The sequence below is a fragment of the Oncorhynchus masou genome, chromosome 7 (genome assembly GCF_036934945.1).
Source record: "Oncorhynchus masou masou isolate Uvic2021 chromosome 7, UVic_Omas_1.1, whole genome shotgun sequence".
Lineage (NCBI taxonomy): Eukaryota > Metazoa > Chordata > Actinopteri > Salmoniformes > Salmonidae > Oncorhynchus > Oncorhynchus masou.
Genome location: NC_088218.1, coordinates 21,947,262 through 22,019,350, shown reverse-complemented (window position 1 = coordinate 22,019,350; position 72,089 = coordinate 21,947,262). Strand labels below are relative to the sequence as shown.

General features: G+C 42.2%; 1 protein-coding gene across 1 annotated transcript; it reads left to right on the top strand.

Moving 5' to 3' along the window:
* The first annotated feature begins 15,320 nt into the window (after window positions 1–15,320).
* LOC135543498 (inactive dipeptidyl peptidase 10-like) lies at window positions 15,321–45,455 on the top strand. The gene is made up of 26 exons (XM_064970810.1): window positions 15,321–15,737; window positions 21,583–21,697; window positions 21,952–22,047; window positions 25,797–25,891; window positions 29,041–29,115; window positions 30,100–30,152; window positions 30,317–30,398; window positions 31,609–31,729; window positions 32,463–32,617; window positions 34,009–34,106; window positions 36,028–36,151; window positions 36,268–36,306; window positions 36,503–36,610; window positions 36,755–36,846; window positions 37,041–37,088; window positions 37,314–37,435; window positions 37,791–37,838; window positions 38,357–38,455; window positions 38,657–38,726; window positions 39,005–39,199; window positions 42,300–42,354; window positions 42,443–42,539; window positions 42,827–42,885; window positions 43,904–44,000; window positions 44,130–44,203; window positions 44,459–45,455. Exons 1-26 carry the CDS (start codon window positions 15,711–15,713, stop codon window positions 44,597–44,599), a joined length of 2,385 nt encoding a protein of 794 aa, XP_064826882.1. The 5' UTR covers window positions 15,321–15,710; the 3' UTR covers window positions 44,600–45,455.
* Window positions 45,456–72,089: the final 26,634 nt, after the last annotated feature.

Sequence of the window (72,089 nt, the reverse complement as noted above, 5' to 3'; positions counted from 1 at the left end):
CAAAACAATGTGTTTTATTCAATTATTTGGTGCCGTTTATATGTTTAAAGTATAGTTTTATCTAAAAGAGATAACTTTTTTAATTCACTGAGGAGGATTCTCCTCCCCTTCCTCCGAGGAGGAGCCTCTACTGCTAGAGACATAGAAGCCTGCATCATCTATTCAAGGCAAGTGTTATGTTTGGGCAAGTAATACACACATTTCATTGGCTTAACCAAAGATAATATTTTTTTGTTGCTTTGGTTTATCTTCACCTCTGAATGATATAGAGCATGTTTGGCACAGATATACTGTACATTTAAATCTGTTATATTGGAAGGGGGATAGGGAGCTTTCTCTCCGAAGCTGACGTGAATAAGGTTTTTAAACTGGTCAACACTTGTAAGGTCGCAGGGCCAGACGGTATTCCAGGGCATGTCCTCAGGGCATGTCCAGACCAGCTGGTAGAGGTCTTCACGGACATTTCCAACCTCTCCTTGTCCATGTCTGGAATTCCCACATGTTTCAAGCTGACTACCATCATCCCTGTTCCCAAAAACTTTATGGCGTCCTGCCGCAATGACCCTGTAGCACTCACATCTGTAATTATTAAGTGCCTTGAACAGCTGATCACTACACATCAACTCCATCATCCCAGACATCCTGGACCCACTCCAGTTTGCGTACCACCAGAATTTGCACTCCACTCTGTCCTCTCCCACCTGGAAAAGAGGAATACCTATGTGAGAATGCTGTTCATCGACTGCACCATAGAGCCCTCCAAACAACAAATTAAAGAACATTTTGAAGATTGTTCCACAAATAATACATATTTACCTCACATCTCTGCACATTGTACATTTGGTACGGGCACTGACCCCGCATATACAGCTTCCTCTCTTACTTCTCTTGTGTTTTCATTATATATATATTATATTCAAGTACAGTGAAATGTTTAACTTGAAAGCTCTACCCCTTTAATCGTTGGATAATTCCTTCTCGCATCTTCGCGCCTTCCTCCTCTCACCTCTTCCCTTCGCTTGTGGACTTGTGGACTTGTGAGCTGTTTGTGACCAGGTGTAAAAACCTTTCCAAATCAAACCTTCATATCATAGCCACTACACTACACACAGGATAATTTAACAAACAATATATATATAATATATAGTATATAATATATATTATTTGTTATATTGAATGCTACACTGTGGGGTAGAGCTTTCAAGTTAAACATTTTACTGTACTTGTGCATGTGACAAATAAAACTAGAAGGAAAACTATGATCCTCAAAAGAGCTGTGGTATTAGGATTTGCCCAAGGAAGTATTTAACTCTATGCAGTGAAGCTGTCTCTGAGTATGACAGGCAGGTTTTAATCCCCTCATTTAAATGCATGATTTATAGTGTGGATTCTTGTTCAGAATTCTGCTCCAGTAATGCTAATGTGGACGACAGCAGGTTTTGCAGGCTAGATGTGACCAAATAATTGTATTATTGCGGCTTGACTACTGCAAGATTGTCAGCAACTAATTTGTGTTTGTTTTAGTGTTGACACTTCGGTAACAAAGACATTTCTCAAAATTCTGAGAAATTCTGTAATTCGGATATTACTTTTAACATGATTTCAAATTCACAGATTAACACCCTCCTCACAAGTTTGTTTCATCTACTCAGTATGTACACTGAGTGTGCAAAACATTAGGAACATTGAGTTGCACCCCCTTTAGCCCTCAGAACAGCCTAAATTCATTGGGGCATGGACTCTACAAGGTGTCGAAGGGATGCTTGCCCATGTTGACTCCAATACTTCTTACAGTTGTGTCAAGTTGGCTGGATCTCCTTTGGGTGGTGGACCACTCATGAGACACACAGGAAACTGTTGAGAGTGAAAAACACAGCAGCGTTGCAGTTCTTGACACAAAGTGGTGCGCCGTGCACCTACTACCATACCCTGTTCAAAGGCACTTCAACATTGTGCATTGCCCATTCACCCTCTGAATGGCACACATACACAATCCATGTCTCAATTACCTCAAGGCTTTAAAATCTTTTTTTTTACCTGTCTCCTCCCCTTCATCTACATTGATTGAAGTGGATTTAACAGGTGACATCAATAAGGGATCATAGCTGTCACCTGGACTCAACTGGTCATCTACGCCATGGAAAGAGCAGGTGTTCCATATTGTTTTTTTCAGTCAGTGTATCTGCATTGGGAATAAGCACAAAGCAGGATCAACAAACTGTCATTGTCTTTACAGACAAATCATTTTTTATTTGAACTAGACAAGTCAGTAAAGAACCAATTCTTATTTACAATGGCTGCCTACCCCACACGACACTGGACCAATCATGGCCAGATGTGATACAGATGTGATTCAGCCTGGATTCGAACCAGGGACTGTAGTGACATCTCTTGCAGTGCCTTAGACCACTGCGCCACTTGGGAGCCCATTAAGTATCTGAGTATCATAGCGTGCTTCACACCCCCACCAGTCGACACACTGTAGATCCACAGACCATGTCGTTTCGATCAGACAGAGTGAAAACGTAGAGAGAAAGAGAACTAAGGCAGGTAATACTGTCGCATAGTGGTAATGCATTATATTGAAGTCATCCTTGCTGTATGAATCACATACATGCACATCTCATGCTTGGCCACTAGAGGGTAACGCTGTCTTAATTATACTGCCATCAACGTGAACTACATCTTTATGGCTGAAGTAAATTAATGTAACCCAACATTGAGGATTATAATTATGTCATTTCACAGTGTACAGGCCAGGGACAGAGGACTGATGGGATACAAGGTTAAGAGTACCCTTTAGGGTAAACAAAAATATGAAACGTTCTGTGGCTGCCCAACATCCCTGCTCATGAAATCACTGTGGAGAACGTCAAAGGCTGATGTAAGAAATTGACAATTTCACAGCAATCTGTGAGAAAATGTAAAGCCCTCAGCTAGGTGCTGTTGTTGGATAAATGGACGTCTTTGTGAGTTGTTATACAGTTTTTCCACTGAGTTATGACAGTAGGATGTATCCATCAGTTCTACAAGACGTTCTGGAACAGGAAGGAATTCTCTGTGGATAGTGTGCGGATAGACTGGAGTACCAGACTGTTATATCAACCTTAAACTTCATTAAAAGTACCAATTTTCTGGCAGGAATAAACCTAGAACTCTGTGCAAACATTGGCTGTAATAGACTATATGTAGGAGTATGTCAATCTTCACCTTAGATTGACCTGTACTTCCTGTTTGTTTGTGTTTTTGTCATGTTGCCCTGATTCAGAATGTGCCTCATAACGTCTATTAAAATTCAGCTGGATTTAATTAATGTACAAGGTTACCTACTGTAAGCTTCACAAAGGGTATGGGGCTTCAGGATGTCTGTGTTCCAAGAGAGAAATTAAAGGGAGTTATGAAACTGTGGGCAAACAGAAGATGATTCCTTGAATTGGAAACTTGAAATCGAGTAAATCTTGAAATCGATTTGTTGGTTTTATGTCAATTAATCAGTAATCCCTATTTTGTTCCATCCATAGTATTGCAGTTTACAGTATAGGAATAAGTGTTATGTGAATATTGGGGACATTATATGTTTAGTAGTTGCCCATAGCTTCCCCACTCTGTTCCCCCATTCTGTCAGGTCAGTATAAACAGGAACAGGTGTAAGCCCAACTGGTGCAACCAGCCCCCGTGCATCACTATAGGACAAAAATGTTGCCTGGCTGCCTTTGCTGTGTATTCCTTATTAGTAAAGCTTTGCTCAAACAAGTAGAGCCCTCCATGATCCGTGATGTCACTCCAGGAGCAGACAGAGAAGGGGTTGGGGGGGGGGGGACTATTTCTGGAGCTTGAACAAGGGCGGGGTCAGTGGGGGCAAAGGCCTTCCCCATCAGCCTCATCTTTTGAAATGCTGCTATTAGCCATTCTTGTTCTCGTTTGTTTTACTGTGAAAGGGGAGGGAGGGGTGGAGAGGAGGATCAGTGTCCAGACCAGGGCGTTCTGATATGGACATTTTCAATCATTTGATGTGGATGAACACAATGGAATTATAATCAATCTTACTTGTACTGTAAACAGAATAGAAGGGAGATTTGATGGTTGGTTGTCTTGTCATAATGTATATTGAGGTACTGGATTATTTCTGGGTATATAAATACAACATTAAGAGGCCAGGCCAGGGCTCCTCCCTGTGACATCTGCAGGCTAGGTTAGTGGCGCTGATGCAATGTTTGGAAACACACTGGAACAAATTACACTGCATTACTGGCTGTGTTAACCTCTGGACAAATTACTCAACCGTTAAGGCAAAACAGCTCAGTGCTAAAAGTGAATCTACACCAGGCAGGGGAGAGGAAATCAGCATATGTCCTGTCCTGTCCTGAGTCACGGGATCTAAGAAAACAATGCTCTGATAGGAGGATTTGAATGGGGGAAATATTTCGAAAAACGCTTCCAAAGACGACCGAGGAGGACATTACAGAGGTGAAGTGTGTTTTGGCGGATCTCAACACCCCACTTACCCCCTCTCCCATCCCCTCTTCCCCAGTATGTCAGAAGGGAGTTTAGAGAGTGGTTGCTTTTGAGAAACCAGCCTCTGGATTTCTACCAGACAGGCTGTAGTCCCTGGAGGAATGCTGGATTAAGAGCAGGACAGAGGAAGGGGTAGACAGGGGAAAGGGATGTGAAGAGTAAGAATCCAGTGCCTGGCTGGAACGGATCACTGGAAAGAGAGAGGGCCATGAGAAACATAGACACAGGCCCGGTGGCTGGAATGGATCCCCGGAAGAGAGAGGGCCATGAGAAACATAGACACAGGCCCGGTGGCTGGAATGGATCCCTGGAAGAGAGAGGGCCATGAGAAACATAGACACAGGCCCGGTGGCTGGAATGGATCCCTGGAAGAGAGAGGGCCATGAGAAACATAGACACAGGCCCGTTGGCTGGTATGGATCCCTGGGAGAGAGAGGGCCATGAGAAACATAGACACAGGCCCGGTGGCTGGAATGGATCCCTGGGAGAGAGAGGGCCATGAGAAACATAGACACAGGCCCGGTGGCTGGTATGGATCCCTGGGAGAGAGAGGGCCATGAGAAACATAGACACAGGCCCGGTGGCTGGAATGGATCCCTGGAAGAGAGAGGGCCATGTGAAACATAGACACAGGCCCGGTGGCTGGTATGGATCCCTGGGAGAGAGAGGGCCATGAGAAACATAGACACAGGCCCGGTGGCTAGAATGGATCCCTGGGAGAGAGAGGGCCATGTGAAACATAAACACAGACCCTGAGGGATCTGAAGTGTGTCAGTGCTGTACTTGTTCTATCCCAGAGATAATTGTCTCCCTGCACTGACATACATAGACAGCTGTTGAACGGCAATATATTTTTATTCTATGTAGACCTCAATGTCCCATAGGGGACCAGTATGGAAAAGAAGTATGGAAATGCATGCACTCCCTACTGTTAGTCGCTCTGGATAAGAGTGTCTGCTAAATGACTGCGATGTAAATGTAAGGTTCGAAGCGATTATCGCTATGCTGTTGATAGTTGTGCTTTTGCTTTTGCCAGTTGTGTACTTTAGCTGCGTTGGGCATTTATTTTGATGTTAATTCAGTTCCCTGTTATAATGCATCATTATGTCAACTGGCTCTGGGCAAAGATGAATCCTAGTGGCATGTTCATCTTCTTCCATTCTTTCTCATTTGTTTCATTCGATTTCTCTAATCACAGCAGATCATCACCACATCAAAGTGAACCTTTTGAATGGTCTGCATGCTAATTTAAATGTTAGCTGTGCTGTACTCGTGTTTGGTGGGAGGTGGGCTCTTTGTTCAAATGGTCAGGGCAGCGCGGGTCAACAAAAACAATTGACCTGCGCATTATTAGTGCCAACAGGAGTGGGTTAGAGTTGTTGAAACTTCCTCATATTTCTATCTGTCTGTCTGTGACTTTCAGTGTCACTATCTGTATGCCACTACACCTCCTCATTAACCTCACACAGTAGATATAGTCAGTGTAGCTGGCGCTCCGACAATCTCCTTCTGAGCTGGTTCACTGACTATAGTGCTTATGTGAGGCAATGGGGCTATGTCCCAATTATCTCCCCCCCCTTGCCGAAGTGTGCACTTCACTTCCCTTCACTGGTTTGAATGGGAAATGGCTGGCATCAGAAATAGGGTGGAAACTCCCACAAGCCCGTGCCTCCACCTCATTCTATGATTTTTGGAAAGTAGTGAACGAGTGCACACTTCAGGAGAAAGGAGATATTATTGGGACGCACCCAGGGTAACTGAGGCACTGTGTGTTCAGTTTGGTGTTGAGCGTCGACTCTCTACAGTGGTGTATTTGGGGCATTCAAAGGCTTAGACTAGCCCGTGGGCAGCACATCCCGATTCAGCCATGCTCATTGTCTTCCAGTACATGTCCACTGCCTGTTTAAGTATTCAGAGGAAATGCTCTTTGGCTAGGTCAGTCTATTGCCATAATAACAGACGACTTGATGAGGACTCTTGTCTTGTTCCTCCTCTCTAGTGTCTACCTCTGGATAGGAGGCAACGTAACCTGTTTCAGAGTTCATGTTGTTCTGCAGTGCTGTTGTCTGAGTGCTTTGCTGTTTTCATCGCTACTGTAGGCGTCTGTTTAATAAGTAAATGTAGTTGATGCACTCTTGACCCCGTGCCTCAGATTGGCGAAGTAGGCCTATGCGTAGGGCCTAGTCTGTTTAATGCATGATTGAGTTATGAGACTATAATCTGCAGCCGTAATTGAGATTGAGAGATCGACAGCCTCCTGCGGGACAATATTGTCTGTGCATTGTCTTCCAGAACACGGTCTTGCAGGCTCTCATTTGGGCTCTGGCGGTTTGGAACACCTGGTCTGCATCCCAAATGGTACCCGATTCCTTATATAGTGCACTACTTTTGACCAGAACCCTATGCCGGCCTAGTCAAAAGTAGCGCACTACATAGGGAATAGGGTGTTATTTGGAACACGTCCCTGGAGGTCGGCCGTTTGAGAGTATTTCAGGTGAGAATATTTGATTACTGACATCAGCGGAGCTCTGGGCCGTAAGTAACACATGAAGCATGTGTCTTCTCCTTGCACAAGAGAGGAATGAAAATGAAGATTTTAGGCGGTTTGTCTCTCCACAACGATAATATGTATTTGACATTGCCCAACCAAAGATCAGTGTGAAGATTCTTGGCAAAAAAAAAAAAAGAAGTAGAGACTAAGTGACGACACCACTTAGGAAATAGAGTTGCATCCTGCAAGCTCTCGTTTGAGTCGTTTCCAATCCTAATCCCAATCCTAATAGACAGACGAGACTCCTGCCCTACCTCAGCCTCTCCCCCGTTGGGAGAGCACACCAGGCTAAAAATACCAGGATATCACACTTAGAAAACCACCTGGAGCTATAGACTAACCCTATTCATCCACTATCTATAAATGGTGTAGCCGACACATCAAGGTCAATTCAAATTGAGCTATGATGATTGCCACAGCAAGATATTCATACGGGATTGTTTTGCATTGTGTTCTTCGGATGTTTGCCATGTAAATTGCCTCAATTAGTCAGGGCATGAGTGAGGAGAGAAGGGAGGAAGGCTCCCTATACATGTTCATTTAGAATAGAACAACACAACATGGACTCTGTCCAGTCTAGAGGATATGACTGAACTTCAGCACTCTAGTGGAGGTAACACCTCTCCTTGAGTCCGAGCGAAGAGCATTTAAACACGCATGCATGCATGCACACACGCGAATGCAACACACGAATACACACACACACACACACAGAGTCTCTGATTTCTCTGTTTAAATATTTAATGGGAGAGTGGTTTTGATTTCTTTCTCTCTGCTCCTGCTCATTCCAACTGATGTTCTTAATGTGCACCCATCTGGTTATAGACCTGGACATAGCACCGTTTCAGCAGCTACGCTTGTCTTAAATGATGTGTTACACTGCCATATTTATAGACCTATCCAAGGCCTTTGATACTGTCGAACATCCCCTACTCATGCAGAGGTTGTCTGAAATGAGCCTCGACCAGGGAGCTATAAGTCAAGTTACCTCGCTATTACTAAAGGTGTCCCGCTGGAGTCTATTTTGGGACATGTCCTCTTTACTATTTATTTAAACAATATTGGTCTATCTGCAAAAACCTGTAGCATTCATCTGTATGCAGATGAATGCATATGTACACGATGTACACGATTGCCCCTACAGCTGACAGGGCTATGTTAGAGCTTCTATCTGATTTTGTTGCCTTGCCGAAAGACCTTGTTGATTTAAAATGTATACTTAATGCAGGAAAAACTACATTTACGTTGTTTTCTAATTCTCATAGAAATATTTGAGATAATTTACACATTTATGGATTGGATGCTTCTCTCATCGAGAAGGTTCCCGCCTATAAATACAGTGCCTTGCGAAAGTATTCGGCCCCCTTGAACTTTGCGACCTTTTGCCACATTTCAGCCTTCAAACATAAAGATATAAAACTGTATTTTTTTGTGAAGAATCAACAACAAGTGGGACACAATCATGAAGTGGAACGACATTTATTAGATATTTCAAACTTTTTTAACAAATCAAAAACTGAAAAATTGGGCGTGCAAAATTATTCAGCCCCCTTAAGTTAATACTTTGTAGCGCCACCTTTTGCTGCGATTACAGCTGTAAGTCACTTGGGGTATGTCTCTATCAGTTTTGCACATCGAGAGACTGAAATTTTTTCCCATTCCTCCTTGCAAAACAGCTCGAGCTCAGTGAGGTTGGATGGAGAGCATTTGTGAACAGCAGTTTTCAGTTCTTTCCACAGATTCTCGATTGGATTCAGGTCTGGACTTTGACTTTGCCATTCTAACACCTGGATATGTTTATTTTTGAACCATTCCATTGTAGATTTTGCTTTATGTTTTGGATCATTGTCTTGTTGGAAGACAAATCTCCGTCCCAGTCTCAGGTCTTTTGCAGACTCCATCAGGTTTTCTTCCAGAATGGTCCTGTATTCGGCTCCATCCATCTTCCCATCAATTTTAACCATCTTCCCTGTCCCTGCTGAAGAAAAGCAGGCCCAAACCATGATGCTGCCACCACCATGTTTGACAGTGGGGATGGTGTGTTCACAGTGATGAACTGTGTTGCTTTTACGCCAAACATAACGTTTTGCATTGTTGGCAAAAAGTTCAATTTTGGTTTCATCTGACCAGATCACCTTCTTCCACATGTTTGGTGTGTCTCCCAGGTGGCTTGTGGCAAACTTTAAACAACACTTTTTATGGATATCTTTAAGAAATGGCTTTCTTCTTGCCACTCTTCCATAAAGGCCAGATTTGTGCAATATACGACTGATTGTTGTCCTATGGGCAGAGTCTCCCACCTCAGCTGTAGATCTCTGCAGTTCATCCAGAGTGATCATGGGCCTCTTGGCTGCATCTCTGATCAGTCTTCTCCTCGTATGAGCTGAAAGTTTAGAGGGACGGCCAGGTCTTGGTAGATTTGCAGTGGTCTGATACTCCTTCCATTTCACTATTATCGCTTGCACAGTGCTCCTTGGGATGTTTAAAGCTTGGGAAATCTTTTTGTATCCAAATCCGGCTTTAAACTTCTTCACAACAGTATCTCGGACCTGCCTGGTGTGTTCCTTGTTCTTCATGATGCTCTCTGCGCTTTTAACGGACCTCTGAGACTATCACAGTGCAGGTGCATTTATACGGAGACTTGATTACACACAGGTGGATTGTATTTATCATCATTAGTCATTTAGGTCAACATTGGATCATTCAGAGATCCTCACTGAACTTCTGGAGAGAGTTTGCTGCACTGAAATTAAAGGGGCTGAATAATTTTGCACGCCCAATTTTTCAGTTTTTGATTTGTTAAAAAAGTTTGAAATATCCAATAAATGTCGTTCCACTTCATGATTGTGTCCCACTTGTTGTAGATTCTTCACAAAAAATACAGTTTTATATCTTTATGTTTGAAGCCTGAAATGTGGCAAAAGGTCGCAAAGTTCAAGGGGGCCGAATACTTTTGCAAGGCACTGTAACTGGGCGTTTGAATTGACAACAAAAAAATGGACATTTAAAAAACACACAGATGAACTAATTAAGAAGCTGAAGCTAAAGTAGGGTTCTTTTATAGAAATAGATCATGCCTCTTCTTAAACAGCAGGCAGCAGATTGTACAGGAAACCTTCCTGCCTGCTCTTGATTGTTGTGACACCATTTATCAGAACGCAGCAGCCACTACTCTAAAACCCTTGGATACTGTGTACCATAGCGCGCTTCGCTTTATCACAGGCGACAGGTTTTAATACTCATCACTGCATCCTTTATCAGCAAGTTGGCTTTATCAGAACGTCGGCTGGACTTCTATAAATTCCCTTCTTTTTTTTTTTGCAAAACTCTGCTGCACCAGCGTCCAACATATCTCACTTCTCTTTTGAAGTAGACAAATAGGAGGCACCAAATCCGCTCAGGGGTTGGTTAACTCTTGAGGTTCCTGGTGTCTCTACCAGCCTAGTTAAATCAGCCTTTAGCTTTAATGCATCCCTTGTTTGGAAGAATTTACGAACCTCATTACGTCTTGAGTCACTGGTGCCAATAGGGCACAAAGGAGGAATGGATTCACTGAGGTCGGCGAGTGTTTTTTGCATGATTGTAATAAAGTATTTGCGTTGTTGAAACGTAGTGTATCCGTAACTGCAGTATTTTGTCGTTCCTTTTTGGCTGTTTTATTGTGTTATCATGTCGATTTGGGAATTGTTTGCTCTCAAGACAACATTGAGAATGAGGCCCTGGTCTCAAAAGGGCTTCCCAGAATAAATGAAAGTTAAATAATAAAACAAAAATGTCACTTATACAGCATCTCCCAACTCCAAAAAAAGCCAATTAAAGAAGAATATCCCCGGGCTGTTGATTACCTTTCCCTTCTCCTTTGATTTTTTAGAGAGGAGCTCGGGAGCTGGCTTGAATAATAGGTAAAGGTCAATCTCAGTCACACCTGCTGCTGTTCTATCACTAATGTAACCTGGCTGCTATTCTGATATTTTGATTGGCCGTATTTGTAAGTTAGAGTTCTTTAACGCAGATTTGGCGGGTTGGATCACTTACCATATAGTGGTGCCTTGAGATGTCTTGTCATAGTAGTATTGGCTCTGTCCATGTCCCTCTCCCAATCTCTTCTATCTCTCTCTCTCTCAATCTTTTCTATTTCTCTCTTTCTCAATCACTTCTAAAGTGCCTACGAAAAGTATTCAGACCCCTTGACTTTTTGCAAAAAAAATTATGTTACAGCCTTATTCTAAAATTGTTTCAATGTTTTTTCCCCCTCATCAATCTACACACAATATCCCGTAATGACAAAGCAAAAACAGGTTTTTAGAATGTTTTGCTAAATGTCACATTTACATACAGTTGAAGTCGGAGGTTTACATATACTTAGGTTGGAGTCATTAAAACTCATTTTTCAACCATTCCACAAATTTCTTGTTAACAGATTATAGTTTTGGCAAGTCGGTTAGGACATCTACTTTGTGCATGACACAAGTAATTTTTCCTACAATTGTTTACAGACAGATTATTTCACTTATAATTCACTGTATCACAATTCTTGTGGGTCAGAAGTTTACATACACTAAGTTGACAGTGCTTTTAAACAGCTAGGACAGTTTCAGAAAATGATGTCATGGCTTTAGAAGCTTCTGATAGGCTAATTGTCTTAATTTGAGTCTATTGGAGGTGTACTTGTGGATGTATTTCAAGGCCTACCTTCAAAGTGCCTCTTTGCTTGTCATCATGGGAAAATCAAAAGAAATCAGCCAAGACCTCAGAATTAACATTGTATACCTCCACAGGTCTGGTTCATCCTTGGGAGCAATTTCCAAACGCCTGAAGGTACCACGTTCATCTGTACAAACAATAGTACGCAAGTATTAACACCATGGGACCATGCAGCCGTCATACCGCTCAGGAAGGAGATGCATTCTGTCTCCTGGAGATGAACGTACTTCGGTGTGAAAAGTGCAAATCTATCCCAGAACAACAGCAAAGGACCTTGTGAAGATGCTGGAGGAAACGGGTACAAAATAATCTATATCCACAGTAAAACAAGTCCTATATCGACATAACCTGAAAAGCCGCTCAGCAAGAAAGAAGCCACTGCTCCAAAACCGCAATAAAAAAGCCAGACTACGGTTTGCAACTGCACATGGGGACAAAGAGTGTAGTTTTTGGAGAAATGTCAGCTGAGACAAAAATAGAACTGTTTGGCCATAATGACCATCGTTATGTTTGGAGGAAAAAGTGGAATGCTTGCAAGCCAAAGAACACCATCCCAACCGTGAAGTACTGGGGTGACAGCATCATGTTGAGGGATGCTTTGCTGCAGAATGGACTGGTGCACTTCACAAAATAGATGGCGTCATGAGGTAGGAAAATGATGTGGATATATTGAAGCAACATCTCAAGACATCAGTCAGGAAGTTAAAGCTTGGTTGCAAATGGGTCTTCCATATAGACAATGATCCCAATCATACTTCCAAAGTTGTGGCAAAATGGCTTAAGGACACACAGTCAAGGTATTGGAGTGGCCATAACAGAGCCCTGACCTCAATCCTATAGAAATGTTGTGGGCAGAACTGAAAAGGCGTGTGTGGGCAAGGAGTCCTACAATCCTGACTCAGTTACCTGACTGTCAGGAGGAATGGGCCAAAATTCACCCAACTTACTGTGGGAAGCTTGTGGAAGGCTACCCAAAACGTTTGTCCCAAGTTAAACAATTTAAAGGCAATGCTACCAAATGCTAATTGAGTGTACATAAACTTCTGACCCACTGGGAATGTGATGAAAGAAATAAAAGCTTAAATAAATATTTCTCTCTACTATTATTCTGTCGTTTCACATTCTTAAAATAAAGTGGTGATCCTAACTGACCGAAGACAGGGAATCTTTACTTGGATTAAATGTCAGGAATTGTGATTAACTGAGTTTAGATGTATTTGTTAAGGTGTATGTAAACTTCTGACTTCAACTGTAAGTTTTCAGACCCTTTACTCAGTAATTTGTTAAAGCACCTTTGACAGCGACTACAGCCTCAAGTCTTCTTGGGTATGATGCTACAAGCTTGGCACACCTGTATTTGGGGAGTTTCTGCCATTATTCTCTGCAGTTCCTCTCAAGCTCTGTCAGGTTGGATGGGGAGCATTGCTGCACAGCTATTTTCAGGTCTCTCCAGAGATGTTAGATCGGGTTCAAGTCCGGGCTCTGGCTGGGCCACTCAAAGACATTCAGAGACTTGTCTCGAAGCCACTCCTGCGTTGTCTTGGCTGTGTGCTTAGGGTTGTTGTCTTGTTGGAAGGTGAACCTTTGCCCCAGTCTGAGGTCTTGAGAGCTCTGGAGCAGGTTTTCATCAAGGATCTCTCTGCACTTTTCTCCGTTCATCTTTCCCTCGATCCTGACTAGTCTCCCAGTTCCTGTCGCTGAAAAATATCCCCACGGCATGATGCTTCCACCACCACGCTTCACCGCATGGATGGTGCCAGGTTTTCTGTAGATGTGACACTTGGCATTCAGGCCAAAGAGTTATTTATTGGTTTCATCAGACCAGATAATCTTGTTTCTCATGGTCTGAGAGATGTTAGGCACCTTTTGGCAAACACCATGTGGGCTGTCATGTGCATTTTACTGTGGAGTGGCTTCCGTCTGGCTACTCTACCATAAAGGCCTTATTAGTGGAGTGCTACAGAGATGGTTTTCCTTCTGGAAGGTTCTCCCATCTCCACTGAGGAACTCTAAAGCTCTGTCAGAGTGGCAATCGGGTTCTTGGTCACCTCCCTGACCAAGATCCCCAAATTCCCCACCTCGACACAATCCTGTCTCGGAGCTCTACGGACACTTTCTTCGACCTCATGGCTTGGATTTTGCTCTGACATGCACTGTCAACTGTGGGACCTTATATAGACAGGTGTGTGCCTTTCCAAACAGGTTGCTAAATTGATAAAAAATCATTTTTTGTGTTGTCATTATGGGATATTGTGTGGATTGCTGATTATTTAATCTATTTTAGAATAAGGCTGCAACGTGACAAAATGGGGAGAAAGTCAAGGGGTCTGAATACTTTCTGAAGGTACTGTATTTCTGTCTCTCTCTCTCTCTCTCTCTCTCTGGCACACACCCACACCATTCCACACACCCCACACACACCTTCAACACTAACTCAATGACAAATCAGCCCTGTGTTTGTGAGCAACAAGGAATCTGTACCAATTTGTAAATCACAAATAGAATCTTGCAGGACATGGCGCTCTTTTGGAAGAGTAATGATGTTGTGAAGAATATGCAGGCTCGCGTATGACTCACAGAGTCATTCAACAGGACCGGGGATGGATGGCTATTCTGAGAGCTGCTATGTGGACCATGATTGCTTGGCAGTGCAGCAGATAAAGGAACCCTGCAATCTGCATCATTAACTCAGGCTGGAGAGTTGAAACAGCTTCTTACTGTAATCTAGAGCCATAATCATTATGCTTTAATTACATGTCCAAAATATAATATCTGGGTAAAAAATTGACAGGAATGTGAGTCTTATGTAGTACATTTACTAATTGCTTGCTTTTCTAAAGTCTACCGACCTTGCTAGCAGGGATGCTGCCTATGATAGTTAGTTAAGCTAGCTACTCTAACTTGATTGATAGCTTGAAATGGCTTCTTGGTACTGTACCTAGTTATGAGGTTGGGAGATTGGGAGCCTACCTGGGCTAGCTAAAGCCAACTTCATAAAATTGCTAGGAACTAGTAGTACTACAGAGAAACAGTAACAATGTAAAAAAATAAAAGGTACAATATTTTTCTACTATATATTTTTTTTTACAGAAATAATCTGAGGGGCCACGTGCCCCATATGGGCATGAAGCCTCTGCATGAAAGGCACTATAGGCCGCTAGTTTAAGGCTGGCAAGATTATTTACTCAATGTCCATGTAGGTGATATCTACATGGTGATATCTACACCATGTAGGTGATACTCCTTGTAATATTTCTGGTTTGTTAGATATATTTTGTTTCAGTGAACAAGTGTCCATTCTTTCAAAGCACAATGCCGTACTGTAGTTTGGAACTTCAGCACCATGGACAGCTCACATTGAGCGCTGTATCCTTCAAAGTGAGAGATTCATTTATTCAATCTAACACTCACACTAAACTGGATTATGATACAAAGCAAAGACACGTCACACTATTGACACAACCCCTTGCCAGTCTAATTTTATCCAGTACTCTGAAAACTCTTGTCATGAACACGAAGGGTATTATTTTCCCGCCCCCTTTGCCGAGTGTGTGTCTCTTTTATTGTAGTGAGGGGGGGATATTTCTACTCGTGGTCGTGGATGTTTACAGCGTCAGCAACACACATCACACACTTTCTTTCTCGGGATATTGCGTGCTTTCTGCTGCTTGAAAGAGAGAGGGGATATTTGATACACTGTGGGTTTTACCTTTTCTCCATATATGCTTTTTTGAAACGCGAGCTACGGTAGATTTCTTGAAATCGTGATGCCCCCTGCTTGACTTGGGTTAGTATTTCTGGATTGTGTTGTGCGTCAAGCCCCTCGCCATTCTCTGGGTTGATACGTAGATATATCAGCTACTCCGAAAGGTCTGTGCATACATTGCACACATTATCGAGTCCATCTGACCGAGGAGGTCGGGAAAATCAAGATCCCACAATGACAGCTTCAAAGGAAGGAGAGGAGGTAGGATGGTACACGCTAATACTGGTTTTGATTGAGGCGTTGTATTTGTGTAGAGATGAATTATTGCTTATTTTCAGTTGAGTCGGTGTCAACTGCGTGATGGATGCAACAGATCCGTTATCATGCAAAACAGAACCGATGTCATAATGCAAGGGAATCGTTTAGCCGGAAAAGACGCGAGATGTATTTATCTCTTCGGATAGGCACTCTTTTTAATCCACTCTTTTTTAAATTAAGATTTAGCCTACCATTCATCGTAGTTTTATTCATTGACTCCCAATGATGCGTATTGTATTGACATCTTTCCGTCACGACCCTGGCTACTACACCTTAACTGCAAAGATGAACTGTTTCGTAGTTTTCTGAAGTTGCCTTATGTCATCACAACTTACAGCAATAACAATGTCCTGAACATTCGAGTTCAGCACATGCTCAAACCAATATGAACGCTGCTAAGGCAACTCCCAGAGAAGTAGAGCATGCATGCATAGGAGCCACATATACTTAGTCTCATTACAGATGTGTCAACCTCAGTTAGTAAACCCCCATTCAGTTATGTGTAGCTTCAATCGAACATAAGTTTAGTTGATATTCACATTAGATATGTACATCTCATGGATTCAAGACCAAGACACTCTGCTCATGCTCCTAGGAAATTCACTTATTTCAATGTGAGATCTTATTACTTGAAAGGGATTCCTATTAATAACGAATAATAGTAATAATTTGGTGGGTGCTTATATTTGTCCTATTTCACACATGTACAAGTGTGCATTATACGCATGTGTGAATAGAAAATCTATTTTTTTTGCATATCCTCCCTGGCTAACTCCCTCTGAGACACCCTTGGAGAGTTGGGTCGAGGCCAGGGTCTGCGGTTATCAACAACGACCCTGGAGCAATTAGGGTTAAGTGCCTTGTTCAAGGACGCATCAGCATATCTTTTACCTTGTCTTCTCTGGGATTTGAACCCAGCGACCTTTTGGTTACTGGCTGAACTAGAGCTGGGATGATAAACCCGAAAATGATCAACACAGACCATACTGATATCATTCATTATGATTAGTAGCCTATACCAGAGAAATATGAAGTTTGAAATGAAATGTGATTGCTAATATGGGTGATCGTTAATGGGACAACGAAAGGCTACAACCATCAAACTAGTAGTATTAGTTTAAAGAATGCTGCGTAATAATGTTATACATGTAACCTATTTATCATTACCACTTAAAAATAATGATTTATTGCAATAAGGATTTTTGTCCATATCGCCCAGCTCTAGGCCCAAAGCTCTAACTGCTATTGTAGTTGTCTGAGTAGGAAGTGCTATTGAGTAGAGGGAGATTTCTTAATATGTGTGTGTGTGTGTGCGAGCGCGTGTGTGTGTGCGTGTGTGTGTGTGTCCGACCAACCCTGCCATGTGGTAACTCCAGCTCTCTGGGATCCATGAAGATGATAAACTTCATATACAGGGACAAAGGAAATAATTTAGCCCATTGCACATTTAGGAAATAACTATGGTCAGGTTTGTATACAAATGTAGGCATGCTGAAAAACGCTCCCCAAATGGTGATTCGATGTCAGGGAATCTCTGAGATCTCTTACACAACTGACAATCATTGTATGTTTGTTGTACAAATCCTTTCATTAGCCGAACACATTGAGACGAGTAGAGTTCCTCAGCCAGCTCTTGCTGTTTAATCTAGATTGTTTGATGTTATGTAAAACCACTGGACTGCAGTTCTTACTGGCCTTATTCTCTGGTTTTCATTCATGATTCCCATTTTCAAACATAGTTTTAGGCGGTTTCAGGAGAATCTGGCCAGCTCTCTGCTTGGGCTTTATCTGGGTTTGTTAAGTAGAAGGATAGCTCCGATGCGTGTTTAACAAATACTCTGGGACTTGTAAAGCCCAGTGCTCAGCAGTGACTGCTCAGGCAGCTGGTGAGTACAGCGGAAATCCTATTGACAGACATGTAGTCTCAGTAGGAAAGAACATGATTTATTATATATCTTCCCTGGATTAGGAGCGTTATACAAATCTGGCCCTCTGTGTTTCTGTGTGTGTGACGTGTCTGTGTCTGTGTGTGATGTGTGTGTGTGACATGCTCAGCCTTTCCCTTACACTACACCAACCTCGTTTGTGTGAATACTCTGACATTGATAGAACCGTCCTCATACGTGTGTGGCCTAGATGCATATTTGAACTCTGAAGGTTGTCTCGACACAACCAAAGGAGAATGCCCCTAATGACTGGAGGTCATAGTGTAGTAGCCTATTCTCAGATCAAATAAACAGGTTATTCGTCACATGTTTCTACCGGTGTAGTCTAACAGTGAAATGCTTGCTTGCGGGATCCTTTTCCAACAATGTAGAGTTAAGATAATGATACAAAATGTCATGAAAAATGTACATAGTGACACAAGGAATAAATACACTGTGAATAATGAATAACAGTAACAGGTACAGGTAACGTGGGAGTACCAGTACTGAGACTTTAGGTAGCTATTAGGGCTGGGAATTGCCAGGGACCTCACCATATGATCACGATACTTAGTTGGCCGATATGCTATGTGATATGTATGATATATGATACGTTTTTGTATATTACAAATCGATACTGTGATTTAATTGTGATTCGATGTTCCAAACATATTGCTCACCGTAAAATAAGACTTAGGTTTTGTAAAAAAAACAAACACACAAAAAACCCACTAGTATCTATGTACAGTTAGGTAGGGGTAAAGTGACTCGTCAACAGGATAATGCAGATAATAGACAGTAGCGGCAGCGTATGGTGTGTGTGAATGTGTGTGTTGCGGGGTGTCAGTATGCATGCGTGCGTGTGCTATGTGTGTGTATGTGTGTGTTGGGATGTCCGTGTAAATATGTGTGAGTGTGTGGGAAGAGTCCAGGGTGTGTGCATAGAGTCAGTGCAAGAGAGCAAAAAAAAGGGTCAATGCAGGTAGTCTGGGTAGCCATCTTATGGCTTGGGAAGTAGAAACTGTTCAGGCTCCTGTTGGTTACAGATTTGGTGCACTGGTACCGCTTGCTATGCGGTAACAGAGAGAACAGTCTACGGCATGATGGCTGGAGTCTTTTGAAATGTGTCCTGGGTGACAGGAACTCGGCCCTAGTGATGTACTGGGCTGTACTCACTACCCTCTGTAGCGCCTTGCGGTCGGGTGCCTTGCCGTTGCCATACCAATCGGTGATGCAGCCAGTCAAGATGCTCTTAATGGTGAAGCTGTAGAACATTAGAAAGATCTGAGGACCCATGGCAAATCTTTTCAGCATCCTGAGAGGAAAGAGGCACTGACTTGCCCTCTTCCCAACTGTACCGGTGTGTACGGACCATGTTAATTCCTTAGTGATGTGGACACTGAGGAACTTGAAGCTGTCGACCTGCTCCATTACAGCCCCGTCGATGTAAATAGGGGCATGCTCGCCCCTCCGCTTCCTGTAGTTCACGATCAGCTCCTTTGTCTTGCTGACATTGAGGGAGAGGTTGTTGTCTTGCACCACACTGCCAGGTCTCTGACTTCCCTATAGGCTGCTTATTTTGCACTCACATCATGGTCCTCTTTTCAATGGGCTGAATACAGTGAACTAGAGGGAGAGAGTGAGACATTACTAGTCTATACCTGTCTACAGCTCCTCTCTGATGTATGGCGAGGCTGGCTAGCTGAATGTACTGCCAACAGATCTCATAATGAAACCACTACAACAGTACAACTCACCTCTAAATAATTCAAAATTCACTGAAAGCTGCCCCAGTAGGGAGTTATGGGTATGTACTGTATAGGGCCCAGGGGTAACTCCACCTACCTGTTTGATTCAATACATTCATGACAGGTTAGACTGAGTTAAGGCTGAGTTGGGGGCCTTGGGAAATCAAATCCATCTATTTTCTTGGCACGTTTATGTAAATATTATATTCATATTAGCTCTAGTCCTGGGTGTGAGTGTTTCCTTCACAGGCTCAGCATTAGCAAGTCCCACTAACACCCTGGACTAGAGCTAGCTTTACATGAATATCTGTTATGAATTGGGAGTCATAAAAGGCGTCATTAGGGGCCAGGCAGTGACAGGTGGCCCTGTGGTCACAAACAAGAAGAGTCTGACAGCAGAGTGGAGGGGAGATGTGTTCTGTAAGGACTTGGCAAGGCCTCACTCGCCCTAATTGCACTTGTTTGTAGCGGCTGGCACATAGTCAGGAAGTTAATGAGACTCAGTGACTGCATGGGGAATCCTCCCTGCTCTCTGTAAATCCCAGTGCCTTGAGAAGATGGTCTGTCAAAAAAAAAAAAAATGTGTACAAAGTGTGTTTTTTTCTGTACAGTAGATTTCTCACGTCAAGCACAGAATTATAAAGGAGTTTATATCTACAGCTGTACGTTCTAGCCTGGATCCAAACTAAATTGTTCTATTTACATTTTGTGAATTCACTTTAAATCCAGGCTAGTAAGGTTCTGCTTCCGGTGAACACAAAGTTCTCCTTAACTGGTTTCTTGGGAAAGCACAGAAGGTTCTCCATGGTAGGCTCGACGAACAGGTTCGGACTCACAGAGCCATGACTCATGCTTCTCAGTGCTAATCATTAGATCAATGGAACGCCACAATTGCCTTCAACTTGACCTCGTTAGTATGTTTGTCTGCCCAGCAGTGTCTCACGTTACGGGTGTTACTTACGGTGTTGATTGCCTTGCGCTGGACTGCCTGTCTGTTTTGCATCCTTGCTTGTATATTTGCGTCGTTCTAACGGATGGTCTTGTTTCCAAAATGTAACAGGCAGGAAACATGATTGTCCGGATGTTGCCGTCCCCAACTATTTTCTTTATTGAATTGTTATAGCCACCTCATGACTAACTAGAAGGATGAAAAAAAAGGATGAAAAAACACCTAGAACCGCATTTACCAAAAATCTGTTTGGTTTTATAGTTGTTATACATGTGACGTTAACAGGTCATAGGTTACAGGCTGTGAGCCAATCATGTTAATCCGGTATGCTATTACAGTAATTCTACATTCTTACCCAAATCAATTCAACCAACCATGTACAGCTGTAATTCTATATAATTACCAACATTAGATTAAATGGACATAATGTATTTATGTACCCAGAAATCGATGCATCAAGCCAGGTTAAAACGGTCTCCCTCTATGACTCAGTCGCTATGACTCAGTGGCTATGACTCAGTGTTTTCAGAGGCGAAATGAAAGGGCCATTTGAATGTCTCGGGGAGTATCCTCTCTAGAGATAGCTCCTTGAGAGCAATCGATAGTTTGTGTTTCCACCACTCTCTGCCCTCCCTGCGTCCCTTATGTGCTGCGAAGGGAAGGCTAGGTGGTGTACTGTAACACCCATCTGTACACCTCTCAGCTCTAATCACGTCAGCTCTGGTCAGTCAAAATATTTGCTCAACACACACCTATTCACTTTGGCATATTCAGAATGTTCATCGTGGAAAGGTGGACGCCTACTGCTTTGAGACCAAGTCATGTCCATTGATAGCAGTGTGATCGCATTTAATTAGACCATAAGCTTGCAGTGACTGCCTGGCACTGTCATTATATTAGGGATTATATTGTAGGAAGTGGTGGGGTTGGATCCCATTGCCGACACCAAAAGTGGACTCTACTTAATTCCAATTTAGAATTAGAATCTTGCAATATTGTTTTATTTAACAATTCACAAGTGCATAAGGAACACAGTATTTCCCCGTTCCACAAGAGCCTCTATGTTTCATCGGAACCTCTAGTACCAAACATGTTTACGTCTGATAGTAATCATTAGATTTGTTAGTTGAAGAGTGTTCTCAGTTTGCTTCGTGTGTTTTTTCCAGGACTTTGTGCAAGTAAGCCCTGAATCGAGGAACTACAAAGGAATAGCCATCTCCCTGCTGGTCATAGTGGCAGTTTGCTCCCTCATCACCATGTCTGTCTTTGTTCTCACACCAGGTACTGTACCCACCAGGGGACCAAGAGACCTCATGTTTTTTAGGGTCATAGTTACTGTAGGCCTGTATTCTAACTAACAGAATATAAGAATCAGAATTTTTCCTGGTCAGGTTTTCAAAACAGTTTCCTGATCAGGTTAATGTTAACTGTTATGTGTGTATGAATATCAGTTATTTTCCCATGTGATTTTATCCTCATCAGGCTGTAATATCCGTATTTTGATAACTGGCCTGACACTGTTATCCTATTTGCAGTGGAACTTCCTGGTGCGGCTAACTCCAGACTTACTGTTCTGGACCTGTTCAAACCAGAGTTCTCGGTGCACGATCCTGAGGCCAGGTGGATAAGTGGTAAGTACGAAGCCTTTAGACTGATCCCTATCCTCTCGATCTGATTGAGTCTCACATGAAAAGGTTATTTAAGCCCTCGTCAGTCCCACAAAGGGTCTGCCCAGGAGGCTACTATATCATAAGAGAAATGGTGTGGACAGGTTAGCTAGTTTCTGGAAGATATTACGCTACAGTCTATCTGATAGTTGGATGAGGGTGACAGAGATTCTATTCTCTTAATATGATCCTAGAATCATAAAGAAACGATTAAATCATAGATTTTAGTTTGCTGTTATACATTTTAAACGTTGTTTCACTCAGAAGCTCAAGCATGGGAGTATTCCTGCAAGCTTCCATCTCATCGTGAGCTATAATGACAGCTGAGAGTTTAGCATGGCACGGGAGCAACACCTCCTGACCCATCTCAGTAAAACAGATGGCCTCCCAGTCATGCCTCAATTCTGGCCGGTTTGCCAAAACAGGGTGGACTCTATCTCAAGCCATCACTGGGAGCCCCTCTGGGATATACTCTCAGGTCAAATCTCCCAGCCCCATATCCAGGACAATACCCCTTTCTCCAAAACCTAGCAGGTTTCATAATAGTGTGAGAGAATAATTTGGGGTAGCAGCACTGGTGTCTGTTCTGTTGCCTGAGCTAGTGTGGTTCCTCTTCGATCTTCTTGGCCACAGCGAGCGGGCTGTCTTCCAGCCTGTGTATGAAATGGAGGCCTGGAAGCCTGCGGAGAGCTTTTCCATCCAAGGGTAGCAAATACAAATGACTTTTTCAGTCGCCTGTTGATTCTCATTATGGGGATTGGAGTGTGATGCCTTCTCGCACACTGCGTTGACCTGATGGACTGCATTAACTCTTATGGGCCTCCCGTCGTTTTTCACAACGCCTTCCGTGATGGATCAAGCCATATCGTCCGCCCCCTCGTCCGCTCATGCCGACGTTTCTCCTTCTGTAGGACACATCAATAAAACTTTGTCACCCCCCCCCCCCTCAGTGATTTCATCATCACCACCACTCTCATGTTAGCTGACATTACGTTATAGTGGTAAATATTGGTGAGATTAGAGCCAAGCTAACAGGTGATATGAAGACAGACATAAAGAAAGACAGACAGACAGTCATGTAATGGTGAAAGTCAGTGGTCTGCCATGGCACAGTTTCAGAGACAGTTCCTGCTAGGAACTCATTACATTTTGGGGGGATTATCTTGGTGAGTGCTCCCTGTCTGCCTGCTGCTAGCGTGCTATGCTACAACACTATCAGACTGTTTGTAAGTAGACAGAACCCCTTAGAAAAGCTGCTCAGGTTTAGGTTATTACCATCATACAACTCGTTAACTGAATTGTACTTTTTTAACAAATGATCAGTACTAACTGCGTATCACATGTCATGTTCATTTCACATGTTTCACATGTAAGTAGTGTTGTAGTAGTAAACGTACTCTTGCTGATCATGATATGTAGTATGGCCCTTGTTATCTTCTAGTGCATACACTACATGAAATTCCAATCAACCTGCACCCCAACAATTGATTTCAATCTCAAAACAATTAATTTGTGTAACCCCGGAAATGATATACCCTATTTATCAATTTCCTGATTATATTGTACGTGTTGTATATGATTCTCTACAGTCTGGGGAAGGATAAAGAACTGTTTGTTCTGGCCAGTGGGATGTACTGTATATGTGACTATGTAAATGAGAACTAACCCTATATTTTCACACAACATAGTAGTCAGAACACGTCTTCATGCATTTTAATCAGGGAAGAGGACACAGTGTTCATGCCAATTATAGCCTGGGAAATGTGAACACCACGCACATTCTGTTTACCCCGTTAAAATGTGGTTGTCCGAACATATAGAATGTGAAGTGGTCGTCCATAAATATAGAATATGAAGTGTAAATTATACTATAATTAGAGACATTAGACTGGAAGCTGTGGTAGGTATACCCTGGGGGATATGATGAGTGATTCAATATAGCATCAATTTCATCACCACAGTCATACCCTGTTAGCTTGTCCATACACGTGCCCAGCGTGATCATGACTAACAACATATGTGATTCCATAACCTCTGACATGTCTCTGTAATAATTCATTATTCATGTCAACTCTGTATTCATATATATTCTCATGTCCGTGTTTTGGTTACTGACACAGTATTTCTATTAATCATGAATACCGTAGTAGTATCTCAAAATGGAATTTTAGCAGGAGCTTTTATCCAAAGTGCAGACATTCTCGCATAGGTGGCTCATTATTCTGACCTTGCTAGTGCCATACTCCATCATTTGAGCCACACGGGAACACACCTTTTACCTGATTATGGTCTACACAGATAATGGTTGAATGTCATGTGAGGAAGGCTATCTAAATATTATAATTGCCTAGCCTTGTGGACATATGATGGATTTTCATTAACTGAGTAAAAATATATTTCTAATGATGTCACTGAGGCAGAGACTGCAGTGGCTAAGCGAACGGGCCATTTAAAGGTTATAGAGTCACATGAGCTCCAGCTAGATAATGTGACTCACCACATAGGCTACAGGCTTCGAACTGGGCTTGTTGGTTGTGTTATTCCTAGTTCTCCTGAAATCAAAGTATGACGAAATGGTCTATAGTAGGCCAGGGTTTCTCAAACTCGGCCCTGGGGCCCTCGCTGGGCACACGATTTGTTTTTTGCCCTATGACAACACAGCTGATTCAAATAGCCAACTCATCATGAAACTTTGATTATTTGAATCAGCTGTGTGGTAGCTAGGGCAAAAACCAAAACGTACAGCCACGGAGGGCCCCTGGACCGACATCGGGAAACCCTGTAGTAGGCTACCCTTTTCACACTACTGAGCCAGTCTGAGCCAAGCTGTACTGCGCTGGCCTGGTTACACATCCACCATAGTTGCTGGAATATCATCATGGTTTACCTGTATTATCATGTCAAAAGTACAAGCTGAGGTGTCATTCAAATATTACAATTGTGTTGGATCTGTGAAGCATGTAGCTTCCTACTCCTCTCCATCAACCTCCCAATGGATCAGTTAGACATGTACAGTACATCCTCCACGTTTTAGGAACCATCTGTGGAACCACCCCTCCAGAATAATTCATGCTTTGGCATGTTTTTGTGAGATGTTTTGAGTGAAAACACAAAGGTGTATTTACAAGCAGTAAGCTAATGTTCCAGACCTCGCAATGTCCTTGCCATTTAACACATTTGAGCATTGCCAGGTGGCTTTGTAGATTTGTATTAAATGTTCTATTGTTGCTTTGTGTTGATTTGAGGAATTCAGTTCTATAATTTAATATAGTGCTGATCAAGTGTATTACAATCGTTCTGCATGATTTATCATACCAGTTATGTAGCTGCATTTAAGATCACATTTTTACTCAGAGCAGCAACAGTGAATTGGGAGCCATATTCCTAAAGATAGAGAGTGAGATTTGTAATGCCAAATCAAAGGAAGCCATTGCGGTAATGTGGCTGGCTGGCTGACTGCAGGTCAAAAAGGTTTTGCTCAGTGGAAATGAGGAGAGGCACTCTTGAAATGAACTGCTGGAAAATGAAGTGCCAGTCAGTCTAGCGATGGGGGACTAAGAGAACCCTCTCCCCCCTCTCTCCATCTCCTTCTCCCTCTCTCTATTTGGGGTCTGACATGGATCAGAATGTGTAGGCTTTTTTTTTCTTCTTCTTATCTAAAATATGGTTATCAAATGAACATTTGACAACATTTTTCTTGTATCATTTTACAGATTCAGAGGTTTTGTACAGGAACCGAGACGGCCACGTCATCAAGTTCAACTTTGCTTTAAATGAAACAGAAATGATCCTGAGAAATAGCACATTTGTAAGTAGCTTGCCACCTATGGATCCCCCTCTCTAATCTCAATTGACATTCATAACACAGAACCATATACCCATCAGCATTCATAACACAGAACCATATTGATCCATCAGCATTCATAACACAGTGCCATATAGACCCATCAGCATTCATAACACAGAACCATATTGATCCATCAACATTCATAACACAGAACCTTATTGATCCATCAACATTCATAACACAGAACCATATTGATCCATCAACATTCATAACACAGAACCATATTGATCCATCAGCATTCATAACACAGAACCATATTGATCCATCAGCATTCATAACACAATACCATATTGATCCATCAGCATTCATAACACAATACCATATTGATCCATCAGCATTCATAACACAGAACCATATTGATCCATCAGCATTCATAACACAATACCATATTGACACATCAGCATTCATAACACAATACCATATTGTTCCATCAGCATTCATAACACAATACCATATTGATCCATCAGCATTCATAACACAATACCATATTGATCCATCAGCATTCATTACACAATACCATATTGACCCACCAGCATTCATAACACAATACCATATTGATCCATCAGCATTCATAACACAATACCATATTGATCCATCAGCATTCATAACACAATACCATATTGATCCATCACCATTCATAACACAATACCATATTGACCCACCAGCATTTATAACACAATACCATATTGACACATCAGCATTCATAACACAATACCATATTGACCCACCAGCATTCATAACACAATACCATATTGATCCATCAGCATTCATAACACAATACCATATTGATCCATCACCATTCATAACACAATACCATATTGATCCATCAGCATTCATAACACAATACCATATTGATCCATCAGCATTCATAACACAATACCATATTGATCCATCAGCATTCATAACACAATACCATAGTGACACATCAGCATTCATAACACAGTACCATGTTGACCTATCACCATTCATAACACAATACCATATTGCATACAAATATCAAAGCTGAGCACATCGTCATTATTTGCCTCCTGTAGCATTGTGATGAATCAATTTAAATATTGAAAAGGTGTGGGCCACGGAGAAAAATATGGCATAGACTGCTACAAGCACTGGAAAGTTCCAGGGGATGAAGGATGGGGGGGGGGGGGGGTGTGGTTGTGAGACATTGAGGTGGGAACGTGCGTCTGAGCAGGTGTGATGTCATTGATGTTTGTTGAAATTTGTGTCTGTCTGTTTATTGTCGTTTGTTTATGTATGGTTAATATTGTTTGAGAAAAAAAAAATGTAAAAAAAGAAATAATAATAATCGTAAAACAAAAACAACATCTGACAAGTCATGTTTTATGTGTTGCATAAGTCTAAGCAGCTTTGTACTGTCATTGGCAGACTTGCTATTTGCCATTTAATAATCTAACTGTGCGGAAGGCAGGGCACCATTAATCCCTGTTTAATGTTTAGACATGCTAGCAACAATTTTGGGTGGAATGGTCATATGCCTGTGATTGTAATAGTACGGTGGCCCTAAGGGGCAAAGTACAGTATACAGGCTGTGTATTGGTTTACCATCATCTGAATTACTTCTTAGATCTACGGTGCATTCGGAAAGTATTCAGACCCCTTCCCTTTTTCCAGATTTTGTTACGTTACAGCCTTATTCTAAAATGGATTATTAATAAAAAATAAAAAATAAATACCTGATTTACATAAGTATTCAGACCCTTTTCTTTGAGACTCGAAATTGAGCTCAGGTGCTTCCTGTTTCCATTGAACATCCTCAAGATTTTTCTACAACTTGATTGGAGTCCACCAGTGGGAAATTCAATTGATTGGACATGATTTGGAAAGGCACACACCTGTCTATATTAGGACCCACAGTTGACAGTGCATGTCAGAGAAAAAAACCAAGCCACGGGGTCGAAGGAACTGTCCGTAGAGCTCCGAGACAGGACTGTGTCGAAGGCACAGATCTGGGGAAGGGTACCAAAAAAATGTCTGCAGCATTGAAGGTCCCCAATAACACAGTGGCCTTCATCATTCTTAAATGGGAGAAGTTTGGAACCAGCAAGACTCATCCTAGAGCTGGCTGCCCAGCCAAGCTGAACAGCAATCAGCGGGAGATGGGCCTTGGTCAGAGAAGTGACCAAGAACATGATGGCCACTCTGACAGATCTCCAGAGTTCCTCTGTGGAGATGGGAGAATCTTCCAGAAGGTAAACCATCTCTTCTGCACTCCACCAATCAGGCCTTTATGGTAGAGTGGCCAGACGGAAGAAACTCCTCAGTAAAAGTAGTGTGACAGCCCGCTTAGAGTTTGCCAAAAGGCCCCTAAATGACTCTCAGACCATGAGAAACAAGATTCTCTGGTCTGATGAAAACAAGATTGAACTATTTGGCCTGAATGCCAAGCCTGGAGGAAAACTGGCACCATCCCTACGGTGAATCATGGTGGTGGCAGCATCATGCTGTGGGGATGTTTTTCAGTGGCAGGGACTGGGAGACTAGTCAGGATTGAGGGAAAGATGATTGAAGCAAAGTGCAGAGAGATCCTTGATGAAAACCTGCTCCATAGCACTCAGGACCTCATACTGGGGCAAAGGTTCACCTTCCAAGAGGACAACGACGTTAAGCACACAGCCAAGACAACACAGGAGTGGCTTCGGGACAAGCCTCTGAATGTCTTTGAGTGGCCCAGCCAGAGCCCGGACTTGAAAATAGCTTTACAGCAACGCTCACCGTCCAACCTTACCGAGTTTGAGAGGATCTGCAGAGAGAAATGGAAGAAACTCCCCAAATACAGCTGTGTCAAGCTTGTACAACGACCTTAAGAAAACAAGCTTGACAGACACTGTTTTTGCTTATGTGGTGTCGTGTGTAGATTAAGAATAAGGCTGTAATGTAACAAAACATGGAGAAGGTCAAGGGGTCTGAATACTTTCCGAATGTACTGTGTGCACAAGATACTTCCTAGATCTATGTACAAGATACTTCCTAGATCTATGTACAATATACTTCCTAGATCTATGTACAAGATACTTCCTCTATCTATGTACAATATGTATTATTCACCTTGAGATGTTTTATTTGTGACTTCTGTCTTTCCCTTGTCCTAGGTGTCTTTCAAAGTAGCCAAATATTCTCTCTCTCCAGACATGAAATATGTGCTATTTGCTTACGAAGTGAAACAGGTAGGATATGAATAGTCGTTAAATGACTGTCGTTTGTTGATTACCCGTACACTTTGAAATAACAGTTACGAGAGATACACATGCCAACACATACAGTACAACGTCACAGGGCGTTATTAGTGCATCAAATGTCAACTGAATACAATTGTCTTCCACCAGAACAGTATGAGATATGGATCACCTTTCAGCCAAACAAATAATGTTATAAATAACCAAACAGCTACAGAATGAATCAGTGTTTCCCATGACCCTAAGCATAGTTTCAATTGCAATTCCTTGATTCCTCGCCTCCTTCTCTCCTCGCCTCCTTCTGAGAATGCATAGCAGGAGATGGTCCGAAAGAAATCGCCGATCTTCTGTTTCAATACGTTTTGAGAAGGAGTTGAGGAGAGAGGACTCAAGGATTCAAGGAAATTACAATTGAGATTCACCCATAGTCTGACCGGGGAGGAGACCAAACAGCAAATAGGCTCTGATCAGAAATCGGATTGTACCACCTGGGTTAACGGCAGGTGTACTAACCTCATTGAGTTTTATCTTCTTTCTCTTTCTTCAGTCTTTTTCCACCCTTTATGTGGTTTTCCGTTTTAATATATAGGCCCTAACCAAGGATCTCTCATTGATTTCCTCTTTTTTTAATGGCTGGATCGCATGGCAACAAAAAGGCTTGGAAACATTGCACCAGAATGCGATTCCCTAGAGAATGGAGAGATGCAAATGTTGTTTAGTTGTGCAATGCATTGTGATTATGCAGTATCGGTGGTGTGCAGCCAAGTTTGCGTGATGATTAACGTTACCTGACAACTGAAGACTTGCGTTGGCTCCCTGGGCTGTGCGGGCCAACACAGTCTTCAATTCCTTTTGGAAACAATTACACTGTGGAATCCCAACACGTGGTTTCGAACATGATTCATTTGCATCATATATGCTTTATTGTTGTCTGTTATTTATTATAACATTAATTGTGAATGCTTTTCATTTCAGGTGTATAGACACTCCTATACGGCGTCGTACATTGTTTACAACATCCACACAAGGTAAGAGACTGAATGGACTGGTTGATGCTTCGTGTCTTGTATTGACATACTGTATTATGTATGATACACCCCATCTTTGACACCTCTAGTTCAACAACAGATGGGGTTTGTCCATGTCTGTCTGCCTGTCTTTGTGTACTTTTGTGTGTGTGCTTGTGTTTCAGGGAGGTGTGGGAGTTGAATCCTCCGGAGGTCCAGAATGCAGTGCTCCAGCATGCAGCGTGGGGTGTGAAGGGACAGCAGCTGGTGAGTCTCTCCTCTTCTATGATGCCATACACTTCCTCGTTTCCCCTCTCTCTCTCTCTCTCTCTCTCTCTCTCTCTCTCTCTCTCTCTCTCTCTCTCGCTCTCTCTCTCACCCAATCGGAAATCAACCTATGGGCACAGCTCCTAGGCTGTCATAGATGCCTCATCACAAAAATGAAAGAAACTGATAGGTGTGAGCATTATTGACGGCTTTTGTACAGGGTTCCATCAGTATGTGTTGAATGTGCTTTTATGGCATGCAGGAGACCCGGTTTCAAACCCAGTCGTGTCACTAGGGCAAGGTATCAAATTTGCTGTATTTATATTTCTTATGATGGCCAGTTGTGGTACAGTAAAAAGCACCATTTGTTGTATATCAGGCAGCCATTTTGAAAGCAGGTGGTCCTGTTACAGATGGGGATGCAGACTACACTTATCCAGCCGCCTGGTGTCGAGGTCCTGGATGGCAGGAAGCTTGGCCCCAGTGATGTACTGAGCAGTTCGCACTACCCTCTGTAGTGCTTTGCGGTCGGAAGCAGGGAGTACAGGAGGGGGCTGAGCACGCACCCCTGAGGGGCCCCTGTGAGGAGGATCAGTGTGCCGGATGTGTTGTTACCCACCCTTACTGTACCACCTGGGGGGTGGCCCGTCAGGAAGTCCAGGATTCAATTGCAGAAGGAGATGTTTAGTCCTAGAGTCCTTAGCTTATTGATGAGCTTTGAGGGCACTATGGTGTTGAATGCTGAGCTGTAGTCAGTGAATAGCATTCTCACATAGGTGTTCCTTTTGTCCAGGTGGGAAAGGGCAGTGTGGAGTGCAATAGAGATTGCATCCTCTGTGGAACTGTTGGGGCAGTATGCAAATTGGAGTGGGTCTATTGTTTCTGGGATGATGGTGTTGATGTGAGCCATGACCAGCCTTTCAAAGCACTTCATGGCTACAGACATTTAGGTAGTCATTTAGACAGGTTAACTTAGTGTTCTTGGGCACAGGCACTATGGTGGTCTGCTTAAAACATGTTGGTATTACAGACTCGAACAGGGAGGTTGGAAAATGTCAGTGAAGACACTTGCTAGTTGGTCGTGCTGTAATACAGCTCGTGCTGTATTGAAGCAGGATACTGATGGGAATCAGAGTCTGGCTTTTGCTGTGTTATAGTTTTTTAGCCACTGTGCAAAGCACAATTGCAATTCTCCTTACTCTCATTTCAGATCTACATCTTTGAAAACAACATCTATTACCAATCAGATGTGCAGAGCAATTCTCTTAGGATTACTTCGTCGGGAGAGGAAGGAGTCATATTTAATGGAATCGCGGACTGGCTGTATGAAGGTTTGTCTGAATGCCAATTTACAGGTTCAGGGCGTACCCAAGGACACAATGTCAGGAAAGGTATTCCAGGCATTGGAAATAAATAATGTTCAGCCACAAAGGAATTCATCACTTTCACAGTTGAACGGCTCTCAGTCGCATTCGGGGGCGGATGGAATAAGAATTCAAAATTAACACTACTAACGATACTTGTCCCATTTCCGAAGAATAATTTAATAAATGAGAACTAACTCAGAATTTTTTTATCAAAGTTAATTAAATATAGATGAAGGAATGTCATTATTTCACTACAGCAGTGTTTAAGTCTCCTCATGAATGGGCCATAATCTACACATTGTTCCATGCTCAGGGATAGCAGAGACAATTTCATTCATAATTTTCACTTATTAATTACACCTTAATGATGGATTGTAGCCCTGACTTAATTAAGACCAATGTTATGTTTTTATCTACATCAACCCAAATCAAGTTCCATAAAAAAAAACGGTAAGATTCTTAATTTGTCATCCTTTTGACATATTTTCAGCGAGGTTGTGTAAAACACCGATTTCCAATTGATGCAGATGCAAATTCGAACTTTCTCTTTTAAACTTCACTGACAACAACAAATTGATCTTATACAGTATATAGCAGCTTCAACTGCTGGGTGTACAGAAGAAGCCTATATTCACGTGGATAGGACTAGATCCGGAGGGGAAAAAATAATAGTGTAGTTTCAACCTTGTGTTTTTAGAGGAGATTCTGCAGTCACACATAGTCCACTGGTGGTCACCTGACGGAGAGAGACTGGCCTTCCTCATGATCAACGATACCCTGGTACCCAACATGTTCCTGCCCCGGTTCACTGGCAGCCCCTACCCCAGATCACAGGAGTACCCATACCCCAAGGTAATGGAAAGACGCAATATAATGGGACCGCATGCTGCTGTAGAAAGTGCATGCATTTGTCTGTGTCATTATTTTGCCCCCCATTGGTGAAATTGTGCTTGTTTGTTGGAAAAACAACACTATTGGTTTTTAACAACAACAACAAAAAACTGTTGGCTCAAGAAAAAGTCATATCAGTTCTGATGATATAAGTATTGTGTGTCTTTGTTGATACACACAGCATGCTAGATTTAAGCTTTGGAAGTCGTGTCTCTGTGCTATTGACTGATGCGTTGTATTATGTGTACTGCATGTCGAAACAACAACTATGGCTGTCCAGTTATCTTGATTATCCTGTACATGGAGTTGGTTACAAATACTGCAGACATCAAGGTCTTATATTCTGATAGATCAAGTATTTATGGAGCCTCAACAAAAGGGAAATTGGAAACTGAATAAATGACTCGACAAAATGATCAGAACACTGCTCAGATTTTAGAGGAGAAGGTAATAGCGCTTCTAACGAAGGCTGTGATGGCTATGGAGTTTTGGAGTATGGTTATTTGTCAGCCAAATGGTCACGGTTATAGTTACAAGTATAACTGTTCGAATAGCAAAAGAAAGAAGCACATCTTCTCCTCTGGCTCCTGACTGCACGTCTGGTCTTTTTGAATGCCCGGCTGTCTACAGTCAGCTGTTCGTTCCAGAACACCAAACGGGCTAGTTTTATCTTCTCTCATCTCTCCTTACATCGGCTGTTAGATGTGAATCAGGCTTACTCTTACTTACTGCTTTTAGGTGAAGTTTGTCGACTTAGACATAACGTTCTTCATCCATAGTCGTTGTTTACCGTGCCAGCCCTACTTCTATCACATCTAAATCTGTCTGATCAAAGAAGCCTGCCTTTATGAAGTATTCACAATGATATTCTGACAGTTCATTTCTTACCTCCTAGGATTTTCAAAAAATGTATGATTTGCTCGGTCATCTCTGAGATGATCTCTGGTTGGATGTAAAGCTAAGACAGACATCAAAATGGTCCAGGCAAAACAAAGATGTTAAGCTAGGACAGACATCCAAATGGTCCAGGCAAAACAAAGATGTTAAGCTAGGACAGACATCCAAATGGTCCAGGCAAAACAAAGATGTTAAGCTAGGACAGACATCCAAATGGTCCAGGCAAAACAAAGATGTTAAGCTAGGACAGACATCCAAATGGTCCAGGCAAAACAAAGATGTTAAGAAGATAGTAACCTGTGAAGTCATTTGAAACATTGATTGTTAGCATAGTTTAAAATGAGTTGCTGAATATCCACTGTTTATGCACCTTGGTTTGAAAGCGGTGTAGGGACAGTATTTGTTTTTCTCCGCATACTTAATAATTGACTTTATGAGGATCTGTTTGCTGATAGGCTGGCCAGCCCAACCCTACAGTCAGGCTGTTGGTGGTGAACCTGTACGGCCCCACACACACTCAGGAGCTGGTACCACCTGATGGCTTGAAAGGAAGGTGAGGAAGACACATCATTCTTTGCAGCCCCTTAGTTCTTTTAATCTACATTTGTAATTGTTGTGGTGCCACCAGGCATGTCAGGTTAGTCTTTGCATGTTATTTCTTTACTAACCATTATAACCAGTATACGACAATTGAATATGTATGTATGGATGTTTAATTGTTTCCAGGGGCAGACGGGGACCAGAAATCGGCATTGTCATTTCTAACACACTGGCCCATTTTTTCCATGAGACCCCCCACACCTGTCCATTATATTCATAAATTATATTCCCCCATTATTAGCCAGAAAGTGAGCAATTTGCATGAGAAATCCAAGTTAAAGAGGCCCATAGACTAAAAATGAACCAGCCAATCTGCCCCTGATTGTTGCAGTTGTTGTGTCTTTACTCTCATTAATTAAATGAACACTTTTTAGTTTTTATCAAAGATTCTCTGTAATTACTATTACGCCATTAAACTGATTAATCATGTAACTGTAATTAACTAGGAAGTCAAAGTTATAATTTTCCTAATATAACTCTTCAAATATTTTCATATCTGATCAATAGTCTTCTGAATGAATTAATTATTTATTTTACCTCACGTTAGTCTCATTCCAAGCATCGTAAATTGCTGCACGAACCCAGTCTTCACTATGAGTCATCCATACATCAATTGTCTTAAATCATTTATTTATTAACTAACTAAACAATCACAGAAGTGCACACACAAACAAACAAACAAAGTATGGTTACAAGAAATGAGGGGAATGTGCCCTAGTGGGCTAAACCGGCATGGCGGCTTGTTGTAAAAAAGGGAAGTGGGGGTCAGTTGACAACACACAGCTGATAATCATAACAATTGAAATGCTAATCCTTTGCACATGAACGCTCACTCATTCGGGAACAATTGCAATCAATATATATATATTTACGCTCAGTGTGTCGTCGGGATCTCTGATGAAAAGTTAGTTTCTGTTGGAGAGTAGGTCCGCCCTCTCTGTCGTGGTTAGAATGGATAGTTCAGAGTGACATTCATTCATGTCGTTATGGATAGATGTTTCAGCGGTTGTCGGTCTTCGCGTTCAATGATACCGAATTCCTAGCTGCAGACTAGTAATTAATATCAAAGATTTGTTCTTATTCGGTAGGTATCGATTGTCTCAGAGTTTAACCACGTGGGATGGTTAAGAGATTCAGCAGTCTGGTCTCAAACCTCTCGTTATCGAGGTAAGCTGGTCTGCAACCTTTGTCCTCTCGTAATGGAGAGAAACATGGTCTGTTGAGAAATTCTCAAAGTGGGTTTTTTATTCGGGAGTTGCAGAAAAGGGCCTGTCCCAGGATGCCCGACCCTAACTGGGCTCATGGGTGGTCCTCTGATTTAGTTAAACTCAAAAGGGAATTGGAGTTTCCTTCATTAATCAGTCCAAAATCAAACAGGATCATCTTCACTCATTCATCTTATACAACAATTAGATGTAAACCTCATATCTGAGGCTATTATATAAACAGCATTATGGTAATGTGGCCGTATTGTCTCCCATGAGTTTCACCGAATTGTACCAAACGGACCAGTTCGTAGCTGGATTCTTCATCGATCTTTTATACCTTCTCCAGAACATAAATGTTGCTCGGACCTCAAGTTCTGTGAGGTGGAAGGATTTCCTTTGTTCTCTATGAAAATTCTCTATACTGTGGCCATGAGGAGATCATCTCCTCTGGAAATTTGCGACCTCTCTCTGACCACAGCAGCCTGTGTGTAGGAGACAGGGAGAGAGGGATGGGGCTTGCTGTACCCAAAGAGGGCAACGTCATGACACAGTGCATGTTTGATCAAGTGCTATTCACAAGTACACAACCATCATTCAGAAATATGATTCAAATGGCCCAGAGAAGTAGTTGCTATACGTCTGAATGTTTGTCTGACGTTGATCCAGAGAACACTATGTGAGTATGGTGAAGTGGATCAGCAACACCCATGCAGCGGTTCGATGGCTCAACCGGCCCCAGAACGTGTCCTTCATCACTGTGTGTGACGCCACCGTTGGATCCTGTGTACAGGTGGGTTTTTCCTTCACCTACACTAAGATGGTCCTCACTAGAAATGGGTTTTATTGGTGTCGTCTGTGTCGTACTCCATGATGGATCTAAGACGTGTTCCTTCAATTGAATTTCAGAAACATGAGGAAGCTTCAGATCTCTGGCTCACCAGACAGGTAAGCTGAAATGTAAATGTTCTATAATATTAGCAATTCATATTTCCACCGAGTAGCATTTTATTTGAATGCTATTGTGGGCTCGATTTGCTCCAAATTGTGCTGCAATTTTAAAACAGTGAGTATTGTATCTATATGCTAATAGTAAAGAGGAAATTGATGCACGTTGACTGTCCCTTAAATCCAATGTCCTCAGAACCAGGAGCCAGTGTTTTCAAAGGACGGGAGTAGGTTTTTCCTGACCATACCGGTGAAGCAGGGGGGACAAGGAGACTTCCATCATATTGCCATGTTCACCAAATCGGTGGGTGCTGTCATACTCCAACTCTGAAACACACATTGATTGTCTTGTCATTCTCCGGATTTTTCAGTGCTCACTTTGTCTTTTAAATTTTTTGAAACATGTTTTTTTTATCGAAAAAAAAAATCACAATTTGTCTTTTCTCAGTTCAGAAGTGATCAAAATGATGCCCGTCACTTGACGTCAGGCAACTGGGAGGTCACCAAGATATTAGCCTATGATGAGGGGGAGCAAACCATGTAAGTGTGTCAGATCCTTTCAGATCAGTTATGAGAATCATTTCATATCATATTTCATGTCACAGATATGAGCTTCAACAAGTGTTGACCTTTTTTTCTCTTTTCAAACATCTCTTCTGTTGAAACTATTCTATTTGTTACTATAGATTCCTGCACTTGCCCTAGTTAAAGTCATTCTGCTTTCACCTACATAGATATTTTATCGGTACTCAAGACTCCCCACAAAAGAGACACGTGTACAGGTGAGAAATGATTCTAAAACATTTTCCCCGTGAAGAAATGCGCATGGTGAAAATATTCTGCTCAATAACACCAGACATTTCAGCCGCATTCTAGTAGCTGTTAGCCCTATTCAGCTCCAGTTTGACCTGCCAATCCGTATTGCATAGATGTAGTACATTGTTGAAATGCAATTATCTCAAGAATGTGAAGAAGTGCTAAACAAACAAAAACAATCCCTCTTTCAGTGCATCTACTATTGGTCTGTTCTCTCAACGATGTTTGACCTGTGAGATGAACCAGGAAGCATGCACGTTCTTTGATGCAGACATCAGCCCGAACAAACAGCATGTTATTCTACAGTGTAAAGGTACGAGTCTGGTCTGTGTTTTTCCTTCTGGAAATCATTCAGACAAATACAGCTTCATGTGGATATGTTACAGCCAATGTAGTAAAAACCCAACCTATTCTGTGTAATGTATGAGATATGGTTAGGGAGTAATTATGTCAATTATGCCATTATGTATTTTAAGATATAGTAGCAGATGGCGCCCGGGTCTCCTAACCACTGCTCTAATAACTATATCCCACGGGTGACGTCGTTGGGCTTACATAGGCTAGGGTAGCTACAATACTACTATAAAACCATGTTAGAATATCATAGTGTTTGTTCAGTCTCAAAACGATGCAAAGCAGTAATTGCTAGTGTATCTTCCATTCCACAGGTCCCGGTGCTCCATCTGTGATGCTGCAGAGTTTTAATGAAGTAAACGGTGAGTAATACTAAGTATTGATATGAATTCTCGTCTCCTGTACTGTACTCTACTGTTTCCAGCCTGTTTTAATGGTTCCTATTTCATATTTGGCCACGAGATTGTTGGCTGTGTTTCACATTGTGTGAAATAGATTTTCAACAGCTGTCCAAATGAAATGTTCTGGCAAGGTTTAAATGAGCATCTGGGAAGTGTTTTTAATGCAAATGGTATTGAGTTGTCTTTTTTTATGCCTGGATGCTTTTCAATGATCCTGAATATGAGGCATAATTGTACTGAAATTATTTGATTGCTGACCGCCTAAATCAAAGGATCACAGGGCGTCTGGTTTTGATGCAGTGGCCTATGTGAAGTCAGCCAACTGTATTAGATAAATGTAAAACTCAAATGAATCTGCTTCTTGAAACAATCTGTTGATTCATTTTCCCATCACAGTTTTAATACCCAATATAATCAGTGTCCTTGTGTCCCTTTACACACAGTGTGTTAATGGTTACTTTCACACTTTATCCTCACAGCTTACTTTATATTGGACAACAACATGCCTCTGAGAGCTGCCATGGAAATCAAAAAGATCTCGAAGTCAGATGTCAGGGTTATTCCAAGTGAAGACTTTGGTAACTAACCATTTCTCTCTGTGTATATTTCATTATTTTTATATTTCTCTCTCTCTCTCTCTCTCTCTCTCTCTCTCTCTCTCTCTCTCTCTCTGCTATATAGTCTGCCGGTCACTTTTTCCCCACTCGTTCTCTTGTTCTCTCGCTACAGTATATTGTTTATTTTAATGACTACTGTAATTCAATATTTTCTTCTCACAGAGCTGCCTTTGAAACTCACCTATCCCCTTGACTTTTCTGAATCTCTTCTCTATGGCCTTCTTTTGATTGTGTAAGCATCGCTCCTCTTTCCTAGCATTCTAACATAGTTACACAGTCTTAAGTACATTTTCATTCAGCAATACGTTTAGAACTGAAAACTTTACCTTGAGAACAAACACAATGATTTTCTAACTCCAACTCCATGATGTGAGATTACGCTTTCTTTAATTCAGGGAAGATGTTTTCACATAATATGGAACTTTAGATGAGTTAACTTGTTTGAGAAGCTTGAATCAACCACCCTCTCTCTCTCTCTTTCTCTCCCTCCCCCTTCCGCCCCTCTCTTAGTGATGGTGGGCCTGGCAGTCAGTCGGTGAGTGATGAGTATGAGCTGGGTTGGGACTCGGTGCTGGTCAGTTGTGATGAGGTGATTGTGGCCAGGCTGGATGGCAGGGGGACAGGCTTCCGGGGCCTGAGAGTCCTGCAGCAGGTCCACCAGCGCCTGGGTACCGTGGATGTTCAGGATCAGATAGCTGCATTGGAGTATGTAACCCCCGACCAGCATGTGACGTGATGAGATATGACATAATTTTCTGGTTGCATACACATATTTAACAGATTTATTACGGGTGTAGCAATATCTAACAATACACACAAATATAAAAGTAAAAGAATGCAATAAAAATATATAGAAATATTAGGATGAGCTATGTTGGAGCCCAGAGTGTGTGTGTGTGTGTGTGTGTGTATATATATATATATAGTTGAAGCCATAAGTTTACACACACACCTTAGCCAAATACATTTAAACTCAGTTTTTCACAACACATCAGTCAGGAAGTTAAATATTGGTCGCAAATGGGTCTTCCAAATGGACAATGATCCCAAGCATACTTCCAAATTTGTGTCAAAATGGCTAAAGGACAACAAAGTTAAGATATTGGAGTGGCCATCACAAAGTCCTGACCTCAATCCTATAGAAATGTTGTGGGCAGAACTGAAAAAACGTGTGTGAGCAAGGAGACCTACAAACCTGACTCAGTTACACCAACTCTGTCAGGAGGAATGGGCCAGAATTCACCCAACTTATTTTGAGAAGCTTGTGGAAGGCTACCTGAAACGTTTGACCCAAGTTAAACAGTTAAAAGGCAATGCTACCAATTACTAATTGAGTGTATGTAAACTTCTGACCCACTGGGAATGTGTTGAAAGAAATAAAAGCTGAAATAAATAATTCTCTCTACTATTATTCTGACACATCACATTCTTAAAAAAAGTGGTGATCCTAACTGACCTAAGACAGGGAATTGTACTAGGATTAAATGTCAGGAATTGCAAAAAACTGAGTTTAAATGTATTTGGCTAAGGTGTATGTAAACCTCCGACTTCAACTATATGTATATATACGTACAGTGCCTTGCGAAAGTATTCGGTCCCCTTGAACTTTGCGACCTTTTGCCACATTTCAGGCTTCAAACATAAAGATATAAAACTGTATTTTTTTGTGAAGAATCAACAACAAGTGGGAAACAATCATGAAGTGGAACGACATTTATTGGATATTTCAAACTTTTTTAACAAATCAAAAACTGAAAAATTGGGCGTGCAAAATTATTCAGCCCCTTTACTTTCAGTGCATCAAACTCTCTCCAGAAGTTCAGTGAGGATCTCTGAATGATCCAATGTTGACCTAAATGACTAATGATGATAAATACAATCCACCTGTGTGTAATCAAGTCTCCGTATAAATGCACCTGCACTGTGATAGTCTCAGAGGTCCGTTAAAAGCGCAGAGAGCATCATGAAGAACAAGGAACACACCAGGCAGGTCCGAGATACTTTTGTGAAGAAGTTTAAAGCCGGATTTGGATACAAAAAGATTTCCCAAGCTTTAAACATCCCAAGGAGCACTGTGCAAGCGATAATATTGAAATGGAAGGAGTATCAGACCACTGCAAATCTACCAAGACCTGGCCGTCCCTCTAAACTTTCAGCTCATACAAGGAGAAGACTGATCAGAGGTGCAGCCAAGAGGCCCATGATCACTCTGGATGAACTGCAGAGATCTACAGCTGAGGTGGGAGACTCTGTCCATAGGACAACAATCAGTCGTATATTGCACAAATCTGGCCTTTATGGAAGAGTGGCAAGAAGAAAGCCATTTCTTAAAGATATCCATAAAAAGTGTCGTTTAAAGTTTGCCTCAAGCCACCTGGGAGACACACCAAACATGTGGAAGAAGGTGCTCTGGTCAGATGAAACCAAAATTGAACTTTTTGGCAACAATGCAAAACGTTATGTTTGGCGTAAAAGCAACACAGATCATCACCCTGAACACACATCCCCACTGTCAAACACGGTGGTGGCAGCATCATGGTTTGGGCCTGCTTTTCTTCAGCAGGGACAGGGAAGATGGTTAAAATTGATGGGAAGATGGATGGAGCCAAATACAGGACCATTCTGGAAGAAAACCTGATGGAGTCTGCAAAAGACCTGAGACTGGGACGGAGATTTGTCTTCCAACAAGACAATGATCCAAAACATAAAGCAAAATCTACAATGGAATGGTTCAAAAATAAACATATCCAGGTGTTAGAATGGCCAAGTCAAAGTCCAGACCTGAATCCAATCGAGAATCTGTGGAAAGAACTGAAAACTGCTGTTCACAAACGCTCTCCATCCAACCTCACTAAGCTCGAGCTGTTTTGCAAGGAGGAATGGGAAAAAAATTCAGTCTCTCGATGTGCAAAACTGATAGAGACATACCCCAAGCGACTTACAGCTGTAATCGCAGCCAAAGGTGGCGCTACAAAGTATTAATTTAAGGGGGCTAAATAATTTTGCACGCCCAATTTTTCAGTTTTTGATTTGTTAAAAAAGTTTGAAATATCCAATAAATGCCGTTCCACTTCATGATTGTGTCCCATTTGTTGTTGATTCTTCACAAAAAAATACAGTTTTATATCTTTATGTTTGAAGCCTGAAATGTGGCAAAAGGTCGCAAAGTTCAAGGGGGCCGAATACTTTCGCAAGGCACTATATATATATATATATGTATGTGTATATATATATATGTGTATATTTAATTACATATGATGGGATGTATAGACATTATGGACGGTATATAGAAAGAATATATATATGTAATATATAATATACAATATGGCGACAGGGTAGCCTACTGGTTAGAGCATTGGACAAGCAACCGAAAGGTTACAAGTTCGAATTCCCAAGCTGACAAGGTACAAATCTGTCGGTCTGCCCCTGAACAAGGCAGTTAACCCACTGTTCTTAGGACTTCATTGAAAATAAGAATTTGTTCTTAACTGTCTTGCCTAGTTAAATAAAGGTAAAATAAAATCAAAATATATGATGCGATATACACTACTAGATGATAGTATACTATATACAATGCAATACATGAGATGTGATATACAGTGTGATACGATGCCATATGATATAATACAATAAGATAAGACAGGATGCAGTATTATCCCCTTTCCATTGAAATCCTTTGAAAATGTATGGCATGGTTGTACACTCTTAAACTTCCCTGTCAGTCATCTGTGTTAAAGCCCTCATGAAATGTCTGGAAAAAGAATTAGTCATTCGGTTTTGGGTTGTTTTTATTGACTTATTACAGATACTTGATGACACTCCCATACATTGACCGCGCGCGGATCGGAATCTACGGAAAGGCAAGTTTAACTGCTGTCTTTCAGTTGATCACCATGCTTCACACTCACGGGCATGTTCAACAAGTGAAGGTGTTTCTTCTCTTTCCAGGGATACGGTGCTTACCTCACCTTGATGCTTCTGAGGTCCAGTGCGCTGATTAAGTGTGCAGCTGCTAATTCCCCAGTGATTGACTGGAAACTTTACGGTGAGTAATATTTCCATGATCTTACCCTTTCGTTCAGCTTCCTTGACAGAGATTAGACCTAGTCCTGGATTGAAAAGCAAGCTGAATGGACAATCTCCATTGAAATAGCTCTTCAGTCTAGGTTTAGGCTCAATCAAGGATTGGGAGACCGGTGCTGTGTGTTTTGTGTGAGTACATTTTCCACAACAAATGACATGAAATACTGTACAAATTTGATTATCAATGAAATTGGAGTTGAAAGAACTGAATACTTTTTTTGAAACGTTGTGTACTTTCTCTACACGAAGCTTCAGCATTTTCAGAGCGGTACTTTGGCCTGACGTCAAAGAACGACAACAGATATCAAGTAAGTTATTTATCACAGTCAATCTGTTGGTGTTATTGATGGTTTTCTATTTGTGGGTTATACAGTTTATCACAGCAGATTGGGGAACAGTGGGAACTGTCACACTGAAGCGTGTGTGTGTGTGTGTGTGTGTGCGTGCGTGTGTGTGTGTGTGTTGGGTGTTCATGGGCCAGGTATTGTTCATCAGTCAGAATAATAACTTGTCTGAGATTACAGTGTAATCGGTGAAAGTGTTCCCCTGAAAGTGGGTTGTTGATATGTGGGCCACACAGTTCGAGCCATATAAAATGTAAATGATGCTAGTCCAGAGAAGCAGGTCAAAATGATCGTTAACAAACAGCAGGGCATCACTCATACAGTCCTGAGAGGTAGATGGAAAAAGACATGAACACGTTCTGTTAATGAAGCAACCCACTGGATCCCCTGGGGGTGCTAGACAGGTTTGATCCAGTCCTGTATTGTAGCCTGGCTCAAACAGACTGGACACTGTGCTTAGCATTGAATGTGAAGTGAAGGAATAAGTGAGCAGTCTGATTCAACAAGGCTAGTTGTATATTGTAATCTTTTCACAAACTCTTTATTCACTGCTGTGGTTGGTTTTCCCTCAGATATTGTTTTCTGTTGAAACCTGAGGTTTTGTTTTGCTTATTTATGTGTATATTGATGTGTATAGTGTATATTGATGTGAATATTGCTGTGTGAATATTGATGTGACTATTGATGCGTATATTGATGTGTATGCTGTATATTGATGTGTATATTGGTGTGAATATTGATGGGAACATTGATGTGTGTATTGATGTGTATATTGGTGTGAATATTGATGGGAACATTGATGTGTGTATTGATGTGTATATTGGTGTGAATATTGATGGGAACATTGAAGTGTGTATTGATGTGTTTACAGGGCTCATCTGTGAAAGAGACCTTGGTCTCAGCATGACTCCCTGTCAAGATCAAGGTTCAATAAAAATAGAAAACCTTGAGGTTACACTGTCTCCCATGTCTATTCTCTAAGGTTTCTAGAGTGCTTCCAAATATGAAAGGACTGCAAGGAAACATGATGAAAGGACCCCAAGGACCGGATTTTCTGTTGATTCACGGAACAGCTGATGGTAATTACCCTTTCGTCCAACAGAAATGGAAAATAGACGATCCTAAGTACGTTGTAATCAGCGGTTGGCCTTGTGTTGTTTTCAAAGACAATTTGCGAAACCAATTGGTGTTTTTTGTTCTTTTCTCAGCAAATGTTCATTTCCAACATTCAGCGGAGTTGATTAAGCACTTGATCAAAATTGGAGCGAACTACACAATGCAGGTACGAGTCGTGATCCACAAATTTGAATGAAAATGTTGAATGAGTGATTACATAATGTGATTATTGAAGTGAATTTGATTGCTAGCCAATATATTTGCGACAGACACACACACACACACACACACAATACGACTCAGGAAAAACATGAAGTGACTTTCTTGTTCCTTCTAACTAATAAACGAGTAACCACACTTCACTACAGGAATGACAGTCCCAATGACCTTGTGTTTGACCTTTGACCTTTGTTTGAGACAGCTTTACCCAGACGAGGGCCACTTCCTGTCCCTGCAGAGCCAACAGCACCTGTCTGAGTCCCTGGTTGGCTACTTCAGAACATGTTTTCAGGACTTCAGCACACCGCTACCTGAAGAGATAGGCAAAGAGGATGATGACTGACAGGGTTGGGGTTAGATGGTGACTGACAGGTTTAGGGTTAGATGATGACTGACAGGGTTAGGTTTAGATGGTGACTGACAGGAGGACGTGCAGACGGGCCGTGTGTGGATCTGGGATTGCTATGTTGAAGCAGTACAGTCCCTGCTCTGCCCTCGCGAGGGCTGTTGGCTGTTGATTAGGTGTCCAATGTAGGCAAGACATAGCTGATGTGGGGTAATGTGGTGTGTGTGTGTGTGTGTGTGTTTGGTGTGTGCGTGCATGCGTGCGTGCTTGCAAAATGCAGGACTACAGATCATGGAGGCTTTCTATTGGTAGAACAGCACAATGGTTGATGGACAAAATCTGAGAGTTAAATGTTATTTTTGACATTTTTTTAATTCCACTCAGTGATACACTGGTTTCTCCCTTCACAGCTTTTACCATCAGCTGTATCGTTATACTGTGAAAGCATGCTTTTGTTGAAGCCCACGTTTACCCACATTATTCCAATTGTACTAAGCATCATCAACACAATTCTACCGCTTTCCGTCTGTCTTATCCCATTCCTATCTGTGCACTAATAATGCTTAAATTTTACTTTCAGTTACTGACATGCACACATATTAGGTGACGTTACATACGATATAGCGCCATATTATTTGATAAAGTGCTATTTTTCATGTCTTTATGATACGCTGTTTTCAGCTGTACGTTTACAGTATACAGTGTGTATAGTTTTGAGATGTGTGTTACAGGGGGTGATCAATTAGAATATTGTGTGAATGAATAGTCTTTGTTTTTGCCGCGGTTTGTTACACTTCAGATGAATAGCCATTGTCTTTGGATTAATTGAACAATAAAGAACTTAAGAAAACAACTGTGTTCTGCCAATGAAATGTCCATGACAGGTCTCTCTGGGTCTCATATTGAGAGACTTTCTGTTGACTTTTCCATCTGAGAGCCAAGTAAATATGGGGCTCAAAATGATAAATTCTGCACAGAATTCAGAAGTCTGGAATGACCGTGAATCTGAGGTCTTTAATCATGCTTGAGTAACCATTGGCTACTTAGTGTCCCAGTGGTTCAGAGGGTAAGTTATGAGAGCATACAGGTTGGAGGTTATTGCTGTTCTCTTCATTTATTGCATATAATGCAAGCAAATGCACACATTGGGTATGATATCCCTGTTATAGTAGTTGTTTCCCATTCATCTTCACTTGATTTTATTAGGTGTATTTGACAGGGGCAATGCACATTAATCAACATGTGTGAAAATGTCTGTGCCAGATTAGCCAGCCGGCTACTGTAGTCCCATGGATCTAGCCAGTGGCCTGTGTGATTATTTTACAGACAGACTGACTGTTTGCGTCCTGAATGGCACCCTTTTCAGTGCACTACCTGCAGAACCATAGAGCTCTGGTCAAAAGTAATGCACTACATAGGGAATAGGGTGGCATTTGGGACGCAGAAACTGAGAGAAATGTAATTACTTTACAGGACAAATTAAACACTGCCCTGTGAGTCAGCTTCATACCGCGTCTCCTCCTGACCGAATGAACCTATTTGAGAGAATAGGTAGCCTCAGAGCCATGTATATTAATACACTGAGTTTTCTATGCTTCCCCATTGTGTGAGACAATGGTGAGCGAGACATTCAGTCTGGTTTAACCACTACAAAATAGGCCTTGAACTTGAGTGATGTGGAGGGATACAGAGCCAAATGACAATAGCACACTTCTCCCATCTCTATATGAGGGTATCCCACTGTAGCACGACGGATTCACTTGTGATGGGCATTGCACTTCGTTACCATTCATGCATTTTAGGGTTTCTGTCTGTTGCCTCTTTCTCTTTAAAGTCGTCGCCATGAGGTCATTCATCATTGTGACGTAGGGGGTCGCTCTCACCACCCTAGATAGGAATACAATTCCAACCTGGCTGATACTATGTCAAATGGACATTGACCATAGCACTGCATGGTTTGTTAGCCTGTTAGGCAATTATGAGCAATCCTAGCCACTCAGCCAGAGGACGCTTTTACACATGGATCACTGAAGAGCCTAAACTGTGCTAGCTGGATTGGTTTATTGTATTGTTCTAAACAGAACAGCTGCTTATCTCCAGAATACATCTTATCATACAGTACATGGAGAGTCTGTAAGATCCATTTCACATTCTTACACCTGAAGCCTCCTTCTCATACTCTGGTCCCAGATCTGTCTGTTCTCTTGCCAACTCCGTTGCTTTCATTGTCGAGCCAAATATTGTTTGGCAATGACAATGAGTGGCGAGGAGTTGGTACGATAGGACAAATAACCTGGTTCTGAGGCGATCCTTCCCAATGCCTTGATAATATTCTTATGTCCACTGTCAGTTCTGGTGAAGGTCTGTGAGAGAGATGTTGAGCAGAAAGCAAAAGCTAGGACATTTTTCTTTGTCAGCAGCTATGCTTGTTATCCTCCTCTACCCCCTTTATTCCTCATGTTTTTACAGTTGCAGCCCCTATACAAACGTAGGATCTGAATTTGACCCAGTTTGCTGCAACAGGAAAATAATCCTGCAACAACAGGAAATTTGAATTATTATGTGGATTATAATTCATGGCTATTTTTGTAGGGGTTGATACATTTCTCGTGAGGGAAAATCAGGTCTGCATTTTCAAAGAGGAAATGACAAACTTCAGAAGCCTTAGTAAACTTCAAATACACTGCACGTTGAAAATGTCTTGCATGCAGGAAAGTTCTCTTGCAACAGGGTGATCCATTTAAGATCCTACACCTGTATCAAGGCTGTAAATAATAATGGGTTGTTGTGGGCCATGTTAGCCTCTGCAGGCCCTGAGGGTCTGTTTCCACGCTCTGCATCCTACTCACTTGCCACTTGCGCTGTGTATGCAATGTGAAGTTTAAACTAAAAGTTACACATCTCCATGCTGTTAAAGCTCTCCTTAGGAATAGATGTTGCCTCAATCATAAATGATTAGCTGTATATATTTATTCGGGTTACTTAACACCTCCTTCCGTTCCTATCATCTTGGTATGTAATTAAATTAATACAACAATGCACGACCTATACCGACAGTGTGTGCATGCATGCGTACAAATGTATTATTCTGTCTATATTGGCTGGATTATCTGGAGGGGAAAACATTTAAAAAATATCTCCAAGCCCTTTGCACTAGCTAAATCTGAGTAGACACACAGTATTGTTGTTTGCAAGTACTTAACATTATGTACTGTACATTCCATTGACCTATTTCTTCCTTTTTCTAAGTAAGCTAATGTTATGGTTAAGTGGCTCAAAGAAGGATGTTAGCACTACAGGCTGTCCCCATAGGAGAACCCTTTGTGAACCCCTTTCGGGTTCAAGGTAGAACACTTTTGGTTCCATACCTAGGCCTATGCTATGCTCCTATGTTGAATAAATGGCTGAAATAGAGTTCATAAACCTGCCATCTAAAATAAATGGGATCAATTGGCTTGCAAGTAGCTCTCAAATGCCCTTCCAAGGTTCAGATTCCATGTCAGTGTACAGTGCCCCAGTCTTCCCTGATGCTTCTATCTGTCAGGCTATGATCCTACCTGGTCAGATGTCTCACTCTGAATGGAAGCCAGATGTGAATTGTTTCAAAAAATCACAGAGTACACCACTAAGATTGTGTTACCTCTCACTATTGCCATTGGTTGCGCTGATTGCACTGCATACAAATAACCTGTTTCAACCAAGTCATAGCCCTCAGGCAGTCACTATGGCTGTGTTTAGACAGGCAGCCCAATTCAGATATTTTCTCCAATTATTGACAAAAGATCTGATCTGATTGGTCAAAAGACAAATTAGAATTGTGCTGCCTGGGTAAACACAGGCTTTGTGCCAAAATGTCGGTTCAGTGTTAGATACTTGTGTGTAATATCAACTTTATTGATTTGTTTCGTAGTCCATTTGACTTCTGAGTAAAGTGCCCTGAACCCATGTACTGAAATAGTCCTACCAACGTGAACCCTTACACATAACCCTTTACAGCAGCAAACAGATGTATTATTGTGGTGGAGGTTTTTAATACTATTAAACATTACGTTATTTTTGTGATAAGACCAGTGACCAGAAATATGTTTCCTATAAGGAAGAAGCTTCCAATCCCATCCTCGGGTAAAGATGGGGATAGCAAAGCCGAAAGCAAAACGTAAGCAGTACAGACATAAAGCCAAGTCATATACATGTATGCATTGCTCAATATATCTTCCTTTCTGATAAAAGTGAAAACACTGCTCAACTTGCTGCACCATCAGTCTTCCCTACAGAATAACAATTTGTCCTATTGCTCTGGCTCTCCAGACAAGACCAGACAGGGGAGAGAATGAAAGCCCTGTGGGCCTGATGGCGTGCTTCTCTGCAAACCCTCTTACCTCAGACAAGACAAATCGAGAGGATGACAAGATGAGGATTTATGACTCAACAATTTGCATCCTTTCACCATGACCAAGGGCTCAATTCTTGTCATTAGCTAAATGTTCCTCAAACCAGGTTTGCGTCCCAAATAGCGCTCGATTTCCTGTGTAGTGGACTAGTTTTGATCACAACACATAGGGCTCTGGTCAAAAGTATTGCACTATATAGGGAATAGGGTACCATTTTGGACACAATCATGTTCCTGATGTAGGCCTATATTTTTCAGCTGTTCAACCAACCTGCCTATTTTCTTCAGTAAACATGAGGTGTAATAGCATACATTGTCATACATTCCATAATGGAGACCTGCCTCTAAACAGCGTGTTGGTATAGGTTTTCTCACAGAATATCCATACAGACAGTTATGAGAGAGGAAGTAGGCCTATCACTTTTGATTATCAGGGTTGTATTCATCAGGCACCAAACGGAAGAAAACTGACTGAAACAGGGAGGGACTATTTGAACACCTCCAATAAGACATTTATCTTTGTTTCTTGCGAAGCGTTTTGCTACGATGTGCCCTAAGGAATAACCACCAGTTGTGTCTGAGTTTCAGTTCTGCGGCCGCCTGCCTAATTCGTTCACTCCAATGAAACCGTTCGGCAAGACATCTGCGCCATATTAGTGGCACGCCATCCATTAACAATCGCTGTCACAGCGCTCAACACACATGGCGGTGGAAATTGTGCCCGTCAGTGCCGAGTAATAGATTGCCCATTCTCTCGGCCTCTGACCTTTAAGTGACCATCGCCATGACCACCTGGCTTTAAAAAGCAAACAGAGTTGAGCTTTAACAAGGTTTGTATTTCACTGGATGGGGATTTCACTGGACATGTCACACATGTGGGAGCCACTACAGTCAGTAAACCATTATTAATCAGTGCTTTCCCTTAAAACTCACCATACCTCATACACATATAGCCTAGGCCTAATGCTAGGCTCTACAAAAATCCAGTAGGTGTCGCACTGAAATGCTTCCCCCTAACTCATCTCAGGGCCAAACTCCAGGGGGGTCTGCACATTCTGGTGGCAGTGAAGGATGGGGAAGATTTGCAGTAAATTCCAGAGCATGACCCTCCACTAATACCTCCCAGCAGAGACATCTGGAGCCGTGGCTACTGCAGATCAGCTCTACTGTATGCTGGAGCAGCTGCTCTCAGCTACTGAGGGTGGGTGGGAATGAAGGGGGATGGACCAGGGTGGGACCTCCATGAGTCCTGAATAGCTAGTGGGGCATCTGTTATGCCCAGGTTGCATCAAGCCATGTCGTTCTGGTCAACCAATCAGGTCTCTTGCTACAGTTTGTCATTCCAGAAACAGAGAACCAGACAGTCCACTTGGACAGTGTTTCAGCTGCTGAAAGCACAAACCATGAGTGCATGAGTGCATTTCGACCTGCGTGCATGAGTGCATTTCGACCTGCGTGCATGAGTGCATTTCGACCTGCGCAGTCATCAGACTTTTATATGAACACACGTATACAATAGCCACTGAACATGAACTAGATTGACAATAGATTGTCTGTTGATTCAATACAAATGAATTCCATCTACGATCTTACAACGAGGGACAGGCGACATTATCAGCCCGTTCCTGCCATACAGGTGTAGCCTTCTTTTCATTCCAGTTGATAGATGACAGCTTACTGTGCATATGATGTTAGTACAGTGAGTGGAATGTAACCACTGATTCCTGGCTCTCTAATTAGCCAAGACAGCCCCTCCAGGCTCCCCTCAAAGCGAGATAGAAAGAGGCTGCTTATCTGGTACTCTGCAGGACATGGAGGTCTGGAGGTCTGCTCAGCTCTAAACACCTTCACACCCCATTGGTGACAACTAGCCAGTCCTACTGAAGAGCTAGCAGGGCTCCAGTGGCTCTAGTTCAATGCCATCTGTGTCCCAGTCATCCTAAACACACTGCTAGATTAATGAGCAACGGAGGCTCTAGGGATTTATAGAGCCAGAGCCATAATGGTGGATACATCTGCCAGTGCCACCTCAACTCTGGTGTGAAAAATGCCAGGGTGGAAACTGGGCACAGTGATGGGGACTGATGCTTAGATAGACAGCTCAGCAGTCAGCGTACATCAACCACTGCTATTATAAACAATTGAACTAAGTACTTGACATTTAGAAATATGGAACAGCCTATGAATGAAATAGAGATGTGAGTGCAGTGTTACAATATACGCATGTTGTCTTGCATGACACTGAGTAGAATAGAGATAAAGACTGTAGCTAAGGATGAAATTACAGTACTGAACATGTTATATGGACATGGTGCCTTTTCACCTGCAGGTGGTGCTCTAATCTAACTATTTGGTTTTGGACAGGTGCGAGTGTTTTTGCCCACCACAGGAGAGCGCTGTTGTCCACATGCTGTCCAAGCCTAGGCTAAATGCTGGATAGCCTAATCTATCAAAGTCAAATTGTATTTGTAATGTAATCCTTATACATTCACCAGAAGGGAACAATATGCATTTTATTTTTATGCAGTTACTAATTTATTATAAATGTAATTTAATCCTAATACAGCACCGCAGTGAAAACAATAGCAGCACATTCGCTGTGAAGACGTTCATTTAATAGAAGTAGGACTACCTACATCTGCTTATACATTGCCCTCCCAGAAAACATTGGATTATAGGTTGTTTTTTTTTACATTGATTTCATTAATCAAGTGCCCACATAGGATTCTAAGACACTGTATTGGTGATCCGTAGTTTGGTGTTCCTACTATCCTACAGAGCCTGAAATCCTTGGATACTTGAGCAAGACTAGGATCTTCCATCCTCTTTCCCGTCTGTCTTCTTAGTACTGAGGCAGCCCCATAATGATGTTCTCTCCAGCTCTTAGAGGTCATCACCTGGCCAATGAAGCAGAACTAGAGAGAGGAGATGTTCTCCGGTAGTCTGTTTCTAATCAGGGAGCCTCCTTCATCTGGCTTCAACCTGTCTTCACCTGGTCTCAAGAGCAGCTCGGAGACTCCCTATGGCGTTATATGCTGACGCGGTGTCTTGAGGCTGCAGTCTGAGGTAAAATGTGTGAAAAACTTCAAATCAATAATATTACTTGTGATACTCAGGGTCCTCTTCATCATCATCTTCCTCCCCCTCGTCATTATCCTCAGCACCGTCTTCAAGCATCACCATCTGATCTAATATCAAGACAGTAATGTAACCTAGAACTGACCAATCCCCCTTGATTTTCCTGAGTGTCTCTTTCTGAATCAATCGATCATTAGCTCGCCCTCCTCCGTGCCAGGGTAAGTGACGGGCGAGGAGCTGAGAGCTGCTCCGTGGGGTAAAAACCTAGTTTCCAGGTGAAATCACAGGCTTGACAAATGGCTCCAAAATCTGAGGTGTCTGTATTACGGCGCGAGAGACGTTCTATTAGAATGGCGGAGGCCATCATGGACTGTGAATTATGGCCAGGTAATAGAGTTGCCAGTTTTAATGACTGAGGAGCAGGTGAATTCGATTAAGTCCCCTTTGTTTTTAAATCAGTCATTTTCGGGGCTTTCCCGTTCGGTTAACCTTCAGTGTCACGGGATTGGTCGTGTAATTATCATGGCTTAATGTCGAACGTGATAATAATATGAATAACTATTCATTTCGTGGATGCTTATATCTGTCCTGGGTAGTATAGCATGTGTGAATTAGAAATATGTGTATTTTGCATATCCTAACTCCTGAGACCCCCTCAGAGAGTGGGATGTCTGATGCTCCCTTCAGGTTCCCCCATCTCTTCTAATCGGTAGTAAGGTTTTAAGTTCATTAAATTCAGTTATTTCCTGTAGTACTATTGTGCTTGTTATTATGGCACTATTGGACTACAAGCACTACTTAAAAAAAATACATTCTGACCAAAGGACATCCACTTTAAAACTATGATTTGATTTGAAGTCTTATTATTTTGTTATCTTGTTTTTTGTGTTGCCCATTTTGATATTATGTTCACAAAAACTGTTACAATATTGCTACTAAATTATCTGATTCATACACAGAACCCAAACCGGCTGCGCGCGCCATCGCGCATAAATTGATTTTGTCCCCCCACACCAAACGCGATCACGAAATTCAGGTTCAAACATCAAAACAAACTCTGAACCAATTATATTAATTTGGGGACAGGTCGAAAAGCATTAAACATTTATGGCAATTGAGCTAGTTAGCTTGCACTTGCTAGCTAATTTGTCCTATTTAGTTAGCTTGCTGTTGCTAGCTAATTTGTCCTGGGATATAAACATTGAGTTGTTATTTTACCTAAAATGCACAAGGTTTTTTACTCCGCCAATTAATCCACACATAAAACGGTCAACTGAATCATTTCTAGTCATCTCTCCTCCTTCTAGGCTTTTTATTCTCCTGACTTTATATTGCGATTGGCAACTTTCGTAAATTAGGTGCATTACCGCGACCGACCTCGTTCGTCTTTCAGTCACCCACGTGGGTATAACCAATGAGGAGATGGCACGTGGGTACCTGCTTCTATAAACCAATGAGGAGATGGGAGAGGCAGGACTTGCAGCACGATCTGCGTCAGAAATAGAACTGACTTCTATTTTAACCCTTGGCAACACAGACGCTCGTTGGTGCGCGCGAGCAGTGTGGGTGCAATAATTGAATAATATAGATTTCTACATTTATTTTGCAATGCTCACGCACATGACGCGAGCGGTGTAGTCAGCCTGTTAGGTACCGAGAAAAATGAGGCATCTGATTGAATAATTCCAGGGTTATTGTCCAATTCCTACTTTTTAATCAAGTATGCTGATTATATGAAGCAGCTATCCATGACAAAGGGCCTTGTGGCGGCCTCCTCTCCCTGATGAGAGCCAATGAACAGCCTTGACACTGTCTGGTGACACCAGACATAATAATACACTCAATGTACTGTCACACTCTGTGACTTCCATAAAACGGAGCTCATTAAACCCTCCATTGCAAAATGTCTGATTCGATACGTCAGTTCTACAAATCAAGGTTATAATTTTCCAACAACATGATGCCGTAGTTGTTAACTAAGAGAATTGGTGATTTGGGGGAAATTTTTGAACAGATGGGCAGAGGCTGAGGTGCTCCTGTTTGGCTTATTTATGGCCACATGCACATACTTGCATATATGCACGCACTCACTCACGAGCACACACAAACAGACACACACACACACACACACACACACACACACACACACACACACAAACAGACACACACACAAACAGACACACACACAAACAGACACACACACACAAACAGACACACACACACAAACAGACACACACACACACACACTCACACACACACACACACACACACACACACACACACACACACACACACACACACACACACACACACACACACACACACACAACAAACAAACACACACACACACACACACACACACACACACACACACACACACACACACACACACACACACACACACACACACACACACACACACAAACAGACACACACACACACAAACAGACACACACACACACACACACACACACACACACACACACACACACACACATACATACAAACAGACACACACAAACGGACAAACAAACAGACACATACACCCCTTAAAAGAGCCAGCAATATGAAGAACCTACTTCCTTCTTCCTCCCAAACCCACATAGTCCTTTCCTCTCCTGCTGCCAATGACAGGTGTAAGATTAACTTTGTTAGGTGTCGGACTCATTCGAGCAAGCCAAATTAAATTAATGGAACAAATTTCCCACGTAATTAAGATAAAAATTCATGTCAGCTGTAACCTTGCCGTGTGCACTAATTACGCACAAATGATTTATCATCTGTTTCGCCCCGAATATTAATCTCAACCTCATTGATAACTACCAGCCCAGTGTTAAGAGATGAGACTTGATTAACACTGACAGTTTGGAGCAACCGAAAGGCTCGCAATCTGCCAGCCAATCAGAATCCACCATTCTCAAGAGCGCAGACTTCCTCTTTCTTCATTCAATTAGCGATCATTATAGGTGCAGGAGGGCAGAACGCAGCTTTAAGACTAGAATGTATTGCCTTCATGGGCTCTAAGTAGCACGGTTAGTATGGTTCGTAATGCGCGTATGGCTGCCGGCCTGCTGCCCAGTATTCTTAATGGATGGGTCTGGGCTAATTAGATAACTGAGGTGGGGGGAGTGGCTGGGGGATGTACTGGCTAGTGGTCATGCTTGCGTGGCCTCTAGTACCTAAATGTGCCAGCCAGCAGACAGAACAAAAAAGTATTTCTTTCCTCAGCCTATATAACTGTATCTCAGGCAGTAGTCGGTGCTACTGTTTAACAGATGATACGTTTAAACAGCTAGCAAGGTGTTTCAAGCTGGCAGGGCAGCAAACAGTAGAGGCAAACCCTGAGATGAGGCCTCTGAAAACCAGCTGCACACAGAAGGGGAATCACAGCTGCAACCACTGCAGTGGCGGCCTTCTGCTATTGTTCCTGGGACTTTTATTACTTGAGATGATTTGTGTTGTTTTCCCCTCTCAATTGAGGTGTGTGCACGTGTGTGTGTGTGTGCTCAGACACTAGCACTAGGGGGCACAAGGTGGCCAGCGCTCCAATAGTGACGATCCGCAGAGGTTTCAACATGTTAAGCAAACAGCATGTTTTTTTAAATACATTTATGGCTTGACTGCTTTATTCATTTGGCTTTATTTGCTTACAGCTGAAATGCGGCTTTAGAGTCAAGCAGAATGTGCAGAAATCACTACCGATATTACCTCTCTCTAATGCTTTGTGGGTTGTTGTCTCAGAAACCATAGCCTATAATGGTCCCACAGAATCGATCACAAAGGATGATGCATAGTACCTTATTGTTGTCTTTACAGTGGCTAAAAAGCTGGCATTGTTTAGTCTTTGACGTTTTGCCAAACCCATTTTGCTGTGAATATATTTCAGCCATTCATATTGTCAGTTAAAGGGTATGTTGGAATGTATTTGTGAGGACATTTGTACTTTATTCTGGGGTGAAATGAATGTCCTGCACAGCAGCGAATACACTGATTACTTAAATACAGAAAGACAGACATTTCGGGAAGTACAATCAGAGGACACATTTTTTTTATTTTTTTTGTCAAGTAAACGCTTCGACTAAAGACAGCCTCATCTGTAGTTTCTGAACCAAACACCTTGACTAGAGAGGGAATACCATTCTTTATGTGCCTTCACGATGTTAACAGGATAGATATGGGTAAGGAGATGCTAGATCAGATTAGGTCTATGCATACATATAGCTTCCCCTGGAGACTCCTGGGAAGATACAGTCCTATTAGTCATATTTCTCTATTCATTTGGATCTGTCGTTTCTCCTCCACTGCTTCTTCCCTGGCTCAGACGCTGCCCAGCAGATGTCTAGCTGGTCTCCACAACTTGTCACAAGTAGTTAGAACGATTTCTTGATCTGTCCTTACTCTGTAGGAGATTGGGGGCTCTCGCATATACAGTGGGGCAAAAAAGTATTTAGTCAGCCACCAATTGTGCAAGTTCTCCCACTTAAAAAGATGAGAGAGGCCTGTAATTTTCATCATAGGTACACTTCAACTATGACAGACAAAATGAGAGAAACAAATCCAGAAAATCACATTGTAGGATTTTTAATGAATTTATTTGCAAATTACGGTGGAAAATAAGTATTTGGTCAATAACAAACGTTTATCTCAATACTTTGTTATATACCCTTTGATGGCAATGACAGTGTAACGGCGTTCTTGTTTAGTTGAAGGAGAGTCGGACCGAAATGCAGCGTGTAAGTTACTCATGTTTATTAAGTGAAAGACAAAACGAACGAACTAACACGAATAACTAATAAATACAAAAAAAACAACAAACAGAACGAAACCTATTACAGCCTGACTGGTGAAACTAGCACAGAGACAGGAACAATCACCCACGAAATGCAAAGCGAAATACAGGCTACCTAAATACGGTTCCCAATCAGCGACAACAAGAAGCACCTGACTCTGATTGATAACCGCCTCAGGCAGCCAACCTATATAACACACACACACCCCTAATCAACTACAATCCCAAACACTACAAACCCCAATACGAAAAAACAATACATAACCCCATGTCACACCCTGGTCTGACTAACTAATAAACTAAAACACACAATACTAAGACCAAGGCGTGACAGACAGAGGTCAAACATTTTCTGTAAGTCTTCACAAGGTTTTCACACACTGTTGCTGGTATTTTGGCCCATTCCTCCATGCAGATCTCATCTAGAGCAGTGATGTTTTGGGGCTGTTGCTGTTGCTGCAGCACGGACTTTCAACTCCCTCCAAAGATTTTCTATGGGGTTGAGATCTGAAGACTGGCTAGGCCACTCCAGGACTTTGAAATGCTTCTTACGAAGCCACTCCTTCATTGCCCGGGCGGTGTGTTTGGGATCCTTGTCATGCTGAAAGACCCAGCCACGTTTCATATTCAATGCCCTTGCTGATGGAAGGAGGTTTTCACTCAAAATCTCACGATACATGGCCCCATTTATTCTTTCCTTTACACGGATCAGTCGTCCTGGTCCCTTTGCAGAAAAACAGCCCCAAAGCATTATGTTTCCACCCCATGCTTCACAGTAGGTATGGTGTTCTTTGGATGCAACTCAGCATTCTTTGTCCTCCAAACACGACGAGTTGAGTTTTTGCCAAAAAGTTCTATTTTGGTTTCATCTGACCATATGACATTCTCCCAATCTTCTTCTGGATCATCCAAATGCTCTCTAGCAAACTTCAGACGGACATTTACTGGCTTAAGCAGGGGGACACGTCTGGCACTGCAGGATTTGAGTCCCTGGTGGCATGGTGTGTTACTGATGGTAGGCTTTGTTACTTTGGTCCCAGCTCTCTGCAGATCATTCACTAGGTCCCCCCGTGTGGTTCTGGGATTTTTGCTCACCGTTCTTGTGATCATTTTGACCCCACGGGGTGAGATCTTGCGTGGAGCCCCAGATCGAGGGAGATTATCAGTGGTCTTGTATGTCTTCCATTTCCTAATAATTGCTCCCACAGTTGATTTCTTCAAACCAAGCTGCTTACCTATTGCAGATGATGTCTTCCCAGCCTGGTGCAGGTCTACAATTTTGTTTCTGGTGTCCTTTGACAGCTCTTTGGTCTTGGCCATAGTGGAGTTTGGAGTGTGACTGTTTGAGGTTGTGGACAGGTGTCTTTTATACTGATAACAAGTTCAAACAGGTGCCATTAATACAGGTAATGAGTGGAGGACAGAGAAGCATCTTAAAGAAGAAGTTACAGGTCTGTGAGAGCCAGAAATCTTGCTTGTTTGTAGGTGACCAAATACTTATTTTCCACCATAATTTGCAAATAAATTCCTTCAAAATTCTACAATGTGATTTTCAGGATTTTTTTTCTCATTTTGTCTGTCATAGTTGACGTGTACCTATGACGAAAATTACAGGCCTCTCTCGTCTTTTTAAGTGGGAGAACTTGCACAATTGGTGGCTGACTAAATACTTTTTTGCCCCACTGTATCTCCCACTTTCCATTGCGTAAAAAAGGGTGGGAAATGTTATTGAACAACAAAATACTTGAGGATGTGAGGCAACCAGAAAAATTGGCCATATGGTACTCGTGCCTCACTTCCAAACCGAAGAAGATGAGTGTGTGGACAGTCACTTCAAGTAGTTCTGACATTGTTTTCTTTAAATGGATTTTGATAAAGACTTCGAAATGCTCTATCTATTTTCATATGATCTTCTTCCTGTAAAATTGATTTGTGAAAGAAGAAAAAAACACATCAGCTAATGGTAATTAACTCACATTTACATCTGCATTTTCTGCACTATTCTGGATCATCATTATCCCACATAATCCAATTCCCAATGGCTCCTCCACCGTGCTAAATGTAATCCCTGCAGTGAGTGTTTTCCCAACAATTTGTCACTGTCTGTCCCAATTTGTCACCGGAGCTTCGGCGTCAATGGGATCTGGGCTAAGGTTGTTTAAAAAAAATCTTTGTCAGGGAATTGAACTTACATGCAGGGGGTGAAGGGTTAATAAGAAACAACTGAGGGGTCGGGGGGGGGCTGGAGGTGGCTGATCATGTGAGGGCAACTGCTGCACTCATTCTGGGGGGGTCAGTTTAACGAGACGGACCCCCGGTAGAAGATTTATGCCAGGGTTGTGACACTGGGACAAATAGTGCTGATAACTGAAGGACCCTCAATATTGGGCCAGCCGGGATGATGAATCGGGTGCCAGGTCGGATTCACTTATCATCCGGAGGAGGCTACTGCTACTACCGGCCCATCTGACACCCTAATAGGGATCCCTCCACCCATCTTCTCTCTCTCTCTCTCTCTCTCTCTCTCTCTCTCTCTCTCTCTCTCTCTCTCTCTATCTCTTTCTCTTCACTCTCTATTCCTCCTCCCTCCCTCTCGCTCTCCCTCTTTCTACCATCTCATCCTTCCCCTTATCCCCCTTTTTCCTCCCTCTATCCTCTAGAGATATAACCCCCCCCCCAGCCTATTCGTTCACATTAACTGATAAGTGCGGTGAGCTGCTGACAGCCCTGAATTAATTTACAAGCAATGATGCCATTAAGCAGTGATAACCCCTTCATATATATGGACAGGAACAACACCTCTGAGCCTCCCGCTGAAGAGCAGGAGCCGTGGTATCACTGTAATTATATGAGAGAAGGACCGGGGCTCTGCTTTATTGCAAATGCTGCATTATCATTTGATTGCACTTGCCTCTCAACCTAGGTCATGATGTGTGCTGTTGAGAGGATGAGAAAGCTTTGAACATGGATCCTCCATTACAATACAACCGTGACTATTTTTCAGCCTTGACAGAAATACTGTGTCTTGCTGTCTTCTTCCTAGGGTTCCAGGAAATACGAATTATATGCCACTTAGCAGGCGCTCTTATCCGACTTGAGGCAACTTACAGGACAGGGAGTGGGAACATTTTCAGTATTTGGATTGACCAGAAAGAGAGGCATAGGGACAGTTTTACTGAATGGCGGCCTGGCTTCACATAATCTGAATGTCCCTAACTTGTTTCTAGCAGAGCACAATGAATCCCTGGAAAACGTGTGCGTGCGTGATAATTGTTGTTCCCCTCTAGTCTCTCACAACTACTCACTTAACAAATATGATTTACTAAAGCATGAGGTCTAAAGGATTTAAGGCTAAGCTGCTAAGTAACAACAACAACAGAAATCAAGGTGGATTAAGGAAATCTCTGCAGTTTGCACTTTATTCTTGCTTGTATTAGTCACTCCAAGAGTTTGCCATTTATACTTTAGAGGGTATTACGCAGTGTGTATTGTGCACGGTTAACGGTTTCGAATCCTTATAGAAACCCATACAAGTAAAGAGGCTTGCATGAGGATCAGTGCATTTGGAGTTGCTCATAGCAGACAATTTTGGTCTAATCTAATTTCCATGTTTTGAGTTGTACACTCATAATATTTCATGACTTTATGGGTCAGGCTTTACGGGACACTGTAAAACTTTGCATTACCAAGTGTAGGGGTATCCATTTGCCAAATGCATGCAATGGTGCCACCAAGGGAATGGCCACTTTTGTGTAGGCTACCTCAATTCTAAACTTTACTGGGAGCCTGAGACTAATATGAGTTTGGATTTGCTGTGGTGTCGGTTGGATTATGCATTTTGAAGGGGCTGGGGCTAAGGGGGTGCTGGGGGGGGGGCAGACCTCATCTACATTTTTGGAAGAAAAATGCTTTACGAGGTGTGAAATGATCGATTTCTCAAAGGCTGCATTTGGCGGGCAGCTGCAGCGGGTGGGAGTCGCACGGCGGTGAAGGAAGTTCAACTGGTCGACACAGGCATCGTTTCATAAATTACCCAGACAACATACAATAGGGCCTGGTAGACATGTAGCAACCCCTTGTGCTCTTCCTGATTGCCACATGGAGCAGGCTAGTACATTAGATGGACTCACGCAAAGTAGCACTACACAGTTAAAAAGTCAACTCTGTTCCATGTGATGTAGGTCTAACTGCTTGGTTCGAGTATTCAGAACTCACCTCGGACAAGGTGCCATCCCATCTATCTGAAATGTTACGGTTATTTAGCCCAGTACGTGTCTTTTTGTAACCCCTGTGCTCTCTCATTACAGGGACTGCAGTGCCAGTATCATATTGCTGAACTCTTGCGAGACCAACTTGTTTTCATCCTCTTGAGTATTTGGCTCAGCCCAAGATGTGAAATCCAAAAGCTGAAATACTCCATTAGAGCCAGAGTCATGCAGTTAGACAACGCCAGACAGCTTGGTAAATCATGAGCTGTTTGCAGTTCATCTGACGGGGGGCAACAATAGCAGCAGTGTGTTGGCCACGGGGTGTTGTAGCGAGCCCCTGCAGAGACCCTGGAGGCCGGTGTGGGGTGATGCGGAGAAGGACCAAACGCCTTGATCCGCTGTGAAACAGGCCTAGAAAATGTGCACCTGTCTGTCAGACATTGCCTACTGGAGCCCCATCTACTTACCATACCGCCAGTGTACAGGTGTAGGATCTTAATTTGATCACCCTGTATGTAGGAAATGTAAAACCTGTAGTGAATTTGAGGTCTAAAATGTCTTCTGAACCTTGTCATTTACACTTTGAAATTTCAGACTGATTTGCCCTAACGAAAATGTGACGACCCCAACAAAAATGTCCATTCATTGCAATCCACATATGAATTCACATTTCCTGTTTCTGCAGGATTATTTTCCTGCTGTTAGCAAACTGTCACAAATAAAGATTCTACATCTGTAGCATCCAAAAGCACAACTGTCTCACTTGTGTCCTGCCTCTGTGTATTTGACTCATTCTCCATAGACTACCCCTTGGCAGCTTGTGCCATGCCTTGTGAAGATGTTGTTACAGTTCAAACGATGGGCAGTTGGGCACTCACATTCATACGCTCTCACACTGAAAGGCTAACACACACGCTAACACACACACACACATTTGATGGTTCTGTGTTTTGTTTGGTGTGAACCAGTGCTCTCCAGCATTTTTTTTCTTCCAACCCTGTAATCAATTTGGCTGGGATTGTGGTCAGACTGACCGCTTGGCGCCTCGATTTCTTGCTGCAATGATTTATGTCATATCATTTATCAGAAACTTATTCCGCAAAATAAAAACTCTTCCTGTGACTAGGAATCCCACTATAATAAAGACATAATATTTTAGCATATTGGGATTATTTTCTTGTATTCAATTAAGAAATGTAATACAAAAATAAATAGAGTACACCGAACAAATAAAATGACAGCAGAATCTTGTGGGGACAACCCTGAATATTTCTAATCAACAGCGTCACACAAGATGTGCTTTTCAAAAGGATGTTGAGACCCTCCTCCGTGATCCACAGCCGGGTCTTTGAGCAAGCCTCAGCAGGTTCCAAACACTTGTCTGTGGAACGCCAGTAGAGCAGTGCAGCACACAGACCTCCCACGACTAACGTCCTCCATGTTGCTCGACTCGAGCTGTCTGACGGTCCTTCCAGAGCCGTGCAGTCACTTCACCTCACCTCCAGTCTGACCCTCTCCTAGAAGTTAATGCAGTGGCCCTTAGGAGCCATGTAGGGTAACCGTGAGTGATGAAAACGCTGAACATTTCCTATAAAAAACAATAGTGTTGTGTGTTTTTTGCCTCTGATTTAGCATTTTTGTCCCTGTCATTATGTCTTATTTAGTACATTTTCAACTGTTATTAAGTAGTCAATATTTTCCTGTATGATGTCAGTCATCCATAAATTCAAATGTTGATTAGCAATACAATAATTCAGAATATGGGCATTATGAAAATAATCGTCCCCTACTTCCCTCAACCCCCCTTCTCCCTCTCTCTTTCTTCTCCCTCTCTCGTCCTCTCTGACTGTGACATTGTCCCTTTCCCCCCAATCCCTTTTGTTGATCCGGGCCACATTTCAGCGTAGTGCTGGAGTTTGCTCTTTGACATTGGGGCTCAGTAAATTATGTAAATCCTAGATTGAGCGGGAGCCTGCGAGCAGATAAAACCTGAGCTAAGTGGATTACCTTTAATTACATTAATATTGTGTCTCTGTGTGACCTTATCGGCCCATCCCTCATCGTGTGTGGCAGACAGGCTTCAGTTCACCCAGAGATACCACCTTGGATGATACTGGTACACACACACACACACACACACACACACACACACACACACACACACACACACACACACACACACACACACACACACACACACACACACACACACACACACACACACACACACACACACACACACACACACACACACACACACACACACACAGCCTACTGACTGGCCTTTATGACACACACACACTCAGTCCTCTAGTCCTCTATGTTCAAGCACAGCAACAGAACAATATGAAAAATCGCACCAAACTGCAAATAGCGTGACATCACCTCTCCAATGCTTATGATTAACCCTCATTCACTGGTTTCTAACACTGGCATGTATTGAAAATTGGAATGATATTACTCCCCTGACTGGAAGGTGGATTAATAAATCCCCTGATCTTTTATTCAAGGTCCAGTATTATCACTTTAGTAACATGCAGCCTAAATGACCATGAATCAGCACTGAGGCTACGTCCCAAATGGTACCCTAACCCATATGCAGTGCACTACTTCTGACCAGAGCCCTATGGGCCCTTGGTGAAAAGTAATGCACTACATAGGGAATAGGGTGTCATTTGGGACTCAAGCCAGAGTGTCCTTTCCTCTGTCTGCCTGTCCTAATGCAAATGAATGCTGCCGGCCTCCTTTTGGCTGCCACCACCACAAGCAATTAAGATGAATATTCTCCATTTAGGGCTGTTCTGTGTGTGTGGGATAATCCCCAATTTCCACCATCTCCTCTCCCCTTTTGAAAAGCAGATCATGTGGAAAGTTTCAAGGGTAGTTGTTTTGTGGAGTCATTTTCATCAGGAGTGTGAAATAGAGTAAGTGGTATGACACTGCTGCTCACTGTTTGAAAAGCTTAAACAGTCCATTATTGCAGGTTATTAGTTCATACGAGTCCTGTTTCACTCTTGACGTTCTGCAAAAATCATGTTCAGTAGATGAGGGTCAACGCCAAGGAGAAAGTGCTTGCACCAAAACCTTTGGTGTGCTTGAAAGATGAGTAACTTTCCCTTGTCTTCTTTTCCTTTTAAAACATTTTGTGTATCCCTTTTCAACCCCGGTGATGCAGCTGTATTGCACGCTACCGATTTGACTGCACATATTATATCTTCTTCTCTCTCTTTTGAATCGGAGTCTCTGCCATTTAGACCAAATCAGAAAAGCCATTAGCCCTCCTGCTGGTTGTGAATGGGGTTGGTTTACATTTGCATCTACTTAGAGAATTAAACTGGCAGTCCATCTGGTATCATCTCTTTCACAATACAACTGTGAATTGTTTTGGAAATACAAATTAAAAGAGTGTGTTCCATAAGAAACAATTCAATTGAAAGCAATCTTTGTTAGTGGCTATTTAGCTGCCAATGATGATAGTCAGAATCATTACTGCGCCAATACAGTATCTAGTACTAAAACTGAATGGGTCATGATCATTTGTACATACTGAGCTTACAACAACATCACACAGATCACTTCTTCTAGGGCTCAGCTCAGGCATCGTATTCAGGCATCGTATTCAGGCCTCATATTAAGGCATCCTATTCAGGCATCATATTAAAGCACCAGATTCAGGCATCACGTTCAGGCATCATTCTCAGGCATCGTATTCAGGTGTCGTATTCAGGCATCATACTGTATTCGTCCAGTGGATAATTGACATAACCATCTAAACATGTTGTGTTTCCACAATGAGAAAAGATGCTTCTGCTATGCCATCATTACATGATGGGATACCGGTACGTGATTGGTTCGAGAGGAACATTAAAGAGGTTGTCTATTGAGGCTTATTGTACAGTATCTATGTGTGTTATTGTGTCTACGTGTGAGTATGTCAACATGCAGTCAACATGCACAGGGCTGAGTGTGCTCGGAATTGGATATGTGATTTTGTAAAGGGCGTGGGCCTTGAACGAGTCATGTGGGTTAAAGCGTGTACACGCACACACAAACACACACACACACGCGGCCCCCCCAGTTAGGGTGAAACAAATCCATTTTTAATAAGGGTTGTACCTAATAATCCTCTCAGCACCGGCAGCAGGTGAGGAAGAACATATGGGGTGAGCTGAAGGAGGACAACTACTCCAGCAGCTGTTTGTTGTAGCTGAGTCAGTGAGCTACGGAGCACGCTCAGTGTGTTTTTGGGCTGCGTTCCAACACAGGGAGGCAGACAGGGAAGGACACACACACATATGCAAGCAGGTATACACATACACACACACACACACACACACACACACACACACACACACACACACACACACACACACACACACACACACACACACACACACACACACACACACACACACACACACACACACACACACACACACACACACGGTCTGTCCTTGAAGCAAATGAGCGGTGAAAAGGGAAACAGAGAAATAAGAGAGAAACCAATGTCCTCCTCTGCATCAACAACACAATTGTTTTTCTGTCATTTTCTCGTTCGTTGCTAATAGGTGGTCAATTTTTGTTTACAAGATGGCGCTTTCTGCAAATGAGGTTTATGTGGTCTTACATTGAGCATGTTTGTTTTAAAAGAAGGACAGAGTTTGCGGTGGTGTAGCATACTTCTCCGTGTGAAAATTGTACTCAGCAACCTTTAAATATACAATAATATCGCTCTTAGAACCCATTTACCCCCTTCTACTTTTACACAGAGTGAAACTACATCTTCTGAGCAGAGTGAATGGGTTAGGCACGCAACGAGTACATAGGTAAATGTGTTTACATAGGTATCTTCGCACTCAGCATAAGTCATGCAGTAAGTGGCTCCGGAAGCATGTTTGTTCGACCCTCCATGGGATTTTCACACTCGGTGAGCTTTAAAATCTCTATAACCTGACATATTGGAATAGGGAAATGGAAAAAACTGAAAGCATCGGTCTCTATTCTCTCCTTTCCCTTCTGCCTCTCTTCTAAAGTGAAATCAGGGGAAGAACTCGGCCGAATCCAGTTTAATGGGGGTGACAAAATGAATCACAACTACTCAAGGTATCCATCACTGGCTACGAGGTGACCACAGATGATCTGTGGACCACTATATATTGATTACTCATGTACTACAAGTGTCGGGTTTCATGTCGGAGGGCCGCAAAAAAGGCGGCCAAGACAGCTGGAGCCTTAACTCTTCTTTGATAGATTTTAATGGTGAATTATTGATTTCTGTCCAGCCAAGGTCTGCCGGTACGGGCCAAAGTCATTTGTTGGATGATGCCGGACAACCAGTTTGCTAGTCACAATCAATCATTTTGGCAACTGAGCACCGAAAAATTGGCAACAAACACAAAAAAAGAGGATAAAAGGGAGAGAAAAAAAATCAGAGTGAAGCAACTTGGACCCGAAACACAATTCCTGTTGGCTGTGCCTGTTCTCCAGAAACCTCTGAAGAAAACGGAAGGAAATGAATGGAAAATATGAATCCCGTGTCAGTTCATTGAGTGGCGACGGAAAATTGCACCCGACGTGAAACAGTTTGAGTGCCCGAGAGAGTGAAAATGAGAGTCTCGGGTAAAAAAAAAAAAAGAAGGATGCTCTGTTTTATTTCAACATCCTTGAGGGAGAGACGGGAGCGACTGGAGGTTCAGGTAATCTGCTGTGTTACAACTCAGTGCCCGTTCTCCCCCCCCCCCCCCATCTCGCTCCACCCTCATAGTGATAACACACAGCCTCTAATAGGAACCCATCAATCACAATAAGCTTCCAATTTCGCCTGTGTCTCCCCACTCCCAGCCACTGTTTAAAGCTCCCTAATAGTGGTGATAACATAGTTCTATGGCTCCGATAGCGCTCGCCGCTCCTCCTCAGCCACTCTGAGGGTCATAGTCATTCCCAGATTACACAGGCTGCAAAGTCAGCATCTCTTTCACACGTTTGGAAATGAGTACGGGAGAATGTGACAAGTAGCCTGAGAAGACAAGGGGAGGATGAGAGGTGGGTTGAGGTGGGTTGAGCCGCGAAGGAGGGGAGACGATAATGTTGAGTGGGAGACTTGAGATACCGGTAGCTTGTCAGAGCACAGGATACACAGATGCACTGGGGATAATGGCTGATTTGGTTTTGATTATCTTGCTTACCTAATGATTTTTGCTCCAGCGCCCAGCTCAATTGCACTCGTAGGGGCAGAGGCATTCTATTAGGGTGTCAAGGAGGCTGGAATCGTTATCTGAGGGAGGGAGGGCCCAATGCACAACAACCTCTTCGGCGCTAACTGTTAAAGGGCCTTGGTCTGTGTGTGTGTGTGTGTGTGTGTGTTTGTGTGTGTGTGTGTGTGTGTGTGTGTGTGTGTGTGTGTGTGTGTGTGTGTGTGTGTGTGTGTGTGTGTGTGTGTGTGTGTGTGTGCGTTCGTGTGTGTGTGTGTGTGTGTGTGCGTGTGCGCGTGCGTGCGTGTGTGTGTGTGTGTGCCTGGCTTTGCAGTGCCTTAATTAAAATGCCACATTAAAATAGGCTTTGGACAGAATCTGCTTCATTGACCTTTGCAGTGTATATTTTGCAGTGTGTAAACAAACACATTAGGGTTCAATTCAAAACCAAAAGACTGCAAAACTAGAAGACTGCGCACTGCTCTTGATAGGATCATTGCCGTTTTAATAAGCTTGGCGTGATACCTAAAGCTTATTGAAGAGCAGTGATACTATCAAGAGCGGTGTCCATGTTTCTTCTTCTTCCTCATCTTATTCAACTGTTTTCATGCACCTGCAACAAAGATCAGCTCAGATGTGCGATTGCCTTTCAAATTTCTAAACGCGAAGACTAAAACACATAGGATGGGTAGAAGAAGAATACTTACTACCACTTAAGACAACGCAAGGTCACAGTAAAGTATGTGATACACAATCATTTGTTCATGCAGTGATGTTCAAATCTATATTCAGCATAATGTTGATCGTATTTCTATACTTTTGTCTCAATGGATTTCAACCTCTCAAATGATTGTTAAAAGGTGTATTCTGAGCAGCCAGAAGGGGGCACAAAATCACTGTACCCAATATATATATAACGGTAGATTGAGGCCCACGTTGAACAGTAATCAACTCCCACTGTCAGAGGACTGCCAGGCTTCTTCGATAGACTGCAGGGAAACTACTCCAATTTTTATGACCAATTATCACTTTTTTTTAAATGAATTTGAAACATTGAAAAAACACAAAAATTGTTAACAATAGGTTAAGATTGTTGTATGCTTGAAGTATTTATATTTAAGTGTTTTCAGATACATGTCAATAATGTAATGCCATACATCCCATAGTATTGTTATTTTTCAGTGTACTATCAACATTATAAATAGCATATGTTGTATTCAATTGTATTTCAGGATAAGGGAAATATTATTTTATGCATTTCCATTTTAGGGACTAGTATTTCAGAATAAAGTTACGTTATTTGTATGTATTGTTTGATACTATAATTGAGACACTCTTAACTATCCGAATCGAAACCTAGATACTGTGTATAAAAAAATACCTTCCAGACAATGATAACATTGCTGTCTAAGTTAATTGAATTGCATTTCCTATATTGGTTGAGAAAAAAAATGACTCCAATCATGGATAGTAATATCTTGTTATCATGGATAGTAATATCTTGTTATCATGCATAGTAATACCTTGTTATCATGGATAGTAATATCTTGTTATCATGGATAGTAATATATTGTTATCATGGATAGTAATATCTTGTTATCATGGATAGTAATATCTTGTTATCATGGATAGTAATATCTTGTAATCATGGTTAGTAATATCTTGTAATCATGGATAGTAATATCTTGTAATCATGGATCATGGATAATGTAATGTGCAAAATATCTCACTCTTGGAATTGTATAATAAACAATTTTGGTTTGATAAAACAAATAAAATATATATATATATATATATATATATATATATATATATATATATTATATATATATATATTTATTAATGGAAAACAGCATTTTATATAAAACATTTAAGGTTATGTGCATATGCACAGCTCTTTCTCTCTCTCTCTGTGTGTGTGTGTGTGTGTGTGTGTGTGTGTGTGTGTGTGTGTGTGTGTGTGTGTGTGTGTGTGTGTGTGTGTGTGTGTGTGTGTGTGTGTGTGTGTGTGTGTGTGTTTCCGTACGGCATGGGTGTGTGTATATCTGCTTGCTTGCGTGTGTGATTGCGTGCATACATACATGTATGTGTGTGTTTTCTTGCATGTGCTCCTGTTTGTGTAGTAAACAATTTAGCCTGTGAATAAGAATCAGTGTGAAGGTTAAGTAGCTCAGAAGCCTGGATAAAGGCTTACTTCCAAGATGGTTTTGTTACCTTAAGTGATAAGCGCATTGGCGGACTGAACCTGTCAATCAGGACTTTGAACAGGAGTCAAAACACCATGTTGTCCCAGCAACAGGACAACAACAAAGTAGTACCCAGGGCTCTTTAAGGGTGTCTGGGACATATGAGCGCAACAGAAACCCTGCGATTGTTCCTAGTAAATTCACCATGCCACATGCGATGTGCTACAAAACTGCTCAGAGACTGGTGCAAAGATGAGAAGGCAGGAACAATATCCTGGATGTGGATGTTGTCTCTGTCAGACCTCATTTCCAGCTTAAAATATACATGTTATCTTCTGAGTGGGTGCAGTGTTTAGGACCTTATGAACGTTTTCTAAACTTACGATGTCGAGGTTTTGTTGATTTGAAAAAATAAACACACATTTTGTAGATTTTGACCCGTAAAGACATCTGTCTATTTCTGTGTTTTTATCAGTTGGTCTTTCATTCTAATAAGCAGTCTGACTGAACACACTCTCTTTAGGCGTTATTGATTTTTGTCGCATGGAGGGTTGATGACGTTTGTGGCATTTTTGGGGTTGTGTTAGCTCCTCAAACAGACCGGGGACTGAAAAGAGGAAAACAGAGGAAGGATAGAACAGATTGAAAAATAAAAAGATCCTCCAGTTACCCGAGCACAGACACGTCAAAGTGAAGACTTGGTTTGGGAGGAACAATGGTTACAGTCACACACCAGGGGTCTGAGTGTTGTTGCATGTTTGCTCCCCTGAATCCCTGCAGACAGCGAAATCACTGGCTTATTAAACCAGCAGATGCTACAGCTCTCGAAGAGAGAACAGTATTATTCAGACTGTGCTGAATCCCAGCTAGGTGGTGTGTAACGGAAGAAAGACAAAGAAGATTGAGGAGGAAGATACATGGAAGAGGATGTCATCATTATCGCCGGCAAATGAAGAATCCTGTTTAACTTGGATTTGTTGCACATCTTCCTTATTAAAACTGTTGATTCAATCGCATTTCCTACAATGCAATTTGATAGTGTGAATGTTTACTACTCCTTAGGTGACATGGACACATGCAATTGCAGCATTGCTCTTAAATGTGTATAGGAGATATCCCATGACTGAAGATATCCAGAATGAAAATTAATAGATGAGCAATGAAAAGAACTTACTGAGGACATCAAATGTATTCTGCTTTTGACAGAGAAATATCTGTTTGGGAGCATATGGGAACGTCATTACTAAGTGATTTGCAGTGTTGACATTCTCATAACCCCTATGATGCTCCAGGCATTGAGGTCTAGGAGACCAACCCTCTCAGAGATCAACCCTCTCAGAAACCCCAACCAAGACCTGGGAGGATAATGTGAACCATAGAGTGAGGGAAAGAAATATATATATATATATATACAGTGGGGCAAAAAAAGTATTTAGTCAGCCACCAATTGTGCAAGTTCTCCCACTTAAAAAGATGAGAGAGGCCTGTAATTTTCATCATAGGTACACTTCAACTATGATAGACAAAATGAGATTTTTTTTCTCCAGAAAATCACATTGTAGGATTTTTAATGAATTTAAATGAATTTATTTGCAAATTATGGTGGAAAATAAGTATTTGGTCAATAACAAAAGTTTATCTCAATACTTTGTTAATATAGCCTTTGTTGGCAATGACAGAGGTCAAACATTTTCTGTAAGTCTTCACAAGGTTTTCACACATTGTTGCTGGTATTTTGGCCCATTCCTCGATGCAGATCTCCTCTAGAGCAGTGATGTTTTGGGGCTGTTGTTGTTGCTGCAGCACGGACTTTCAACTCCCTCCAAAGATTTCCTATGGGGTTGAGATCTGGAGACTGGCTAGGCCACTCCAGGACCTTGTGGTGTGTTTGGGATCATCGTCATGCTGAAAGCCCCAGCTACGTTTCATATTCAATGCCCTTGCTGATGGAAGGAGGTTTTCACTCAAAATCTCACAATACATGGCCCCATTCATTCTTTCCTTTACACGGATCAGTCGTCCTGGTCCCTTTGCAGAAAAACAGCCCCAAAGAATGATGTTTCCACCCCCATGCTTCACAGTAGGTATGGTGTTCTTTGGATGCAACTCAGCATTCTTTGTCCTCCAAACACGACGAGTTGAGTTTTTACCAAAAAGTTCTATTTTGGTTTCATCTGACCATATGACATTCTCCCAATCTTCTTCTGGATCATCCAAATGCTCTCTAGCAGACTTCAGACAGGCCTGGACATGTACTGGCTTAAGCAGGGGGACACATCTGGCACTGCAGGATTTGAGTCCCTGGCGGCATAGTGTGTTACTGATGGTAGGCTTTGTTACTTTGGTCCCAGCTCTCTGCAGGTCATTCACTAGGTCCCCCTGTGTGGTTCTGGGATTTTTGCTCACTGATCTTGTGATCATTTTGACCCCACGGTGTGAGATCTTGCATGGAGCCCCAGATCGAGGGAGATTATCAGTGGTCTTGTATGTCTTCCATTTCCTAATAATTGCTCTCACGGTTGATTTCTTCAAACCAAGCTGCTTACCTATTGCAGATTCAGTCTTCCCATTCTGGTGCAGGTCTACAATTTTGTTTCTGGTGTCCTTTGACAGCTCTTTGGTCTTGGCCATAGTGGAGTTTGGAG

Excerpts from the sequence above, each read along its gene's own strand:
- LOC135543498 (XM_064970810.1), top strand. The coding sequence starts at position 15,711 with ATGACAGCTTCAAAGGAAGGAGAGGAG. Across the intron at positions 32,618-34,008 it reads AGGAGTACCCATACCCCAAG|GCTGGCCAGCCCAACCCTAC; the intron begins GTAATGGAAAGA and ends GTTTGCTGATAG. Across the intron at positions 42,540-42,826 it reads GATTGACTGGAAACTTTACG|CTTCAGCATTTTCAGAGCGG; the intron begins GTGAGTAATATT and ends CTCTACACGAAG.